General features: G+C 34.8%; 3 protein-coding genes, 1 long non-coding RNA gene and 1 pseudogene across 4 annotated transcripts; 1 reads left to right on the top strand and 4 right to left on the bottom strand.

The window, feature by feature from the left end:
* Nucleotides 1–3,489: 3,489 nt before the first annotated feature.
* On the top strand, nucleotides 3,490–4,609 carry LOC140038912 (uncharacterized). The gene is made up of 2 exons (XM_072084508.1): nucleotides 3,490–4,248; nucleotides 4,342–4,609. Exons 1-2 carry the CDS (start codon nucleotides 3,504–3,506, stop codon nucleotides 4,467–4,469), a joined length of 873 nt encoding a protein of 290 aa, XP_071940609.1. The 5' UTR covers nucleotides 3,490–3,503; the 3' UTR covers nucleotides 4,470–4,609.
* Nucleotides 4,610–11,613: 7,004 nt separating this feature from the next.
* LOC113734273 (uncharacterized) lies at nucleotides 11,614–13,971 on the bottom strand. Its single transcript, XM_027260705.2, has one exon. It carries the CDS (start codon nucleotides 13,800–13,802, stop codon nucleotides 11,799–11,801), a length of 2,004 nt encoding a protein of 667 aa, XP_027116506.2. The 5' UTR covers nucleotides 13,803–13,971; the 3' UTR covers nucleotides 11,614–11,798.
* Nucleotides 13,972–25,876: 11,905 nt separating this feature from the next.
* LOC140038608 (uncharacterized) lies at nucleotides 25,877–27,159 on the bottom strand. The gene is made up of 2 exons (XR_011842186.1): nucleotides 26,527–27,159; nucleotides 25,877–26,343 (listed from the first exon to the last, which is right to left on the bottom strand). It is a non-coding gene; the product is annotated as an uncharacterized lncRNA (long non-coding RNA).
* A 5,753-nt stretch (nucleotides 27,160–32,912) lies between these two features.
* On the bottom strand, nucleotides 32,913–34,012 carry LOC140038911 (ethylene-response factor C3-like; annotated as a pseudogene).
* A 13,754-nt stretch (nucleotides 34,013–47,766) lies between these two features.
* On the bottom strand, nucleotides 47,767–48,399 carry LOC140038775 (U-box domain-containing protein 40-like). The gene has a single exon (XM_072084046.1). It carries the CDS (start codon nucleotides 48,397–48,399, stop codon nucleotides 47,767–47,769), a length of 633 nt encoding a protein of 210 aa, XP_071940147.1.
* Nucleotides 48,400–55,887: the final 7,488 nt, after the last annotated feature.

Raw genomic sequence — 55,887 nt, 5'->3', positions numbered from 1 at the left:
TTAATCAGGCAATAAATGTTAACAATTTTTTTTTTCCATTTTTGAGAAGACTTCTTCTCCTTTTTTTTTTTTTAATATTAATTCGTACAGTATCTTGTCAAGCAAAAATTGGGCTGGTCATCAAGAGACGGGCCAGTGGTATTGGGTTATCCTCTTGTCAGGCCAACACCTAGGAATGGGCTATCTAAATTGGCTGAGCTATTGACAGTGAAATATCTTCCTGAGAAACCAACACCACCAAGTGAGGGCCATCAAAGCGGGATCCAAGAAAATCCCAGGCTACAGCAATTGGCTACTTACAGGCCAGCTTCACTTTATAATGAACCCCAATGCAGCCAATTTGAGTTGAGTCAACTTGCTCTATGAGCCCAGTTAGCAGTTCCTTTTTTTTTTTTTTGGATAAGCGAAAAGTTTTGAGTTTAGAATATTGTACTTATAATTTCTTCCATCCCACTGCTCAACCCAACTCTCTTCCAATAGATTTGATTAGTTACTTTCTTCTATCAAGCATATGTCTGTATGATTTGCTTTATCGGATTTATTAGTCAAAAAGTTTCTAATGGGAATGATTGCCATTATGAGATTAATCAGTACCCAATTACTTGAGGTTTTAGTGGAGCATATCGTTGCAATTTACAGAATTCCATGATCACCTAGCTTTGGAATATCGTTGACAATGGTGTTAGATGAATTTGGAAGTGACGACAGACCAGGTTCCAGGAGAAGGGGCGCTAGAAAAGTGCTTTGTTTGTTAGTCTTCGACAAATGATGATTAGCATGGAAGTCGAAAATGATAATTAAATGAACTATAGATCTCTGATTGCATTCTCTTTCTATGAATCTATAGATTTTACTTTCCTAGACAATGTATATAACTAGCATGTTTAAATACATGTCACAGTAACGTAACACTTTGAATTAAAAACAAATAAGTTAGTATAGACACTGATAATGTAAAGGGTTAATTTCACATGCCTCCCGTGAGGTTTTTGACAATTGTAGAAAGCTTCGTTCAAGTTCTAAAAATTACACATATCTCTCCTATTCTCACTTAAGTAACATTCTAGGATCAAAAGGCTATCCTTTTTCTCAAAATTCCTATAATGCCCTTGAGTTATAATTCACAACAAAAATATAAAGGAAAAAAATGGTTCACAGTTTCTATTTTATTTATCTTTACTTGCTATCACTATTACCTACACATCAATATCCTAATCACCATTAAATAAATACTTATTTTTGTTTTAATATTTTTCTTTTACCTAAAAATTTCTAATGCAGATCATTGTATCAACTATAAACGCTACATCAGATATCCAAAAACTTACCTACAATCTCATAACAATATTAGATTTTACTTAATACATTCATCAATATCCCTAAATTTCAATTCCACGGCTGCAATATTTTTAATACAAAATAATCTAAATCATCACTACTAATATCAATATCCAATATACTCCATCGGCGGAGAGTTCAAAATCAATCAAATTCGCTCTATAGGAATAATATTAATAATTGTAAATCAAAAATATAAACACAATGCAACTATAAATATATACTAAGAACACTTTTTTTCATGGCAATCATAACATTATAACCTATATTTAGTTCCTATTCCATTTTCTATCCTTAATTTTTATTTTTGATCACTGTCACTATCTTCATTCCATCTAGTTTGATAATGAAATTAGCACTCAATTTGTCATTTGATAATTTCAATTTGCTAATGCCTATCAAAATTGAGAAACAAAAATGGGCGCAAGAAAACTATTTAATAATAATGAAAAATCGTGAAATGGGAATAGATACCAAGATATATAAGTATTGGTGGTTTGGTGTGTATGGTAATTTTATTAGTGGCCACAGTACACATTTGGTTGATAATAATAAATAAATAAGTTTGAAAGGAAAATAAATATAGGAGGAAGAAGTTAGATAGTTAGATGGGAAAGACTGTAGTTTGAATTATTGATTAATAATAGATAAAAGAGATTTAATATTTGATAGAGTTTTTCAATGAGTTGACAATTAATGAAGGGTATTGTTGTCTTTTTATCACACCAAAGGAGGTATCTGTAATTATGTAAATCTCAAGGGAGCAGAGTGAAATTATCGAAAACCTCAGGGGAGGTTTCTAAAATTATCCCTAATGTAAATGCTCATGTAAGAAAGACTAATCTTAAATTTATACCAGGGGGAGGGATGTGTTGAGTGGTACGGAAGGGGTAGTGTAAGTGAGAGGTCCTGGGTTTGAGACCTCCTACTTACACTAAAAAAAAAAAAATTTAAAAAAATCTTAAATTTATATCGCATTCCAAAAAATCGCATAATTTGTGAGCCATTACTTTGGGTAGAAGTAAGAATCAATCAGTTAATTAGTCAATCAAGTTTAAGCATAAGAATAAATAATACATGTGATTTAAAAGAAATTAAATTTGGTTAATTGGTTAAATATTGCTCACCCAATATTTTGGGGTGTGATGTGTTTATGAACACATAAATAAGGAACCAAAATAATTGAAGCATTCCTTTCTCAAAGTAAAATATACACAAACTAGCTCATCAAGTTTACACTTTGTTCAAGATAAAAGATATGCGCCTTGTAGACTGCTGTTCAATTAACATTAAGGTGTTCTATCTTTTCCCCCCTTTTTGGGCCAGCCAAGGGCAAAATCTCACATCATCAATCAACCCTTCTTCTTGATTGATGAGGGATATTATAATCATTTTAATTCGAAATTGATATGACAATAAAGTCAAATATGTGGCAATATCATCAGCCTTTTTTTTTTTTAATCTTATCCATACTCTTATTTTATTTTATTTTGCAAGACTCAATAATTCAAGCTTAAAAGACTCTGTTTTAGCAAGGTTATAATAACAGCTATCCCTATCTCACCGGTGGCTAAATTATGCTGGTTAGAGCAGGAATTAATGTGCCGGATCTGTATATCAAGGTGCAAGGCATGTAACTCAAACAAAATCATATGAAAGACCCCATCTGTTGTGACAGTGACTACAACACAGAGGAAAAGAACAAATTAGCACTGTCTCTGATTTGAGGGCAAGCTTTGTCGGTTTATTTGGACTGTCTTAGCCGAATTCAACACGTCTGTTTGACAATTTATAATTTACAAATGTCGGCTGAAAACGTGTTTTTTTTTTTACCATGCAAAATGAATCCGGACGTTCTTCAAAAGTTAAAGTGCTGATATAATGTAGATTTCCCCCGATATAATGTAGCTTTCCCCTAAAGTTACTCAGCCAAATTCCTGCATCAAAACTTCCACGTCAATAATAGAGTGTGTCTATCATTTCTTTAGTTTCATCCATGCAGACCTATTTTTGCCTCAATGTCAAGCTTTTCCCACCAAAAGGGCCCCAAGTTAATGAAGTCCATCAAACATGAGACGGATCTTCAGCTAACGCATTCCATCACATTTAATTTAAATGTTGATATGGCCATATGAATAGTAGCCCAAAATCCAGTATAAAATGCCATGCAAATCCCATCACAAATTGCATCAAGTATTGCAAACTCGATCATGTCATCTCTTGCATACTTCTGGGCATTCTTGATTGGGGTGGTGCTTCTCACCACTCCCTCTTTGGCTGATTACTCCGGAGCACCCTCATATGAGCATCACCATCCTCCACCGTTCAAGAAGCCTCCAGAGCCAATCCACTGTCCACCTCCAGTCGTGAAGCCTCCGGTCGAGCCCAAGCCACCAATTCACCACAAACCACCACCGTATGGCCACTACCCACCTCACGAGCCGCCACCTTATGTTCCCCAGCCACCAAAGTTGCCACCAAAGTTGCCACCAACTCCGCCACCAATTCACAAGGAGCCACCACCTTACGGTCACTACCCACCTCACAAGCCACCACCTTATGGTCACTACCCACCAATTCACAAGAAGCCACCAATTCACAAGAAGCCACCACCTTATGGTCACAACCCACCTCACGAGCCGCCACATTATGTTCCCCAGCCACCAAAGCTGCCACCAATACACAAGAAGCCACCACCTTATGGTCACTACCCACCTCACGAGCCGCCACATTATGTTCCCCAGCCACCAAAGTTGCCACCAACTCCGCCACCGATTCACAAGGAGCCACCACCTTACGGTCACTACCCACCTCACAAGCCGCCACACTATGTTCCCCATCCACCAAAGCTGCCACCAATTCACAAGAAGCCACCACCTTATGGTCACTACCCACCTCACAAGCCGCCACCTTATGTTCCCCAGCCACCAAAGCTGCCTCCCATTATCATCAGGCCACCAATTAAGCCACCAACTCTGCCACCAATCCACAAGAAGCCACCACCTTATGGTCACTACCCGCCACCACCTTATGGTCACTACCCACCACCTTATGTTCCCCAGCCACCAAAGTTGCCACCAATTCACAAGAAGCCACCACCTTATGGTCACTACCCGCCACCACCTTACTGAGTTGCCTTTGCAGCTTCATCAACATGTGTAATAAGATTAGTTACTAGAATAAGAGCTGATGTTGGCAATATGCGTTTCATGAGATGTATTTACTTTCCACTTGATCCACCGTTATAATACTAATACATATGTCTATGGCATTACTGAGTTGTTTCTCATTCTATCTATTACTGAAGCTGCCTACGAACAATTTCACATCGAGCATTGATGAGAAATTAATATTGAGTTTATGACGAATTTTGGTGTCACTAATAGTTGAGGGCTTACGGTCTACTGTGAGATGGTCCATGCAGCACGGGTTCATAGAAGAACCTTCAACAATTTTACAGCTGTGATTTTTTGGTTTTCGTGCAAATAGCTATATTATTGGTTCATTCATTATTGTGTAAGTGGGGATAAAGATGGTTTTCAATCTACCATGCATGTGACAAATGCAGGGTCTTGGCTGGCCAAAAAGCGGGTAGGTTTATGCTAGGAAGTTTTTTTCAATTGATAATCCTCGTTAAGATGGTGCCACATGCACCAAATATTGAAGGACATGGATTCCAGCCTGAATACAAATAGCTTTGCGAAAAGGCCCACAATATTATCTATACCAAGGGATATAATTAATCAGACACTCAACATGATGGCCAACAAAAGGCTGCTTGCAGGTTTAAGTTTGGAAACCTTTAGCCCTTCTACAAGAAGCAATTGTAGTTTTTACTGTTTTTGTGTGTCATTTTCGACCCCTTTGTTGCATTTTACTTATGCTTCTTCTACTTATGTCAATGTCATAAGTTGTACAAAATACCATACAACCTCAAGTTTCCCTTGGACGCCTGTCGCGAGATTTGCATGGACTTATTTTCTTGTCGATCTGATCAGCTTCAAACTCTCCAAATTGTCAACTGATATAAAACTAACAAGCTTGTTTGTACTTTCACCTATGCGCATAACAAACGGAAATCATCAACTTTTTCAACTCATGGGACCAATCAATTCTACCTAAAACTCTTGCTACTCGTCACCTGGGGCAGGGTGGCACCTATCAATTACAAACATTTATAACTAGAATATATGATTGTTTTCTTTCCCGTGTAGTCATGTTACAGTAGTGTCTTGAACGATTAATTGTATCACTTGCTCTATGAACTATGTCGCTAAATTAGATGACCCCCAGCAATGATATTCCCATGCATGACAATTTTACCAAATCAAACATCCAGTTAATGTGTATTATGATTTAGAAGGTATGAATGCCTTCTTTTTGAGCAATCGGTAGTGAAGGCATGCTTAACTTGGAATATTCATTGTAGAAAATGTAGAGTCACAAGTTTGAAGGTTTTTTTTTTTTTCTTTTTTTACTCAGTTGATAGTCAGAGGCTATTGTTAGAACTAACTATATATACCAAAGTAATGGACGTACCTAGGAAGTAAATTATATATTCTTTCTAGTAAAATTAAACCAAAATTATTATTGTAACAGACTTGTGAATCATATTACGTTTTTAGAGTACAACTTTTGTGAATAAATAAAGGGTGATAGAACTTAGAGGTGAGGTAGTTTATTTTCGATATCAGTAAAGCAGAATGTTTTTAAGACGATGATTTAAAATGAAGAAACTTAGATATATATTGGATTTTGTTAGCAGAAGTGGGATTAATGACATATTTACAAGTACACAATCTAGTGAGTCTTGACTGGTTGGTTTTTACTAGAATGGTTGCCTGGTGGGAAATCATGTATCTGCCTCGAATGATTATAATCGTCCATCAGAGAGTACGATGATATTTAACTACTTGGAAAGTTTGTGGCATACTTTCTTGTCCCCTTTTCGCCCGACTTTTTCTCCAAAAATAGCATAGTTCTTTCTACCCTTTGAATTTATCTTAATTTGATTTTTAGCGTCATCAGTGTTATCAATTTGTCGATAAAAAATTAATTTCATGCTTTAACCATATGTAACAATATTGTAACATAAATGTATCTTTTTCATACCCATATGAAGTAATATGCCATAGGTGTAATTTTTGTTTCCCTTGCTGCCTAGATAAAATAATCTATTTCATTCAATGAGTTTATATATTTGCAACCATAATTTGAAGTAATAAAATATAAATTCTTACTTCTTAATTAAAGTACAAAGAAAGAACTATAAATTTTATATTGTAGAATATGAATCTTTTATCCCCAAAATTGTCCCCTCACCCTCCCCCCTCTCCCCAAAAAAATACTTGTAACAATCTTCAGAAAAAAAAAAAGTGATGCAAACGAGGAAGTTTTGTTTCGATTCAAGGAATTGGACGGAATTGTTTTTCAAAAACTAGTTTTTCAAATATAATAAAAATTTGTAAAAAGTACTCTAAAAGATAATCTAAAAATTAGTTTAAATCTTTTTAAAATTTTAAAAAATATCTCAAAATATATTCTAAAAACTATTCTACTCTTAAATATTCTAAAATATTTTTTGAAAATATTCTAAAATATAAATTAAAAACTCTGTTAGAGCAAAATTTTTTAAAAACACCCCTTAAAATAGCTAATTCAAACGGAGCAAACTTGGATATCTACCGGATTTTGTTAGCAGAATAGAGACTGACATATTTACTAGTAGACATTGACACAAAATCTAATACAAAATCTAGTGGAGTCTTGACTAGTTGGTATTTACTGGACTGGTCCCCTGGTGGGAAATCATATAAAGTAGATAGGGACGTATCCTGCAGCAAATGATAACCGTGGCATAATTTTCCATGACAGATGATGATGATATTTACCCACTTTGAAAGTTTGTGGAAAAAGCCAAAAAGGTTGGGAAAAAAGTGATTTGATTTTGCATGGAATCTGGTTTAAACATTCAACACGTATTTTGCCTTTTCACTAAGAGCTGTGTACAAGGGAGGTTTGTTTTGGACTAAAAAGTTAATCTTAGATATTAAAAAAAAATAATCAATAGTGTTCTAAGCAGTTTGGTCACCATCATAAAAATTTCTAAAGCACAACATATAGGAAAGCCCCAACCAATATTAAAAAAAAAAAAAGAAGAAGCTTAAATGTTCTTCCTTTGATTTTACTGTATTCACTGCAAGGTATGTTGTAAATATCATCTAGCAGAATTGCGGCTAATTCCTTAGATGATCGATGAAAAAGGAAAAAAATTCAATCAATTATTGATCTGACAAGAGGATTTTGTAAAACTATGCCAGAGTCAGTACGACAGGGAGAAGTGTGTGTATATATATATTCGTAAAAGATGCTCCAAAAACAAGGCCTGACAACGTTTCTTTTCAAAAAACAAATCTTGTCCCCTGCCGGTGTGATCCAGCGCAGCAGGGGTGATTCTTTTGGAAAAAAAAAAAAACCTGAAGCATTTTTTTTTTAAAAAAATTTTCAGAATGCTGCCTCCTGCCGGGCTAAGGTGATTCTTTTAGGGAAAAAAAAGAAAAGAAAAGTGCACCTGAACCAGGGATCGGCTAATCAAAGCCGAAATAAGGACCAGTAGTTTCACATGCATATGTTCATTGCTCAAAATGTTGTGTTCATTGCTCAAAATGGTTGTGTTCAAAATCACTGCTCAAAAAGTTTCTCTAAAATCACTTGTAATTGGATTCTCTTATTCATCTTACTATAGGAGTATGGGATTGTTGATATTCTTCAAGTTTGATGGAGTTTTAAGCATCTTTTGCCTAAACCAAGGACTTATACAATTGTGCTTCTTTTTTTTTTTTGGTCAAAGCTTAAAGATGCTTAAAGTTCCATCAAGCTAAAAGATGCACAAGTCTTTCGTTCAGGCGCACCATTTAAAAAAAAAAAATCATCCCTAGCAGGCTGGCTCAGCCCGACAGGAGACAACTTTATAAAATATTTTAAAAAAAGCTTCAGGTTACTTATTAAAAAAAAAACCTAGAGACAGAGAGAATCACCGAGCCCGACAGGGGATGAGATTTGTATCCAAAAAAAAAATGCTGTCATGGCTATTTTTTTTTTTCAGAATCTAACATTACCAAAAAAAAAAATTATACTTCTCCCTGTCGTACTGAGTCAGCAAGGCAGGCATAGTTTTGTAAAACCCCTTATCAGACCAATAATTGATCAATTTTTTTTTTCATTGATAATCTAAGGAATTAGCCCATAATTGCTAGTATTTTCCCTAACCAAACATCTAAAATCAATCTAAGGAATTAGCCCAGAATTGCTAGTATTTTCCCTAACCAAAAGGGGAAAAAGAGGATAGTAAAACCAGAATGTGGTCCATCATCTGCAGTTAATACCTACGACTAAAACCCATAAAGGTTAAAGCCCTAAAGATGACCAGAGTATAGCAGCCGGAAAAGATATCTCATTCTCACTCTTTCGCACTTAGGGGTCAAAGTTTATGCTCTTACGTAATGTAAAACATATTGGTTAAGAGTCTGTTTGATAACATAAAAAAGTGTTGAAATTGAACATTTTCAGACATTCAGATGTTTTGAGTATTTGATAAACGAAAATCCATCTACTGAATTTGTTAAGCAGTGTTGAATTTGTGTGTATTTTTTTCAGTACAAAATCCTAATTGAATGCTTAATTCTGATAAGAATCAATAGAAATACTTCAAGTATCTTATCTTATTTACTAAATCTACCCTTGTTTGTTAATTATATTCAAAATTCTTATCTAATTAAACAATCTGATATTCTCTATCTAACGATTTTCTGTTTCTCTTTTCTTCCTTTTTAATAACTTTCACAGCTTTTCCATACTCCTCATAAAATATATTTCATCTTTTATATTAATTTGATTTAAAAATAAATATTGTTATTTTCATACCACAATTTTAAGCTAATTAAATCATAGGTTCTATTTCTCTTTTGAATGAAAAGATATAAGAGCAAAATTGTTAAATTAAACTTATTAAGCATTTAGTTATAAATATCTATCAAACAATATAAATAGGTTTAGTATTAAAATTCAGACATTCATATATTTAAATTCAGACATTCATATATTTCTTTTCAGTGCTTAAAATTCAGCAAAGTAATTGTTTCAGTATTCAGATTTCAGAATTCAGATTCAGTTTTATCAAACGGGACCTAAGTCTTTATTCCTATTTGATAATTCAACTTAATGTTGAAAATTAATTCATTTAAAAATTTTTGAATACAGTATGTTTGATAACTGAAATGTCTAACTACTTTATATATTAAGTACTGCTTATTTGGTATACAAAATTTTAAGTGAAATTTTTTTACAAAATCTTTTGAATAAATCATATATATTACAGCTCTTACACATATAACACTCTCATACACAGTCTCGCATAAATTATACAATTGCTCTCGCTATACTCAACACACACATATATACATGCAGAGATACATACAAATACACACACTTAAGTACTATCTCTTAGTTATTTAACTATTTTCTCTCACACAAAACATTCTTTTTTCTCCAAATATGCAAAAAAGGCAATTTTTTAAAATGGTGTAAGTATAATATTTGTCCGATATTTCAATTTAGTGCTATAATTCAGTTAGTTATCAAGAAGATGTAACTTTATCAATTCAGCAATTTAATACATTCAACACTTAATTTTCAGATTTCAGAATTTAAATTTCAAACTTCAATTTTATCAAATGGGGCCTCAGTCAAATTTAATATTTTCGATCATACAATTATAAGAAAATTGTTAACAGGACCTTTTAAAGGGAGATTCTATATATTTTTTTTTGAATATCAAACTTTTAAGTTAAATTCACCGTTGAATGATAAAATAAGTATTTTTGACCCTTTACATTGTAACAATTTCAATCATTTAAATTATAAAATAATATGATCATCGGAAATGCAGATTGAGGGAATATTTACTGAGCCCATAAAACTTTAAGTAAATCTTATATACACTGATAGTGCATACACTATCACCGTTGGATCCATGACATATGTGCAAAAATTAAATTTCAAATTTAAATTTTACATAATTGTCATTTATCTAATGCTGATAGTGTATACACTGTCAGCGTAGCAAAGATTAATCCTAAAACTTTTCCCATTTTAAGCATAAACAATGTGATTATGTAAGTTAAACTTTTATACGGTTATGTTTGAAGCTTTGTTTTAGACAACTTATCTTTATCTGTAATTGCCAATCATTTGTTCACTTTGTTGTTCGTTACCAAACTCACACGAAAATGTTTAGACCCATAAGTTCGTGAGACATATATCTGAGTGAAGGCAGTGAGGAAATATATGTGAAGATGAAAGTATTAATGATACTATCCCAAAACAAGATACAACTTTTATATGTAGAATTTGGCAATCCATTGTTCCATTTCTTTCAATTTTTCTACCATGATTGTCAAACTTCAATTCAATTATAACATTTAAATCTTTTGAGATTAAGCACAACTGTATAAATTCTATAACAAATTTAAAAGTAAAAACACAGTACTAACTCTTGGAAAATCCAATCCAGATTTCAAAATATAAAATATTCCATTGAAGAAAATTCAGAAACATCTCATGGATCTTAGATGAAGATGGGTCTCAGTCCAGGTAGAGTCGCAGGCTGGAAGTCAGGCTTTTGTACAACACATTTTGTTGAGCATTTTACAAGCCCAATGCGATTTTGCTGCTGATGAGGTGAACTGATGTCCACCTCCAAATTTTGGGCCCAAACGGAAGTCTCGCCACCAATGCAATGGAAAGTCTGCTATTTCCTTTTGGAGGATTGGGCTACACCAAAATCTGTTAAAAGTACTCCTCAACTTTCGACTATTTGCCAGCTGATTCAGCCATGCATACCAGAAACTTACAAATGCATACCATATTCAAGTGCTTACCTCTTCTTTGCTAGGGAATCAACAGTATATTCTTATTAATGTTATGTATCTTTTGAACTAGGGAGGCCAGGAGGGGGGGAAGGGAGAATTGAGCCCAGTATTTTCTTGAGCTTAGAAAAGCTTTTCTGCCATTATTTGATTTCAGAAAAGGACTTCCACCATTCTTCAGCTTCCAGGAATAAGTGTTCATTTATGGCGATAAAGACATTCAATTGCTTCATTTTATCATCTACCGTAAAATCATTAACAAAGACCAGCATTTCAAGCAAACAGTCACATACTAGTTAACATGATACTGTAAATAGATGAACTTAACAAGAAACAGAAACCAAAGTAGTACAATGGAAAACCATATAAATTTGCATTTTCATTGAGAAGTTGAGAACAGCTCCAAAGATAAGTTGATAACCAAAGCCTCCCGTAAGTTGTTAACAATTATCTAAGTACCAACCACAAGACAAGGCCATCAGGCAGCTACAACAAAGGCAAAATCAAACTAATTTATAAGTTAAATTCAACATGTCAATCAAAAACAGCTAGTTTCTTGTATTCTTCACCAGCAATAGCCAGCTCCATGACCTCTTCAGGGTTCACCACTCCACCGCCCTCCAGAAACATAGTCAACAGATTCTTGGAAAAGCCACTCACTAGCGCCACACCACTCTGATTGGCCAAAACTGGGGTGGACCTTGAATCTCTAAGGTTCCAAAACACAACCTCTGGCACATTCTGGTAGCCATTTTCCCTGAATTTCCTCTGTATGGCTTGATAATCCGTCTCCCAAGGATTCATTGATGCTTCATTAAACTCCATATCACTAAATACAAACACTCTCTTAATCAACTGTTCCTGACTCAGTTTTCCCTCAACTGCAACCTCCAAAATCCTATCAAATACTCCCTGAAAATTTGTGCTCCCACCCCAGTCCATCTCTCTCACAAACTTAGTCTTCTCTAGAAGGGTCTCTCCCTCCACCTTCTGAAGTTGAGGATCGTCACTGAATGTGATCAATTTACCTTTCCATGGTTCTTCACTCAATTCTGATACTAATACTCCTAAGGCCACAGACACCTCCATTGGTATCCCATACATGCTACCAGAAACATCACAAACAGCTATACAATTACTCAATTTCCCCTTCTTAACCATATCATCAACCAATCTTTTCCACTGAAGCTCCGCGACTTCCCCACCAACCCCATCTTCCAAAGCCCCAATAATCTCATGGGGAAGCAATGCACCAGCGGCGATTTTCGCCTTTCCACTCTTCACATCCTCAAGATATCCCTTAAACCTTTCCTCATCATGCTTAAAAAACACCTTCGTGTAGTTCTTCATCGCCACGGAGGCAACCCTTTTGTATGGAAGCGAATTCCATTGGTTTGCGCTCATATACACCTCAGGCAATTCCAATGCCTTATGCAGTGGTACAAGCACTTCTTTCCTCAACCTATCCCTCACCCTATAAGCATAGTGACTCTCCTCAATTCCTTCATACTCCGGAAACTTTTCCTTGGGATACATTCTTCTAGCAATACTTTCACACGTCAGAGTGGCCTTATCATAAGAAGAATCAACAGTCGGACACCATTTAGCAGCCAAGCTAATGTTACCAAGTTTCCCTGCATTCAAATTCTCAAAATCGGCCCTCAAAAGCTCAGCAAAGAAATCAGAGATTGTATCATGCAAGAGCCTATATTTTTCATCAGCATTATACTTCTCCAAACCCTTTTTCGCTTTGATAAACTCCTTTTCCCTCCTCAAAACCCTTGCATTTTCTTGCTCCTCTTTAATCTCCTCCTGAGTCTTACCTTTTTTCTCCTTTTTCTCCTCCTTTTCTTTCTGAGTCCTATTTCGATTACCCCTCCTGAATCTTCCCCCTCTTCTCCCACAATACATCCCCATACTTTCCACATCATTTTCCCTTCTTTTCACCATCATCCTCTCATGTTTCTCAATCTTTCTAATCAAAGGTCCTTCTAGAATCCTATAAAGAATTTCAAAGAAATCCTTAAAGTAACCAAACTCAGCAATGGCCCTCAGATTACAAGCCAAAGTTTTAGGATGAAAGCAATGGAGCCAGTAAGTTGCCATGTAAAATCCTTCCTTATCAGATTTCCCAGTTCCCCTAACACCCCTGAGATTACAAATCAATTTCAAGGTGGTCAACGGGTTATGTGCCCAGGCCAATTGAAGCCGTCCGATCAGATCTTCCGGCTTGGTGTCGGGGACCACATGGAAAAAGAAATCCAAACATGGGTTTCCAGAAGAGAGAAAGGTTGGGGACATATTCTCAGTAAAACCCATAAATGGATGACGATCAATATTTAGGTCTTTGTACTGGGTGTTGATCATGTCGATTAGACCCTGTGGGGTTGGATTCTGGTTTTCAGTAGGGAATTTAAAAGGGTTTTCTGGAGACATAACACTGGCTGAGTTGGCGGTTTCGACGCCGTCCGAGGAGGAGACCGACGATTGTGCATGGCGGAGCTCCGGTGGACCAAGGAGGCGCAAGGCGGCAGGCATGGTTGATTGGGGGCTTTGTTGGATGCGCGATGGGGAGATGAGGAGAATGACCGTTAGCGTAGAGATTTAATATACTAATCGCGAAAGAGTAGCGAGCAAGGAAAATCGGAGAGGTTTTCAATACTCTACACCTAGTGTACAAGAACCGACCATGCCACGTTTCGGATACAATCTTGGAGAATAACTGTAATTGGTTCTTTTTCTAGACCTCGTGTGCGCGGATCTATTCTGCAAAAGCTTCAAACCGACTTAAAGCCTCAGCAATTGACACGTGGTGGCTGACTCGGAAGAGTTTTATCCAGGTGCCTGACAAAACCAAGAAAAGGACAAAATGTAAAAACACTTCATCAACGACTTTTTTTTTTTTTTTTTTTTTTTGCATTTTTACTTAACTTTCAAATTTTCATTTTATATTGTATTTTTGGCAAATAAAATTAGTGGCCAATAACCAAAATAGCTTCACGAGAAAACAAGGTTGCGTTGCATCTCATACTTTTTACTACATCATATACACATAACATGTTTGATCTTTTTTCTAATTAGACAATCCATGTTTGGAGGAGGTTGGTGTAGCCTTGAATTAACTGAGTATACAATCAAGCCATATGCACATTAGCATTGATGGTTCGTACAAGGCATGTGCAGTAACATGGACTGGTGGTATTTGGATTGAACATGGTTAATTTGGATTGAAGTACCAAGCAATATGGGTAACAGATGCTTTTTGTTTTACATCTTTGTAGCATTGGATTGATAAAGCACTTGGATTAGCACCAACGAACTTAGCAGGATGGTGAGAAGTAATGAATCATATATACTACAAAGTTGCAACAAAAATTCAAAACCAAAGCTGAAATGAATTGTTCCTATTGATTCCCAGCAAAAAACTTGATCATCTTTCAGCAAACAAAGTATAATTTCTATTTCTCAGTCATAGATAACAAGTTTCTGGTACTCTCCGCCTGAGATAGCATGTAGCATCACAGCTTCCGGGTTTAAAATCCCACCTTCCTCCAGAAACAGGGTTACGAGATTCTTGGAGAATCCGCTGACAAGAGCCACACCTTCTTGGTCACTAGGCACAGGAGTTGCAACCGAATTCCTAAGGTTCCAGAAAACAATTTCAGGAACTTTTGGATAACCATTTTGCCTAAACTTCCTCTGTATCACTTGGTGGTCAGTTTCCCAAGGATGTGCTGATGCTTGATCAAACTCCATATCACTGAACACAAATAGGCTCTTTATCATCTGGTCCTCCCTCAGTTTCCCTCTTACAGCAACTTCCAAGATTTTGTCAAACACCTTTTGAAAATCAGTGTTACATCCCTAGTCCATTGTTTGTATAAACCCGGTCTTTTGTTGAAGGCTTTCCCCTTGAATCGTCTGGAGTTGAGGTTGTTGACTGAATGTTATCAACTTTCCCTTCCATGGCTCGTCACTTAGTTCAGAAATTAGTAGCCCAAGAGCCACAGAAACATACATCGGGATCCCTCTCATACTCCCTGATACATCACAAATAGCCATACAATTGGTTAATTTCCCTTTCTGGGCTAGATCATCCACTATCCTTTTCCATTGAAGCTCTGCTACTTCTGGCCCTGTTGCATCATCCAACGATTTGATAATCTCGTGAGGAAGCAATGCTCCTGCAGCAATAGTCATTTTCCCACTCTTTACATCTACAAGATACCCTTCAAATCGTTCTCTGTCATGCTTGTAGAATAAATCCTTGTAAAGATTCAGCGCAACTGATGCCACCCTCTTATATGGAAGGGTTTTCCATTTATTTGCGCAAATATAAACCTCCGGCAACTCCAGAGCCTTGTGGAGTGGAACAAGAACTTCCCTTCTTAGCCTATCTCGAACCCTGAAGGCATAATGAGCATCCTTCATGTCTTGGTATTCAACATAATCTTCAACAGGGAAAAGCTTCCGTGCAATACTTTCACATATAAGTGTTGCTCTATCGTACGACGAATCAAGAGAAGGACACAATTTTGATGCAAGGCTGATCTTGTGCAGGTTTTCCTCATGATAAAATCCCAAATCTGCTCTCAACAGCTCCGCAAAAAAATCAGAGATTTTGTCATACAAGAATTGGTAATCAGAATCGTGGTTATACTTGTCCAAGGCTTTTCTTGATGCAGAGGTTAATGGAGGCCTGCTTATCTAAGGTCTGGAAGCTACAAAAGATAGCGGAGAAGTAACTTCGAAGAACCAAAGATGAAAAGGATTTGTTATTTCTTAGTAACCGAGAGATTACAGGGAAAGAAGGAATGAAAGCTATGAAAAGACAAGTGAAAGGCTATGACAAGGCTATTACCAGATATCCCATTGCCTGGCTCTAACTTTTCTATTTATAACATTCTATGTCAGTCAGCTAAGTGCGGCTATCAACTGCTACTGACCTCGGCTGACGTCAAAAGATTCCTTACTAACAAACTTATTAACAAACTACAACTGCATGGAAAAAAATAGCGTCTGCATGGCCGTAACTAATGTCTCTGCATGGCCATAACCAACTCCAGCTAGCTGTATTTCCACTGCATTTTCGTTGCTGCATTCGGCACCATGTGGGCTAACCAAGTGCGTATATCAATACCCTCCCTGTACAAGGTCCTTGTCCTCACGAATTGAAATTGGGAAATTGCAATTGAAGATCTTGTAAATATTCCCACGTTGCATTCTCTGGAAAACTGTTGCTCCATTGGACCAATACTTGCGTAGCCGCGGCCCTTCCTCGTTTGACCAAGCGCCTGTCCAATATTGCTATAGGCTCTAATAGAAGTTGACCCTGCTGTGAAACCCCAACTGGAATGCGAGCCTGAACGTTCCCTGAACCCACCTTCCTTTTAAGCACAGAAACATGAAAGGTATTGTGAATACGAACGTGTGCGGGCAGTGCCAACCTGTAGGCTACTGTGCCAACTCTTGCTATCACCTGAAATGGACCAAAGTAGCGTGGAGATAGTTTCTGGCAGTGATGACTCCTCAATGAGTGTTGTCTATAAGGTTGAAGCTTGACATAAACCCAATCACCAACGCTGAATTCCCTTTCTGTTCTATGTTGATCAGCCAATTGTTTCATTCTGTGTTGTGCCTTAGTCAGGTTGTGTCGTAGAGAATGAATGACCCTCTCCCTAGCATGCAAACTTCTGTCAATCGATTCCACTGATGTAACTTCAGGCAAATAAGGGACATGAAGAGATGGAGGTTGGCCATAGATTATCTCATAAGGAGTGAACTTAGCAGATGAGTGATAGTTGGTGTTGTACCAGTATTCTGCTAGTGGTAGCCATAAGCTCCACTCCTTACGATGATCACTAGCCATACATCTCAGATAATTTTCCAAGTATCTGTTAACCACTTCCGTCTGACCATCATTCTGAGAATAGTAAGCAGTAGACATGTTCAACTTGACATGTTGTAACCTGAAAAGCTCTTGCCAGAAGGAGCTCAAAAAAGTGGGGTCCCTATCACTTACAATTGTCTGACGTAAACCATGCAACCTGTAAACCGTATTCATGAATAGCTGAGCAATTGAAATGGCTGTGTAAGGATGGACCACTGCCATAAAGTGCGCATATTTGCTGAGCCTATCAACCACCACCAGAATCACCTTCTTGCCATGTGAGGGGGCAATCCTTCAACAAAATCCATAGAGATGTCTATCCAGATCCTATGAGGTATAGGCAACGGTTGCAGCAATGCCAGATAAGCTGCATTATCTGATTTATGCCTCTGACATACATCACAAGAGGCTACATGCTGAGTCACATCCTTAAACATATGTTGCCAATATAAGACCTGTTTAAGTCTCCTGTAGGTCTCCTCTACTCCAGAATGCCCTCCCTGTGAACTGGAATGCCACAAGGAAATCAGTTTGTTCCTCAACGCCTGATCGTTGCCTACCACTAGTCTGCCTTTCCTTTTTAGTAACCCTTGCTGCCAGGAGTAACTACCAGGGAGGTGCTCATTGTGAGCTACCTTTTGAATCAGCTCCTGAATGTGCCTATCTTGCTGCCAACTGTGTTGTATATCTTTGATCAGTGAAGATGTGATAGTGACCAAAGCATACATTGAACCTTCCTCTAGTGGTCTTCTGGAAAGTGCATCTGCAACAATATTGTCGCATCCCTTTTTGTATTGCACCTCATAGTCAAACCCCATTAGTTTGGCTATCCATTTCTGTTGCAAAAGTGTGTGCACTCGCTGCTCCATTATGTACTTCAGACTCTGATGATCAGTTTTGATAGTAAAGTGCCTTCCCACCAAATAAGCTCTCCACTTCAAGACTGCAGTCACTATTGCCAACATTTCCTTTTCATACACAGATAGAGCCTGATGCTTGGGACCCAATGCCTTGCTTAAGAATGCCAGAGGTTGCCTCCTTTGCATCAGCACTGCTCCAATTCCATTTCCAGAAGCATCAGTCTCCAGTATGAACTGCTGAGTGAAATCTGGTAGAGCTAAGACAGGAGGCTTACCATGGCTTCCTGCAAGTGCTTGAAAGCAAGAGTGCCCCCTCATGCCACTTGAACTGGTTCTTTTTAAGCAAATTTGTTAATGGTTTTGCAATTTTGCCATAGTTCCTTATGAATCTCCGGTAGTATCCAGTGAGCCCCAAAAATCCTCTTAATTCTTTGATTGTTCGAGGTATAGGCCAATTCATGATTGCAGAAATCTTCTGTGAATCGGCCTGAACTCCGTTGGCATCAATAACATGTCCCAAATAGTCAATCTGTTGCTGAGCAAAAGCACACTTGCTTTTCTTTACCTTCAAAGAATGCTGCCTTAACAATCCAAATACGGTGTTAAGGTGTTGTAGATGTTCCTCCCACTCCACACTATATATCAGGATGTCATCAAAAAAGACCTGGATAACTTGTGAAAGGTTTGGATAACCCCTTCCCTTTCTGCTGCACAAGCACCTTAGCTTCTTCAATCTTGGCCAGGGTCCTAGCATGCTGCACGTTTTTAGGCATGAACATCCTTACAGTCAACTGGATTTCTACTTTCAACCCACTCACGAAACAGCTGGTGGCGTAGTCCTCAAGAAGCTCCACCCTGTTGAGCAGCTCCTCAAACAGGTCGTGATACTCCTGTACTGTCCCAGATTGTTTCAAGCTTTTAAGTTCCCCCATTGGATCGTCATACAAGGAATCTCCAAACCTGGAGGACAATTCTCTTATATACTCCTCCCAAGCCGGGATCTCCCGTATAAGACTGGATCGCATGAAAATTTGGTGCCACTGGAGAGCTTTTCCCTCCAGATTCATTGCAGCTATTTTGACCTTCACTAAGCTTGGCGTCTCATCTATTTCAAAAAACTGCTCACACTTGTTCAACCATCTCCTAAAATCCTCCCCATGAAATTTCGGAAAATCAATCTGGGATAAGCGAAAGGGAACATGGTAATTCCCTCGGTTGCTGTTTGAAGAATCCGAATTACAAGGGGAGTCATTTCTTTCTACTGGACCCTTCTGTGCGTGTAATTCAATCACCAAGTTCCTTAGAGCTACCATCTCCCTTTCGAACTGTTCCTGTTGTTCCTTCAGCATGGAGCGAACATGTTCCTCCATCTTTCTGACGTCTTGAGACCTAGTGCCCTCTGCCATTGGTGAACTATGCTGGTTCAACCCAGCTCTGATACCACTGATGCAGAGGTCAGTGAAGGCCTGCTTATCTAAGGTATGGAAGCTACAAAAGATGGCGGAGAAGTAACTTCGAAGAACCAAAGATGAAAAGGATTTGTTATTTCTTAGTAACCGAGAGATTACAGGGAAAGAAGGAATGAAAGCTATGAAAAGACAAGTGAAAGGCTATGACAAGGCTATTATCAGATATCCCATTGCCTGGCTCTAACTTTTCTATTTATAACATTCTATGTCAGTCAGCTAAGTGCGGCTATCAACTGCTACTGATCTCGGCTGACGTCAAAAGATTCCTTACTAACAAACTTATTAACAAACTACAACTGCATGAAAAAAATAACGTCTGCATAGCCGTAACTAACGTCTCTGCATAGCCATAACCAACTCCAGCTAGCTGTATTTCCACTGCATTTCCGTTGCTGCATTCGGCACCATGTGGGCTAACCAAGTGCGTGTATCATTTCTTGCCTTGGCAACGGTTTTCTTCAATCTCTCCATCCGGACTTTTTGCTTATCATCCTTGCCTAGTTTTCCTTTTTTACCATCTGCAGATCCCAACGTTTCATATTTTCTCTCATCCCAATTTTTCCTCTGGAGTTTGCGAACGTCAGGGCCTTCAAGTATCCTATAAAGAATCTCCAGCATGTCTTTAAAGTACCCAAAATCTGCGATGGCCTTAACGTTGCATGCTAGGGTTCTATGATGGTTTTCATGCAACCACAAGGCGGCAGTGTAAAAGCCTTCTTTGTCAGACTTGCCAATGCCTCGAACACCCCTAAGATTGCGTATAAGTTTGAGGGTTGTCAAGGGATTATATCTCCAAGACGATTGGAGACGGTCTATGAGTTGTTCTTTAGGTGTATCCGGTACTACGTGAAAGAAAAAGTCTAGACAAGGGTTTCCAGTAGATAAATATATGGCTGAGTTGTTTTCTGTGAACCCCAGCCAAGGGATTACACGTGGTTTTGGTTCTGGGGTGACCTTGATGGTGGTTGTGGTGGTGGTGGTAGGAGATGAGGAGAGGGTGATGGTGGTGCTGTGAATTTCAGGGGGGCCAAGGAAACCTTGCGAAGCCATTACCGTTGTTTGAGGGAACCGGAGGAATTGGAGAGAATTGAACTAGAGAGAATTGAAGAATCGGGGTTTAAGGTTTATATGCAAGTAGGGTTATCAAACTTATGGTGGTGCAGAGGTGTCTTTACATAGAATTTCATTTTCTTGGAGGTTACACAAGTTATCCAATAAGGAAAATGCTGTAGTGACTATCGTTATGGTAACTAAACAGTTTTTACCTGATATAACAGGTTATTATACTTTTAGTGACCATTTGATTACCTATTGGACTTATCCACCTAAATAGGATAATGCCTAAAAATAAGGAAGTAAGTTTTTCATTTAAAACAGTAAGTTAACCGTAATAATTAGTAACTTTTGTGTCTCAAAAGGTAAATTGGAATAAATATGAAACTTACTTTTTAAAGAGATAAATTACAATTTTATATCGCAAACATACTTTTGAGAGAGTAAGTTTAGTTCAAATAATAATAAGTTTTTATACATAAATAGTAATTCTTACTTATAACATAGTAAATTTGATTAATGACCAAAACTTACTAATTTATGGTACAAATGTACTATTTTGCTTACAAAACTTATACCAAACCAATACTAGGAAGTTTATTTGAAATAACAATAAAATATTTTATTAATGATTAAAACTTAGTACCTTAGTTAGTAAGTACTTGTAATATACTTGTATAAAACATAATTATATGTATAATTTTAAAATTTTTGTATTTATATATTTTAAAATACTATGAAAAATATTTTGACCTTTCACATAACCTTATAAAATAATAAAATTTTGTCGTATTATAATTTGAATAATTTTTGAAAAGTTTAAAAGATTGGATAACAATAACAACACATTTTCCTAGTTATATATGGAATATCACTTATCTATGTAATTCCTATAATTTAAAACCTATTAATATAATAAGATGACAAAGTTTTAATATATTTATTGTCTGAGACACAAGAAATAATTAGAATTAAACTTGTATTAATATAGACCTATCAAAATGAGAGAAATAGTGTAACAATTAATACAATAATAAAAATAATAGAATTAGTATAACAAAATTAGTATAATCTGGAATTTTTTTTTCTCTGGAGATTGTTCACGAATATAAGATCCAACCACTAAACAAAAATCACATGCATATATAATCTATTGTAGAATTTAAATTAAATTTAGTTTATGTACAAAATGATCCTAAAATAATTTGCATACTACAATACCATATTATTTTAACAACAAAATTTTTTTTTGCCAAAAGTCTCCAATATCCATGATATATGTATGAGAGATATCTTACCATATTTTTATCTCTTTTTTGCTAATTTTGTATCTCATGTCTAATCATTGATGTTAATTTGAGGAAGAATATTTTTTATAATAAAATCATTTTGAATTTAATTAACAAGTTGAGATTTTTTTAAAAAAAATAAAAGCGAAATATCTTGGGAACTTATTTTTAATTTTTCCAAAATTAAAAGATTGCTATTTTTGACCAATTTTTGCCATTAACATTTCATTTTCTAGACTAATTTTTATCAATGTAAAATTAGTTTAGTCAACACAATAATTGAAGTTCTGTTGGTCCAAGGATTGGCATGCTATTGTTGTTATTTACATGTAAATATATAACCTAAGTAATAAAATAAATAATAGCTACTTAAAAAAGGAAATAGATGCTCAATTGATTGCATTCAAACTATGAATTCTGTTAGTGCATAATTGCTAAATTATATTTTTATTTATAAGAAATCAATATGCATCATATATTGACCAGGACTAAATTACTGATTACTTAAAAAATCATATCTAAACACATGATGTGATATTTATTGCATTTGGTTACCTTTATACTCATACAATTTTCCTCTCTTTCTATTCATATTTTAAAAGTGCAAAATTCTCTTGATTATATTAGTGAAAATGCATAAAATCTTTGACAAAATTATTTCAATTTATTTACAAAATATTAGTACTTTTAGGAGAAGCAATGCATTGTAGGAATGGTTTACTAATTTTGTAGTAAACATAACTACTACATTAAAAATTTTAAAAAAAAACTTGATTTTATTATGCTTTAATTAGGAGTACTTTTGAAGAAAAGAATTAGGGGATTAATTTCTTTGATTCAATAATTTTTAGAGATTGTAATTATCAAAAGGAAAAAAGAATTTTTAGAGATTGTAACTCTCTTATTATTTGATTTAATAAATTTGATATTTGTGCAAGTTTTCATGTCTTTTATTTTCGGCAACGAAATTTGTGCTTATAGTTAGATACCAATATGGTAAAATATCCCTCATATGTATGTAATGGATATTTGGGTCTTTTAGTAAAAAAAAAATTTGTTGTTAAAATAACATTGTATCATAGTGCGCTTATTATTTTTGGACCGTTTTATACGTGAATTGAATTGAATTTAAATTATACAATAGATTATTTGTGCAAGTGATTTTCATTTAATTGTTGGATCTTATTTTTATGAACAATCTCCCAAGAAAAAAAGTTCAGATGATACTGATTTTCTTATATTAATTGTTATACTAATTTTGTTATTTTTATTGTTATACTATTTCTCATTTTATTTGGGCTTTAACTCTTATTAATTCTTGTGTCCCAGATGTAAATTTATTAAAACTTTATCATCTTATTATATTCATAGGTGTTGAATTATAAAAATTGTGATATATAAACAAGTGATATTCTATATATAACTAGGAAGATTTGTTGTTATTGTTATTCAAACTTTCAAACTTTTCAAAAACTGAAAATAATTAAAAACTTATAATATGACAAAATTTTATTACATATTTTACAAGGTTATCTAAAAAGTGAAACTACTTTTCATAGTATTTTAAAATATATAAATGCAAAAAAATTTTAAATTATACCTGTAATCATGTATTATATAGGTATATTACGAGTACTTACTAACCAATGTACTAAGTTTTAATCATTGATAAAACATCTTATCATTATTTCAAATAAACTTCCTAATACTAGTTTGAGATAATTTTTTAATGTAAAATTGTATATGTATTCCAAAAATAAGTAAGTTTTGATCATTACTCCAAATTACCATGTTATTAGTAAGAATTACTATTTATGTATAAAAACTTATTGTTACTTGAACTAAACTTACTCTCTAAAAAGTAAGTTTGGAATATAAAATAGTAATTTATTTATTTAAAAAGTAAGTTTAATCTTTATTCCAATTGACCTTTTGAGGTATCAAAATTACTAATCTATTAAGGTTAACTTACTATTTTAGATGGGAAATTTACTTCCATATTTTTAGGTGTTATCCTATTTAGGTGAATGGGTCCAACAAATAATCAAATTGTCGCTAAAAGTACAACAACCTGTTATATTAGGTAAAAACTATTTCGTTACCATAACTATCGTTACTAAAGCATTGTCCATCTAATAAAAGCAACGATATAAAATCCCTTAAAAGATGCACCATTCACCGACGTGCTTGGGAGGGAATAAATTCATATCTTTCTATACTAAATTCACACCTTGTACACTTACTAAACACTTATGCCCTTAGATTTTACGTTTATTTGATACTTTTTGTAGTTTCAAGAAACATATATTCATGTAATAAAAAGAGAAAAAACAAATCAAATTACATTACATTTTAAAAGAAAATATTTCCAAACATTTTACAAGAGATTAAGAATAGTTACTAATTTAAAATTTAATTTAGCAATCCAAAATTTTCAAGTATTAATTAGCATGTAAATTGAAATTTTCACATATTTCAAATCCATAAAATTAAAATCGAGCAAGTTCCAAGGTGAAATATGCAATCATATTGACTTCATACTAATATTTACCATTTGGTTACATCTAAATTTTAAACAAAGTTTAATTTAAAAAAAGAGGGAGTAGGTCATAAGGAGAAGAGAAAAAGAATTAAAACAACTTTAGAAAAACATAAATTTTGGAACCAGAGAAACAGGAAAAGAAATGTCTATATGAGACTTAAATAAAAATTTCTGTGTGAAATTTTTTTCTACAAAAAGATTAGGTGGTGGTAAGGCTCCGTTTGGATTAGTTGTTTTTGGAAGTGTTTTGAAATATTTTACTGTAACAATGTATGTGAAAAACTTTTACTGTACATGTTTTTAATTGTATTTTTTAAATTAGATTTCTGATAATTTTAAGATTTAAAATTTTAATGAGATATTTTTAAAATTGCATCAAGAAAGAATCTTTGAAAAAAGACAGGGTATGGTAGACTTCTTCCCCAACTCTCCCTCTTGGGCAAAAAGCTTTCGTTCTCTCCTCTGGCGGTGGTGGAGTTTCTTTCCACTGCCTTTTCTTCTTTGTCAATTCAATCCGGAATCAATCTTCAAATAACAGATGTCCAACTTGACAGTATGCGAACATACGTCGAGCTGGCTGCTATCGCTTCTTCCTACCATAAAAGTATTTGTCTCAAGGAGGAATCCTCTGATTCCGTATGTCTTCTGGGTTTGGAAAAGTGTGGATTTTCAAGAACAAGAATCTTATGATTTCCACCTCCCCTTCCTCCTCGCTCCTCTCTCCTCCTCCCTCTTTCCCTCTCCTATTTTTGGTGGTGTTTTTGAGGTATTTTTGAGGATATTTGGAATGTGACAGGTTGTCAGGCCTGTGCAATAATAAAAACCTGCTCAACTAAAAGTAATTTCTGTAGATAGTGGTAAGTAAGGTCGAATCCACAGGGACTGGGTGTAATTGCTTCTTTTCAAATTTACAATAACCAGGGCGGTATTTTTGTGCAGAAGACGACAAACAAAGAAATTCAAATAAAATCTAAGAAACTACTAAAAATTAAATAACAATTTACGAAAATCAAATGAATGATAACTAATGATCTAGCCAAGGAATAACTTCAACAATGGTTCAACTAATTGATCATCGATGCAAAATCAATTCCAATTATTTACTAATAAATAGGTTATAACTGCCAAACAAGCGATGACAGTCAACCCCTCCTTACTGTGTCGGTGATTAAGGTACGCCCGTTAACCACTGCTCTAATTGAGAAATAATTTTAGGTACGCCCGTAAGATTTAATTTCTTAATTGCCTTACGTATTAGAGGAGCCCTATTCTAACCAAATAACGCACTACCAGAGTTATTTTAGATTAGCTCGCGTATTCTCCTGACACAAATCCAATCATGCCAGTTGTCACTATATCAAGACAATTAAACAATTACGGATTTAATGCTCTAATTGACAATAGATTACCAAATTAACTAATTATCCGAATTCAAGACAATCAATTAATTAAATAACCATAAGTACTGAAATCAAGAATATGCGAATACCAATAAATAAAAGAAAAAGATAAAATCAAATCGATCTCACAATTTTTAGGCGAATCAAAACCTCCGTTGTTCATTGACTAGACAAAGAGATTTAACTCATCCCTTGTCTACTCTTACGAAAAAGAAAAGAAAAGCAACCAAAGATGAAAGGAAAAGTCAAAGGCTCTACCCTTTCTCCTGCCATGCGTAAGAATCAAAAAGCAAAAAGAGATCCCATGAAAAAAGTCAACAAAAGCTAAGCTAAAGAAGAAAAAGAAGTCCCCTGCTCCTAATTCTAATTCCTATCTAATTGCTAACTCTACTGTGCGGCGCCCCTTTTATTGCTATCCTTTGCGGCGGCTCTCCCCTTCCAGGAAGACTTCGGTCAAAATGACTAAAAAGGCCTCGCGTATCTTTTGTTCCAAAAATGTCCTTGAGTGTCTTCTTTTTTAATTCTTTCCCGATGACTGTCAAATTGGCATTGGTTGTGGCATTTTCATTCTACTCCCTGAAATAAATGTAAATTACGAAAATTGAGTAGAATCTAATAATTAATTCACATCAACTCAGGTAATAGGAAAAATTAATAATAAAATAAATAATGAAATTGTAACCGATCAGAATGTATTTTGGGGTATTTTTATAATTTAAAATATGTTTGGATACTTTTTAAAAAATTTACACCACTCACCACTCACCACCAATCTCCACCACGGCCTCCCTCCTTTTCCCTCCTCTCTCTCTCCTCCTTTTTCCCTCTCTTTCTCCTTCATCCCTTTCCCTTTCCATTCTCCCCCTCTTCCTCCCTCTTTTTCTCCTTCTTCCCTACCCCTCCTCCCCTCCTAGACCCACTCGGAGATTACCAACCCAACCTACAATAGCACAGCCTTTCTAGTCACGATCAGATCTAGTTACGACCAGAAGGTCGCGACTAGTGCAATCAAAAGATCGCAGCTGGAGTTGCTGCTGGTTTTTAGGGGAAGAGAGGAGAGGGAGGAAGAAGGAGAAGGAGAAGGAGAAGGAGAGGGGGGAGGAGGGGAGAAAAAGGGAGGGGGAGGAGCAACGGTGGAGGTAATAGTGATGGTGGAGGAGGGAGTGGTAGATGGTTGTGGTGGGTGGTGGTGATTGGAGAAAGAAGAAAAGATGATAGGATTTATTTATATATATATTTTTTGAGTTGTATTTGAAATATAAAGAATGTTATTTGATGATATTTTTGAAATGTATTACTGTAGATTTGTAGATGAAAAACAAGTATTTCAAAACTCTCAAATCAAAACGGATTCTCCCTTCATTCTATAGAAAGATAATTAAATAATATAAAAAGTGCTAATTTAATGTATAAAAGCTAAAGACATGATTGTCTAATAAGTGTATAAGATGTGGATTTAATATATGGGGGTGTGGATTTAGCACCTCCCTATATTCACACACACATATATTTACAGATACACATATATAATACATAATTCCAAATAGACTTATATTATATACACATATATATACACACACACATATATATATATATATATATACATTAAGTTTTTTTTTTCAAATAGACTTGAATTGGTCACTATGTGGAATATCTGTCACTTCTGTTTGGAGCCTAAATACAACCCAATTTTGGTTTCTTCTAAGCCACCTTTTTCTTGGCAAAACATTTATCAAATGCTCCCCTGACGTTAATCTCCGTTATAAAATGTTGCTTGCATCAGTAAAACGTAAATCTGATTGCCCCAAAATACTCTTTTGTAAATTGGGTAGGTTACATTTATTTCTCTTGAGTTTTGTCCAAATTACATTGACTTCCCTAAGGTTTGTCTGAATAACAAAGTGAACCCTATAATTTGTGCAAAACAATCCGAATGTTTTAAATAGTCATATGTTTATTAAATAAGCATTTCCCACCGGTCAATTGCATCAATTAAAGCAAGAATGTTTTAAAAAATTCTGAAAATTCCTATTACTTACTAATCCAATTCTTTGCCCATTCTTTTTATGACAAAATTAACAATGGTGCTTTGTTCACTAGTGTAATTTATTTAGCTGCCTATTGTAATTTGATATTAGGAACCATTTCCATGTTAATGTACGAAAATCAAACTTCATTATCCAAAACATAAAATAAACTATTAATTTTAAATCTATCTCTGCACATTGAATGTTAATTTTTATTGATAGAGATATCCACTAAGAAATTAAAAGTATAAGACAAATAAAGCAACATATTCAGGGGTCAAAAGTATAATACTATATCATGCCTAAAAGAATAAATAGTTCAACTAAATTATTCTCCCATGCCAAATCATACCTTTTATATCTAATAGATTTTTGTTAGATGGAAAAAATTGTATTAGAAAGTGTGGTACCATCTAAAATAAGTTTTAGGCAAAAATAAAAAGGAGAAAGGAAGAGGCTCTCTCTCTCTCTCTCTCTCTTGCTTACCATTTCGTGCTAGTTTGGTGATTGATAGTTTTCTTTCAATTTGCATTTTATTTTTTCTTGCATAGCATTAGGGGATTTCTCATTGATAGAAAGCTATTCAAGCGGTTGAACTGCATTCTGGTCAAATTCTAGGGTCTTTTTGTAATTTGATCAAACTTCAAGGAAGGTAAATATAATTTTTTTTCCAGAGGGCAGCTTTATCATCATTTGTTTGCTTCCGTTAGTTTAATTTGAACACTACCACTCATAAGGGGCTTGTGAGGGGTAAATCTAATTTGGTCAACCCACAGGTTTGGTTTTGTTTTGTAATTTGACCAAACCACATAGGAGGTAGATGTAATTAACACAAGAAATAATGAAGGGATCCTCGGATGATGAATTTTCACTCAGTAATGTCGCTAGTTCTTATCTGATCATCTGAATTCTGAAAAATCCTTCTTCATAAAGTTCCTACACACGAATTTGGCTGAAGAACCCCTTTTTTTTGTCGTGTTTGGATTGTAAATTATTTGAGATAATTTTGTGAAAATGTACTGTAGCACTTTTTTGATATGATGTATGTAAGATAAAAAGGTGATTGAAAAATGTGTTGATGATGCAAGCAAATTAGTGTGTGTAAATAAGGTGTAAATAAAGTGGAATAATTGGTAATCCAAACACAGAATTAAGTCTTGTGTACATATCAATGGGTAGATCCTTACAGCTCTTAGTCTTGTGTACTTAAGTACTCAAACTGATTTGGATACCTTTCTAGACTAAAAGAATTAAACAACCGAAAGAAAAAAGGCAAGAATTTCATTGAAAACAATTAAAAATTGTAAACTGAGCAAGAATATTTCTCCAATCAATATGCACTATGGTGGAGATTGAAGAAACAAAGAACCCGTCTTCAGAGTTCAGTGAATGCTAAGAATGCAACAGTTATCTAAGGGAACTCATCATATTTTTGTTGAAAAAGAAAGAAGGAAGCAAATCAGGTGTGAAGACGTGCTGCTTCTGATTGATCAAGATCAACATTTTCTACTAGATCTCCAAGATAACGTTCTTTTACAAGGTATTTGAGTACCCCAGAAAGCGTAAGAGTGCTGGGGCAGAGTGGAAAACCTGAACCTGGACGTTTGTGGCAGCATCAATTGAAGAATACTTAACCAAATTATCATGATTTTTGTAGACGAATGACCTGGATTATGCATCTAGACGTTTGATAGTGTTCAAGGATTCTGCAAACTGTTCAATTAATCCAGAAACCTTCCTTCTAAGTAGCCAACGTGGAGAACACAGGATTAACAGAAACATCTGTCTCTGATTAATTAGTCCCTCGCATTAATTAAATACCATGATTATGACTTAAATTGATTGAAGCACTATCCCTCCACTAGTCTACTTCCAAAGAAAGTGAAGCATAGCCTCCATTGTTGCCCATTAAGGTACACGGGAAAATCTTACCAACCATAGGGATCTAGGACAAGTGTATTAAATAGCCGAAAGATGCTTTTTTCCACAGCTGATGGGGAATCTCTCTGTTAACTCTTCTGAGACCTCGGACATGTTAAAGAAAATTCACCAATCATGACTTTTGCACAGTGCATTTTTTACATCAGAAGTTAGTTAGCTGTCTCATTTCTCTTTACTAGAGTTTGGCTGTCTCTGTTCTTCTGCATCTCTCTTTAGTTTGTCCCTATGCACGAAGAATTTCTAAGGCCTGGAATCAAATTTAGCTAAACCTATTTCCGACCAAAATCCAGGCATAATAATTTAGTCCATAGTGAATATAGCTAACAAGAAACTAACCGAGCCAGTGATATCAAAACTTTTCTATTGCATTGTCAAATAAGCCGGTGAAGTAGTTAACATAGAGAACCAATTAAATTTGGGCAAATTATATTTTATCCCCCTGTGGTTTAGCCTTTTTACATAACCGCCCTATGGTTTCAAAAGCTATACATAACCCCCTCATGATTTGAATTAAAATGTCAAGGTGATGGAAATAGTCATTCGTAACGGAACTTCTAAAAATATCGAAATTACCCATATGAATACATGACACACTAACCCCCTTATGGTTTAATACTTTACCATATAACCCCCTTATGATTTTCAAAATATACACATAACCCCTCTTGGTTAATAAATAATTTTTAACTTTACATAAGGGTATTTATGACATTTTAGGTGACTCCATTACGAATGATCATTCCCGTCACTTTGACACTTTAATCCAAATCATGAGGGGGTTATATATAGCTTTTGAAACCATAGGGGGGTTATGTAGAAAAATGCTAAACCATATGGGGCTAAAGTGGAATTTGCCCATTAAATTTCTTTGACCATCATTTTGCTGTTCAATGCCCAGAGAGGATCAAATTAGAAAATGTTCAAGAACAGATGTAAACGATATCTTATTGGTTACATGGTCTTAGAGCTAATGAAATTATTCAAGTTCAATGAGACAAAACAATTTGAGAATTGTTACGTCTTAGTCTCAGTGCCAGTTCACTAGCGCATGCTTCCACCGTAGAATTCAAGATCGATTGGTCTATAAGAATGACACTACCTCAGCAGGAAAAGTGGTCTTTGGCCATTACACGACTGGATTCACTTAACCATCCATCAGTAACTAGTGATCACAATTTCATCTTTAGTGGACAAAGCAAGATTATGACAAGGTGCTCTATTCTTTAACTTAAACCAGTGGAAAAAATTTAATGCAAATGCCCTTTTATTAATTAGGATGGTGACTGTTAAGACTTTGAATTTGAATGAACTTTGACCAAGAATATTGAGAATGCAGTAATAAACTTGAACTTTACCATGCAAATAGGAAAATTTTGTGAAACACAAATGAATCACGAGAACTCTCCTTCACCTTGCGTCCTTTTACGTGGTTCCTCTTATGTTCGCCAATAATTCCTTTTCCAATTTCCAATAATAGTCGTTCATAAAAGTCTACATCAGTATATATCCCAAGCCCTACCAACTCATATCTGAAAACTTAACTGGTTTTACGGCGCGTTCGATCAAATTGAAATTTGAAAATTGAAATATAAAATCTGAACTCTGAAGTCTGAAGTCTGAATAAGTAATAAATTTGATTCACTTAGAGTGTATATCACGTTAAGTGATAAATGAATAGTTTATCACTCATTTTTGGAACCAAGTTTTGCCTAATAAATTCAGTGCCACTTAATTAATTCAGGGGTTCCATTTTTGGTTATTAAACGCAATTGAACATATTAAAATCCGAATCCATTAAATTTAAGTACTGAATTGAATTATCAAACAGGGCCTAATCCAAAAAATGTTTCTTGGTTTTGTTAATTTTCTGATTTTCTGATCAATCTGCTTCATCTGACTTCCCCCGTCTGCTTTCCTGATGAATTTACTTAATACAATTTCATCTTTGCGGTACATATCTCTTAAATACATCTTTGCTAATGCATGTACTTTTCTACTAAATTGTACATCTTAGCTACTGCATGTAAAAAAAAAATGATGAATATATCTTTCAACCAGGGTTACCTTTTGCTAGCGAGAGACGGTGAGCTGAAAAGTAAAAAAGCATGTGAGATTATCAGCCTAAGTCATGCATGATTTTCAGTCTGACTCATACATCAAGAAGAAATTGAATAAATACACATTAACATATTGGTTATTCTAATTAATTTGTTTTAATGAAAAGATAAATGCGTGGCACTCTACCTAATACCATGGCCCTACTGCAAAAGCAGATTAATTTATCTAATAAGTAATATGTGTTGCTCTACCTAATGCATATGACCCAATTGCAGGGAGAAGATTCTGAGTCTATTTTTTTTTGGCCCTTTTGACAATAGACCAAAATAGTTTTTCTAATGAATGGATCTGTTTGTACATTCATGACCAAGAAGGAGCACGTACAGCATCATGCATACATCTATGTTTCTGATTTATAAATAATTCTGGCCCACTGGATGACACTCTGCCTCTCCTCTGCAATTTAAGGAAAGATAAGGACAGCATCTTATCAAAATTGCTTATTGAGAAAAGAAATTGTTGATTCTTGCAGAAACAGACCAGGTTAAGTTAATTAAGGCTTTGAATCATCATTTCTTTTGTCATTTGAACCAAATAAAAATTGGGTTAATCCTTTCCTTGCGGTTTCTGGAGAAAGTAAAAGTGCATTGAATCCGGTTTGACCAAGAATATGAGCTAAGCCTCAACAGATTATCATGAATCTGGTATATAAAACAAAAAAAATAGAAAGCTGAGATAAAAGTGTCAATTTTTTTTTTTTTTATTGAACCCACCCGAGAGCCGGAATATGTAAGGTTGAATTCAAACTTCATCTCCTCACCCCTTCAGAAAAGATTGAACGTAAAAGGAAATACTGAAGTATTTACAACAGCCTGACTCTTCCTCCAATTCAGAATAGGACCTCTTTTATTTAGAGCAATAAATCGTGATGTAAGGACCCATGAGAAATTTAATAAGGTTAAAAGCTCGGTTAAGAGGGAGATTGGATAACCCTCTGCGTAAAAAGTGTTATTATATACTATATAAAAAGGTTGGTTTCTAGTCTGCATGTTGCAATATTTAATATTTTGGCCTTCTGGTGTTTAACTTTATTTGGCTGGAAGATAGAAACAAGAGAGATGTTGGTAGCCGCCTTTACTTGAAAGTTTCAAAAGTACGAACAAAATAGCCTTGGGAAAACAATCTAACACAAGTAGAATTAAAGAAACATTTTTACAAAAAATATCACACAGGATATCATCTGCAACCAAATAAACTAACGAAGAAGAGAAGAATCAGAAAGGAGATTAATATGAATAACTAGCTCAGAATCTTTTGATTCTCCATGGACTAGCCTTTAACTTGTACTCAAAAGTTCTTCCAAGTAATCATTGCCCAAGTCCTCGAACACCACTAAATTTTCTCCCTTGACTTCTCTTGCTTTACTTTTTCTGATCACATTTCTTCTCCTCATGGAGTGTTTTCTCTTCAATGCAACGACAGGGGAGCATCCGTCTTCCATAGTTGCCTTCATCTCCATGAGTGATTCGCGAACTCTATCAACTGGAAAATTAAGGATTGCTGCTTGACCTCGCATCGAAAAAGCAGCTTGATCATAAGCTAAAGCTGCGGCTTCTGCACTGTCAAATGTGCCCAGCCAGACTCTTATACCATTCCTAGTTGAATCCCTTATCTCTGCCGCGAATTTGCCCCACGGGCGCCTTCTTACTCCTCTATAAGCTTTCTCCTTCTTGGGTTTTTCTTCGGGCTTCGAACTAACTTCTTCTTCCTTAATTTGATCAGAAGAATTGATTTCGGATGTTTCTTGAACAGCCTGTGCTTGTGCCAGGAGACCATAGAGAAGCATTTCTTCAGAGTCATTTTCATTAAATGGTAACGAATTGTGGAAATTTTGGCTATCCCATGGAAAAGAATCGACTGATCCAAATGATGAATCAGAAGAGAAGTCAGAAATCCTAGAGAAGAAAACTGATGAATCCATTTCGTGTTCCGTGGGAATGAGGATGCTCTGCTTGGAATGTTGTAAAAGTTTGGTGACCTCTATGTGGAGGACTAGTCTCCTATATATACCCCCCGGAGAGGGGCAGTTGGGAACTTGGACTGCCCCGGGGGGGGGGGGGTTGGAGGTGAGAAGGGGGTTGAACATCAGTGAAATTATGAAAGCAACAGTTGAATGCAAAAATTGGACGAAGAATAAGAGGGGCAGAAAAGGGCAAAATGGAAGAGAGTGATGTTGTGGCCTGATTCAGTGTCCAAGGAGGATGTCTTTGGTTTTTGTGAGTAATATTTTATTATCTTGGACCAATTAGAGAATGCTACACGTGGGTCAAATGAATAATTCTAGGCGGCCAGGTCAGACTAACAGTTTATGACATCATCTGATAAGATTTTCTGACCTCAATTTTCCTTGGCTCCTTTAATCTGGATAGAATAGAATGGAACTTCATTATGGCAAATGTCCATGTTGCCATGTCCGAATATAGAGCCCAGGATGTAGGAATGTAAAATTGCCATTCTTGTGACACGATGCTGTCCAGATGTCGATGATACAGGATTGTTTCATGAGAAAGACAATCATATGGAAGAAGGGTGTTCAAGGGATTCTCATGCTGCTTTCTTCTTGTCCTTGAAATACTACTAGAGTTAAACAGCTGTGGCTTTAGCTCCAACGCAAGAAAACCAATCAGTCCTCTGCCCTGGACATCAGTGGACTGCACCAGTAGTAGTTTCTGAGACTTTGACGATGTATACGGCGGACGTTTGAATTGCTATTTTGTGAAGTTTTTTTTTAAAATATATATAATAACGATCTGATATATGTAAAGTAAAGAGTATGATTGAAACATGAGTTTATAGTAAACGAAAAAATTATTTAATTTTCCGAACAACAGTTTTTGAGGATCTTTGAGGTCCTCATCGCTAGATAAATAAAGGTAGGTCCTCGACTGGTTGGAAGAAACCCAGGAGGATTTAGATACATTTTGTCAAATAAATTTTGTTCTTGCTGAAATGATTTGAAAAAAAAAAAAAAAAAGAGTGCACATTGTGACAAATAAATGTCATTTGTAGTAGTGTTAATTAACTAATTAGTATATGATTTGCTCACTTAATTGGAATCACAATCCAACCTGACATCAGGGACATAATAACTATTAGAATCCAAATCTAAATGAAAAATTTGGTCAGCCTTGAGGAGGGCATAAAGCGTTAACACTATAGCCTAGCCTATAAGCTTTCTAGCATCAATGGTGCCAAGCAAATAGCTCTGTCATTGATAGCATAGCATGACACCCACTAGTTGCCTTATCTTTGGCTCTGACTGTGGATATTGCCCTTTCCCACAGCAACTTGTCAATTGTGATGGGGACGTAAGAATCAAAGAACATTCAAACAGTAACCTAAAACTTTTCTAAGTAAAATTAAATATAAATCCTCCTTTTCTATGGGCAATGTATTCTTAAATTCTAAATTCTCCTTGTTATGAAGGCCCTTTTCTCCTCAATCCATTTCCTGGAAGTAGCCTCGTTTTTGTCTTCACTACTAACAAAAATAATATGATCTAATTCCCACCGTTTATGATTGGTTGAAATGCACTTCTTCGGTCAATTAACCATACAGACATCTATTGTCGTAAAATCTTTTGCTTCATATTATACGGTGGTTCAGCTCTCAAGCACATTTATCTATGAGTATTTTGACCAATTTGCATTAAACGCTTGTACTGTTAGGGAAAATGGTTCTAGAATGGTCACAACTCGCAAATCCTATACCAGTAGCATAAGAAATTTCAACATCGATTTCAAGAAATAAAAGTAAACAAGAGGAATTAAATTAATTAAGCTAATGCCACTTGTTAATCTAGAAAAGCCCATGTGCTCCCTCCAAAAAAAAAAGAAAAGAAAACCCTATGTGCCTAGGTAACACAACCCTAGATAAATGAAAAAAAAAAAAAGAAAAAGAAGAGGAGTAGTTTTTCCAGTCTTTTTTTTTTTTCAGTCTTGCTAAGTTCTTTTTGTCATAGTTCCTGTCGTACTTGAAAATCAAATCAGTTTTTACTTTAAAGGAATGACTAAGGTATCATCATCATCTATCCGAATCAGTTGCGTGTTTTATCAGAATTTTCTTTCTGATCCTCAGCTTCTTTCCTTAATTTGCTGTTCTAAACATCGGGATTCATGTGAACTTACACAGAGCCATAATCGCATAATGCTGCCAACTTCCCATACGCAACTCTGCTCGCTGGCAAAGCCAACGCACGCTTTGATAACAACACCTTTTACAAATGATGATTTACAGACATGAGACGCCCCTTCCTTGTTTTCCTCTTCTATCCTTCATTAACATCACCTATTTAGGAAATCTCCTCTGCATTCAATCAACATGGTGATAGAGAGAAAGATGCATTTGTTTTAGATTAATTATTTTGGTTTAAGGGAAATTCTGAACTTTGCAAGAGATAAACGAGAGGGCTTGAGAATTAAATTACGAACTGAGCTTCACTTTACGGTCATTTGACTAATATCTCTGTCAACTGAGTTAGTGCTCGGGAACATTTATATTTGGTTCTAATCAGTTTTGTTAATATGATTAGTAACTAAGAAAGAAGCCACATATTGCATGAGCGACTTCACTAGTCTGCTCTAGATGCATATTGATACCTAACATTCGAGTTGAAAGATGTTGAAACTCAAATTAGGAGCGATTGTAGGCTTGAACCCAGAACTGGGGAATTTTGGGTTCCACCCTATTGGAGAAACACATATATTGGTTTCTTGAGAGCATTAACGGTTGTGATTTTATATTATATCGTTATCCTTGGACCAAAAAAGCCAAGCTATGATGGTCATTGAAACAGACGGATAACTGGCTAGATACAGACCCCTTGGAAGCACCCTCTTGGAGAAAGGTTAATAAAGTCATCAAGACCGTGAGAGAGATAGAGAGAGAGAGACTTGCATTTTGAGAGGTTTGAAAGTCCTCTAACAAGAATGCACACCATAGCTATAGACAGTGACCTCTCGATCGAGCGTGAGACCCCCACCTGGTGGCCATGAAATTCAACACTTTCCACAGAAATTTCTAGGAACCCGGATTTAAGGATTGTTACTTTTCTTGGCGTCTCTTGTAATTTGAATATATATATATATATATATATTTATACTAACGTAATCCAATCATAACCCTTTCAATTGAGACAAAAACCATCACTCATCTCTTGGCCTTTTCTCGCTGCGGAGGAGGGGCTGGAACGTTACCGTTTCGAAAGATTCACGGTCATGATTAGATCAAAAAAATTTGTGCGGTTTAAATCACTTCTTGTAACTTGATTTTCACGCCGTGTGGGATCCATAAAAATGTTGTTCTAGTGTTACTCGTTATTGTTCTATTATTACATTTTGTACAGATGATGCTACACCGTGTGCAAATGATGTTACACCTTTCGGAATGGTTGCTCTGACAACCGTTCCAGCCCCGGATCCTCTCGTTGCTTTGGACCGTTCTGATACGTTAACAATGTACGGAGGAGTTATGTTTAGGCAATTTGCGAAAAAAAATTTGGCTCCTTTAGTTTTTGAGTTAATACACTTTGCATCCTCCAATTATTGCTGTTTTGACACCCTGGCCCTCAACATCTATTTCTAGCATTTTAGAGCAATAAACCTTTTTTATTTTCTTGTCACCTCGACCTAGTTCGTATTTTCAACTCATATCAACGTGGAAAAGACGATGTTCAATTTATTATTATTATTATTATTATTTTACCCATTTTGGTTATTGAATCAGCAAGGAACTGATAATTTGACCAAATTGGCAAGAAGCTTAAGTGCCAATACAAATAGATGGTGGTTTACAAGCTTGATGTTTCTAAATTTCACTAGGACTATTAAGGATTAATCCATGCCCTAAACGTTTATCTTGCTAGCATACTCTACCCTATAACCTACTTTGACTGATAAAGCCAGGTGGAAGTAGGAAAAAGGATTGCATGCAAATTTACCTGAAGTTTCTGTTTTTCTTCCCAATTAAGGACAAAATCATCGGCTATGTGTGTGCATAGAAACGTGTACATGCAAATATTTATTTGTGCACAAACACACACGTAGATCATATATGCATAGTTACAGACACAGGTGTGCGGGTGTTCGCAGGGTATAATAAACTGATGACCTTTTTACAATTATTTTATATTTTGCAATTTTCATTTCTTTTTTTTAAATGATTTTACACATTTTTCCGTTAAAAGTGTTGGAAAAGACAATTTCTATATATCCCTTTATATATAAAGTCTCGGTGTCTTCGTTTACTATTTCAATTTGACCCCTGCATGATACAGTACTATACAATCACATAATCTTTCATACCTCACGTTTGAGCATCGTTAATACATTATTGTCTTTCCCCACTTTTAATGTTTTACAGCTTGAACTAGAATAGAACTTCCAAAAAGTACTAATAAATAGCCTCTTTGTTTTTTCAAAGAATTAAAAAATGCACTCCCATGTATAAGCCTCATAAAAATTTTAAATAATCACCAATAAATTAATGTCTTTTTTAAATTCTTTTTTTTTTTTTTTGCATTAAGCATTTTTGTTTCCCAGTGGTTTCGATCAAGAAGTCATAAATTAAAGAATTTCATGTGTTACTTGTCTCCATATATCAGATTGATTTTTAATCCGAGGCACCCTTAGTGGGTGACACGTTACTTGTCTCCACCATCAGCAATCTCCGATGAAATTACATTTGGCATTCTACATGTCAAAATCCAAATTACAGTAACTCATGGCATGGGTTTTTTTTTTTTTTTTTTTACATCTTTTTTCCTTCAATAGAAAGAAAGCGCACATTTTTTCACTAAGATGAAAAGCATTGAAATGTTTTGATTTGCTTTCCACGTTTGTCTAAGTAAGTGAAAGACAATTATAACACCAATCCTCCTCCGTTGTCTTTGCATGGGCAAATGCCTTATTGGATACTCTTCCCAGATGTTTTCAGCTCTTGAGATATTGTTAACAAAATATCTTCCTTTTCTGACTAGTGTTTTTGGTAACTATTGAGGCTAAACGGTATCAATCATTGAAAACTTTTTTTAATAAAAAAAGATCATTGAATTCAATATTTGTTTAAAGAAAAATAATTTCATTCAATAAATTAGTACTAATGGCAAAAATACATCAAATCAAACATGATATAAATACGTACTGATCTGAAATTAATAGATACAACAGATTTGAAAAATCAATATAAATAAAAAGACAAGTTCCACCATATCTTTCATCCAATGAATCATTGTAGACTCATAGATTTGTGCATATCTTCTAATGGTTAGATTTAATTAAAAGTTGGTTCAAGTCCAAAGAGATGTTTAGACTTGACAATAATAAACGGAGAAATTACACATTTGAGAAACTAGATTTATAAAATCTCAAATTTCACAGAAAAAGATAAAACTGAAACAAAACTCTCACAAGGAAGAACCCTAAGAGAGTATAAAACTTTCATTAGAACGATGTAGGAGAGAATAAATTATCTCTAAAAGATCCCTTATCCTAAAAAATAAGAATCTCTCACTAGAAAATCCTAATGAAAATTAATTAAATTAAAAATATTAGTTAAGTTGTCCCCCAATAAAAGCTTTGTTTGCCGCAGGCAAATCATATCTAGATAGATAGAATATAAATACTCTGTTTAATATTTGATTTACTCTCTCTCTACTCCGTTAGAAGTAAACATGCGATTTAATCTTCTTCGAAAAGTTATTTTCTTTCAAAAATTTTTTATATTTTTCATAAAAGTGATTTTTAATCACCCTTTTATTTTACATTTATCAAATCATTACAATACATTTTTTTAATAAAAACTCGAGAAGGTAGCAATACCACTCTGATTCTTCCTCTCTCTGCTCTGTCGCAAAATTTCCAGTCACGTTCGTCAAGGTGACTAGTCTAATAACTAATCTAATTTGATACAAACGGCCTACAGTTTTGTCCTTATATGACCAAACCTGACGATGGATAGCGGCGCTTCTACCGAAAAAAAAAAAGAAAAAGGAAAAAAATGGATAGCGCCGCATTTTGCTGTCTCTGCCAAACGGGTTCCTTTCCAATCCAGTTTAATATTAGGATTTTTTCAACAAGTGTCCATTGACATTACCCCGTCCTGTTTGGCACTTGAATTTTTTGTCAAATTAATCTGTTACAAATTTTTTAAAAATTTTAACTATAGTAACCTCAAAAGGTTTTTCAAAAATTTTAAACTATACGTTTCAAAATATTCAAAAATTTACACATTTCAAAAATTTTTTAAAGAACTTCTACAGTAAGTTACAGTAAAGTTTTAGACAAACACCCAAAAAATCACTTATCAAACGGGACCATAGATCGTAGTAGTTCACCAATCTAACTAATAACATACGACACAATTTCATTTCATGACACTGCCAAAAAAAGGAGTTTCACTCGATTGGCCTTCCTACGCCGATGAATGCCTACTTTATCTTATTTAAATTATATTTAATTTATCATGCATAAATATATATAATCATAATTATTATAATCCTTGCATTTAAATATTTTTCAAATTAATACTACTGTTTTTCAAATTAATAGTGTAGGAGTAATGTCAAAATTTTTCAGTAGTCAGACTTCCTCCCTATATTTTTTTTAATGCTTATTCGGTGCCCTTAATGCCAAAAAAAAAAATAATCTAATTATGGTTTAATTTAAGAACTGGCGAATGTTAATCCTACAAATTTAATCTTACATACTATGATGAGCTTAAAAATCATTCACCCCGTAAAGTCAAATTGTTTTACCATATACCATTGTCTTGTGTTACGGTTAACGAAGTAGCTCTAATTTATCCACAACACATTTAATTGCAAAACTAACTTATGTGAAGATATTAGGAAAAGAGGGAAAACAAGGTCTCCTGTTAGGAGAGGGATGAATTGAATGATTCAGAAGAAAAAATGTAAGGGAAAGGTTGACATTCGGGTCCTCTTGCATATATTTTACAAAAAAAAGGTCTCCTGTCAATCTAAGGTGTTTCTTTTAAGGGATAATTTCATAAACCTCCCCTGAGGTTTTATGAAATATCACCTAGCTCCCTTGAGGTTTTTAAAATCTCACTTAACACCCCTTGAATTGACATTTTGGTAACATTGGAAGCCTTTCTAACCAAAAGTAATATTAAAAATTTCATGTTTGAGAAGAGAGATTATTTTAGTGCCTTTAATACCCTTAGGCTATAAAAAAATGAACATTTTACAAACCAAGGAAAAAAAGTATTAAATTGGAACCATCTTAAAAGTAAGGAGATGAAAATTGGTAAGATTTTATGTTACAGCCAATAGTCACTTCTACAGTAGGAAGAGATAGTAAAAGCAAATACTATTTTTTGAACCATTTATACAAATAGAACCTTTCATAGCGTTGAAGGTAATTAACATGTAAAATCATACATTTGAGCAAAAAAAATTTAGTAATAGATGAAATTCAACTTTAATATCATACAAAAAATTTACTCAAAATAGACAGACTTTTTTTATGGGTGTGAAATATGAAAATTTTATTATAGAAAAAGTCAGAATTTGAAAAATTATTTGGAGTTTCAATTACTTTATTTCTCTTACGCTCTACATGAATAGGAATAAATAAATAAATAAATAAAGTTGTGAAACACCAAAAAAGGAAAAAAATAAAAAGAACCTGCAGCTATTCTTCTCCAAATGCATTGAATATTTCATTAATTAAATCCTATATTTCATTGACATTTGCAATTCAATTATACATATATATGTATGTATGTATGTATGTATGTATGTATGTATGTTTGTATAGACATTATTAAAGAAAAGTAGGAAATTTAGAGAAAGGAAAACAAGTTCAGAAAATTTAAATATAAGGGTATTATTGACAATTCATCACCTTTGATATTAGTATATGGCCCTACCATCACTTTAAGGGTACTAAGTGAGATTTTAAAAACTTTAGGGAAGCTAGATGATATTTCATGAAACCTCAAGGGAGGTTTCTGAAATTATCCCTTCTTTTAATATTGCAGGTTTAAGCGTGGCCACGCTACCAAAAGCGCACGATGGAAAATCGCACGGTACAAGTCAGAGTCTGGATTTTGTCCTAATGTCTGGCATGATTCTACTTTTGTTACAATAGATAAATCCTTTTCTTTTGAAAGGGATAATTTCATCTTAATATCTACACTAATGGCATCAAATACGCCAATGATCCTGATACAATAGATCAAAGAAATAGTAAACTTGATCATAATATTAAAACTCCAAGAATATCTTCCATTATATAAATATCACCGCAACCTAATAAATCTGTGTATGCCTTTGAATAATAAAAACTACTTCAAATGCAGACCCCAAACCCTAAGACAACTTTATACCTGATTTTCATATTTTGTTTCTGAAATTTATCAAACCCGTAATCTAATTCACTAAAAAAAGACCCAAAAAAAAACTCTCATTAGGATATTCTATGAGAGAATAAAACTCCCATTAAAATAATTTAGGGAAGAAGAATCTCTCATTAGAAACTCTTCTAAGAGAGAATAACTTCTTACTACGGAACCGAATTTATTCAAACAAAGGAAATAAATCTAGGAAAAGGATCCCTACTTATAGAAAAAGATCAGATGTCTCTCTCCCACCAGATTTGGACTCTCTCCCGCTGAGGCAGTGACTGAGGAATTTTAAAGAGAGCGAAAAGAGAATGAGTTCTAGAGAGAGGTGTAAGAGATCGCAAACACAATCTAACAAGGAATAATCCTATTCAATTGAAATATAGTAGTATACCTAGTGGGGCTTTCTTAGGCCTGTTCCGACCCGTTTATCCGACGGGTCTTCTACTCTATGTTCCGGATCTGGATCTGGATCCGGATCCGAGTCGGGCCTACTCGAAAAAATTATCAAAACTTACAATTTTTAATAAAAATGAGAAAAAAAATATATTTGTAAACTAATTTCTAACTAATATAAAAAAAAATCAACTAAGAAAAGAAATCAAATTGACTTTACTCAAATACATTACCCTAATCTAATTATATTGATAAATATATATTTTTTAAATTATTAATCCATTTATATCCGGATCCGGGTCTAATACGGGCCGGAATACTATATTCCGTATCCGACCCATTTTTTGTTTGACAAAACGGATCCGGATCCGGATCAGAATAATGGAATTAAATCCCTATCCGTACTCGCAAAAATTTCACGGATCCGATCCGAATTCGGGTCTAGATTCGGACCGTTGACAGGCCTAGGCTTTCTTGCGTTTAACTTACAAATTCCATTCTAGGAAGGATGTAGGAAGCAGAGGGGGTTGAAGGTTGCCGAAAAGGACTGTTGAATAAACAACTCACGAATTTTATTCATCCACCTATCATTGTCCTTTTAGTTAGACAGAAAGAAAAACGATTGACAAACCAAACATCGTTGCATGCTTGTTTACGTTTTCACGGATTTAGATGAAGTTATTTGTCTAGGACATACTTCCACAAAACTCCAATTGTACATTTTTAAGGGTAAATTACACTTTACCCCCTATGGTATAATTAATTTTTACATAATTTCTTGTAGTTTTAAAAACTATATATAACCCTCTCATAGTTTGGATTAAAGTATCAAAGTGATGGAAATGATCATTTGTAACAGAACCTATAAAAATGTTGAAATTACCTTTATTTAAAAACTAAAATGGTTGAAATGGCCAAAATATATAAATATAATGTGCATGATACTCTAACCCCATATAATTTTATATTTTACTATATAACCCCCTTATTGTTTAGTGTTTTACCATATAACCTTCTTATAATTTTTAAAATATATACATAACCCCCCTGTGATTAATAAATAAATTTCAACTTTACATAGAGGTATTTTTGATATTTTAGTTGACTCTGTTATGGATTACAAATTTCGTCACCTTAACACTTTAATTCACATCATGAGGGAATTATGTATAGTTTTTGAAACCATAGGAGGTTACGTAAAAATACTAAACTATAGGGGGTAAAGTGTAATTTGCCCTTTTTTAATTACTCTTTCGTCACACATAAAACATTTACTCAAAAACACCCCCAAAAATACCGATTCAAAAGAAGGCAACTCAATTTGTTAGTTAATTTTATATTTATTTTAACATGAAACGTGATAATTCTATGTTAGTGGCAGAATTTGTAGCTGTGTTTTACAAGTTAGTGTAGTAGCTAACTTTGAATAAAATTCATTTCTGACACATGTTACTTTAGATGAATAAAAAGCATATATAATTTCACTACATTTCCAACCCTCAAATTCGTTGAACAATAAACAGTGTCCCAAGCCCCTAAACTCATTGAAACCAATTAAATTGAGGTTAGCTGATGTTGCCATAGGTAAATACACTGATTGTTTCTTTCTTACTTCTTGAATCCAAACTCGGAAGGTGCCCAGCAACTTCAATGTGGTTAGCAGATTCGGCTTATCCAAAATCAGCAGTATTCTACTGCAAATCACCACGTTTCAAAAACTTGAGTCCTCAAGCTTTTGTGGATAATGTGAGTTCTTCGTGCCATTGAGTTGGTAGTTGGTACAGACGCAGCCTAACCAAAAAGGAGCTAAAACAAATTGGAATTAAAAAAGAAAATAAAATAAGCTATCAAAGCCAGGGAGAGGGGACCAAACAAGAAAGATGTAGCACAGCCACACAACGACAACTAATTTTGACGAATAACTAAAACATACGTGAACGTTAAGTGCTAAACAACGTCACTTCAACTAGACCAAAAACAAGTTGATTAGTTTTTCATTCCTCAAAATCTTCAAAATTTTCAAATTAAGTCATAAGTTCTAGTCTCACTATATTTCAGTTTTTGCCAACTTATATTGGTAGTCATCTCACCATTTGTTCTTACTTCTTGAATCTAAATTAGGAAGCTGAGTGACCAGCAGCTTCATTTTGCGTATCATCACGAGCTTCAGTTAAAGCTTCAAGCTCAGTAATAATGTAATACCTTTTTAATATGATGTATGTGAGATAAAAAAAAAAGTCAATAAACTGTAGTACCTTGATAATATGATGTGAATGATGTATGTAAGATAAAAAAATATTTGGAAAGTGTTTGTTAGGTAGAAACGTCTCAAGAGAAGCTATCAAACAGTTCAATATATGAGTCAGGAACCCAACTCTGATCAAAAAATTTAAACTGTTAGGTCTCGAACCTTTACTAACATATTAATTGCTCTTTTTCTATCTATCGAATCAATGTGGAATATAATCCTTTACTTATGAATTTAGCAATGTTTATAATGAAAGCATATAAATTTGTGTAAACAATTTGCTATTCGAAAGCACTTATTATTTTATTGCCACGTTTCTTAAGAAATTTCTTCTTGTGGAAATTATGAGTTTCCAGTTTCCACATTCATAATGAATGTAATCTACAAAGCAGTGCCCAAGCTGGATTATGATATATGGAGCAACTTCCCAAATTCTAATTAACAAAGCACCTAAACTTTATTCTTGTGGAAATTATGAGTTTCCACATTCATAGTGCACGTAATCTACAAAACAGTGCCCAAGCTGGATTATGATATATGGAACAACCTCCCAAATTGTAATTAACAAAGCACCTAATCTTTTTGAGAAACACGAGGGCGTGAGGGGACCTCAAAATAAAACATATACCGCAGCCACTTGACGATAACTAAACACAATTAATAATCGCAAGAGGCTAATTACATCCATCAATCTTTAGACAAGAAAGCTAGCTAGTAGTCATTATCATATCTTTAACTGGTTAGGCAGGCTAGGATGCTTACAGATTCAGAGAACATGGTCTGTTTCTTCTCCATTTCACGTGTGTATTGCTACTGTTAAATGGTTCCAATTAAAACATCTTCTTCTCTAATTTATTTTTTGTAGCTTCTTTTTGTTTTTTGGTTTTTTGTTCTGTTCTTTTTGGTCAATCTTTTTCCTTTTTCAGCAGCTTATTTTTAACAGTCAACTTCGTCCCCCCCCCCGGCCCCACAAAAACAACCCACCGATTGCCATCTTGATTTTCTCTGCTGATGCTCCATTTTTACTTTTTTCTGAGAGACTGATGCTACATTTGCAACAACGTATCACTTACTGTTGTCACACTCAAGCATATAATGATCCGGATATTCATTTATCTTATCACAGTGTCCTTTTCAGTTTTCTGGCTGTCCTTTTTGTGCAATTATAAGTAGGGTAAAATCCACTTTTTCTATGATTTCAAAAACTATACATAACTCCTCATAATTTGGAGTAAAGTATCAAACTAACAGAAATAATCCTCTATAACGAAACCCACAGAAATATCGAGATTACCCTTGTTTAAAAACTAAAATGATTGAAATAACTAAAATATATAAACATAATATGCATTATACTTTAACTTCTTGTGAATTGTGTTTTACCGCATAACCTCTTTATAATTTTCGAAATATATACACAACTCTCCTGTTATTAATAAATAATTTTCAACTTTATATAATAATACTTTAGTTGACTCCATTATGGAATGCAAATTCCATCAGTTTGATATTTTAATCTAAATCAAGAGGAGGTTATGTATAATTTTTAAAATTATAGGAACATTATGTAAAAAGCACTAAATCACGGGAATAAAGTATAATTTACCATTAAAAGTATGCATTGATAAGTTTTAACAGTAGAGATAAACTAAATTTCTATAAGCTGGGCTAATTTTGCCATTTACGTGGGTTCTTCAATTCACAAAAGGTCGGTTCGTTGCTTTATTGTCTACCTACTTTAGGGGCGGAATTTGAAAATAATGTCAAAATTTTGTAATAGGCCCGCATTTTGTTTCTATTTTCTGTTTTCTTTTTGTGATTATCATCCGCATTAAGGCGTAGAATTTTTTTTTTTTAAAAAAAGAAACTATCTACACCTTGCAGTTATACTATTAGATAATATTTTTTTTATAAAATATAATATTCATCCCATGGAATCTGCACTAATGGTAAATAATACATTGAACATATCAGCGACACAACTAATTTGATTTTAAATCTGAAAAATCACTAGATTTAAAAGATCTAGAAAATAACAAAATTACACTACAAAACTCCAACAGATTAGACAAATTACGAACAATCCAATGAATATCTTTACATGTCAACACTACCAAATCTCCTAGCCAACTGATTCAATCTCAAAGTCGATCTTGAGATTTGACGAAATAATCCAAGAAACCCGAGATGTGACATACAAATCATACAAATTTGGAACAATTTTTAGATCTAATAAAGAAACAACAAAAAAAAAACTAAACAAAAATGCCACCAAGATACCCTAGGAGAGACTCTCTAAGAAACTCTGGAAGAGAGTAAGACTCATACGAATAAATATTAGGAGAGAAAAAACTCTCATTAGAATACTCTAAAAGAGATTTTATTGAACATAAAATAAAATCGAAAGAGAGAGACCTCGATTTGAGACCAAGACCTCTCTTCATGGACGAAACCTTAACTTGAGACCAAGATCTCTCTTCGTGGAGGAAAAAACTATTGGAAGAACTCTTGCAAAAGAGAAGACAGAGAAACTTTGGTGGAGAGAGAAAGAGGTCAATTGGATAATACTTACTAGATCCAAAGAATAGCAAAATGCGGTAAAAAAAATTTGGGAAATTTGCCAAATTGGTCCCTAATATTTACCAAAAACACTTTTTTAGTCCCTAACATATAAAATCAGCCAAAATTATCCTTCACATTTAAATTGTGATCCAATTTTGTCCTAATGCTCATTTTTGCTCCTTTCTCCGGCTAAAAATAGCACGCCCCTCTCACGTGGTCATATTTTCAAGGGCAAAATTGGAAAACGCAAATCCCAGATCCACTGGGAACGATCCCTGACCTCACTATCTTTATCTTGCTTCGACTCTCTAAGGACAGATTCACCACAACGGATAAGTGAGGTCATGAAGCATATTTGGAGGTGATCAGAGGCCGGAGAGCCGAGAGTAGACACGCAGTGTAGAGATTCACCCGGGATTCCTCCTGGGTCTGGGTTAGTTTCCGAAGGGAAAGCAGAGCCTCCTCTTGCTCGAACACTTGAGAGCTCCGGAGCTTGGTCATGAACTTGTCTTCTTCGAGGGAGCTAGAGTGACACAAGGACTCAATATCTGAGGAGGACAAAGAACAATAGCAACAATAAGGACGGGTGGTTAAAGGTAGAGGAGTGGTGGGCCTGTTGATGACAGTGGCGGCAGTCACAGATTCCTTGGAGCTGGCGGAAACTTGACTAGGCGTCCGAGTCAGCTCGGTTTCTTGGGAAGAGAACTTTGATAATTGATGATTAGGCTTCTGTTGGGAACGGGAAGCGAGCAATAACGTACGAGCAGAAATCGAAGGGTTTGGGAGGAGGGGTAAAGAGAGTAAAATGGCACCAGCTGAGAACAACGGACTTGAGGGCGCGAGGTTAGGGATGAGGGTGGAGAAATCAGGAACAGAGCTATCGAGGAGGGTGGGCCTGAAGTTGAGGGACTTGCAAGCATCGATGCAGTTACGCTCGAAGGAGTGGCCGGAGGAGACAATAATGGGGTCAACCATGAGGGAGCCGGGATGGGGCAAACGAATTCCGGAGGAGGTTGGATTTTTTGCTTTGGGGATTTCTCAAAGTGGATTTTCCACTTGGGTAGCTGCTTCTGCTTGGCGCCACTACCCATCTCCCTTTTCCATTGTTGTTTTGATCTTGAAAATGTTTTCATATGTGAGGGATATTACGGATCGATTGGGAGATTTCAAATCGGGTAGGTATTGCCGATGATGATAATGATGATAGCAGTAATCTTATCAACTTTGAAAGAGGAATTGTATTGCTATTACAATTGGGGACATGATGATGATAAGATTCTACCGCTAGCTGATGAATCTCTCTCTCTCTTTGTCTCTCTCGGTGCACAAATTGCTACACAGTGTAACAGACTAGCCAGTTGAGTAAAGCTTTTGTTTTCCACTTTTGCCCTTGAAAATATGACCACATGAGAGGAGCATGTTATTTTTAGCCGGAGAAAGGAGCAAAAACGAGCATTATGACCAAATTGGATCACAATTTAAATGTGAAGGACAATTTTGGCTGATTTTATATATTAGGGACTAAAAAAGTGTTTTTGATAAATATTAGGGACCAATTTGACAAATTTCCCAAAAAATTTTATCTCCAGCTTTTCAGACTCCAACTAGGCAGTTGAAACTGATTTACTGAGCGAGTTGACCCAATTATTAAGCCCACAGGAAGGACAAGATTGTTCACATTTTGTTGCCAAGTCCACCTACTCACACACACGGGCCAAGCAACAGGTCCAGTATGTTAAATCAAGACAAAATAAACAGAAATAGGACAAGTGGAAGATGGTTTAATCATTATTAAATAGGGTAATTATTAAAAATACTGCACTTTTTGATTCATACACTCCTATTTTCGTTTGTTAGACTAGAAAGCCCTTTTCATTCGAATTCACTATTTTCGTATGAAATCTTGAAGTGTTACAACACATGGGTACATTAGTCTTTTCACCACACAAAAGAAAATGGAAGTGTAAACATAGAACAGTGAAGAATATAAATCATTTCTCGAGTACAGGGAAAAATCCAGGTGTTAACCTGCTTATACCCATTTGTGAGGAAAGGTAAGTAACCACATTTGAGGGTATACCTTGTATCAGCTAGCAAAACATCCTGCATGGGACCTCCAACCATTAGACTTTTGGCTGGCGAATCAAACCCGCCCGGACTAGTAAAAATGAACTGTAATTTTTATTGTCATAATTCGTTTGCATTTTTTATTAAACACGCCCGGGAAAGTAAAAAAAAAAACTATGATATTTGAACTTAGAACTTCTTATTTTTGAAGTCTCAACTTTAGTCATTAGATTAAACTCTTATCGAAAAGTTTATCTATTACTAATTTTTTTTTGATAAAATAGAAGCCAATATTATTAATAAACTAGTTAAAAATCGTCCAATACAATTTGTTTGACAAAAGAAAGCACTGCAGTAATGATAGAAAATACATAAAATAAAATATATCTATCTAACTATAAAAAATAATTAAATTTTGCTACAAAATAAACAAGATTATACTTCTAGATCTAACATATTTATCTATTAAACTAACTTCTTTATTCCCATGTCCCATGGAATTTTTGGACTTGATAGCTTACCAAATTTATTTTTAGGAGCTTTAAAGTTGAGGAGCCTATGGAGGCCTTCTGGCGTTTAACAGTCTATGGCAGGAAGGAGAGCCGGAGAGGGTGGAATATTATTCAGGAATTTTGAACATGGATACACCAAACGTACATTTGCTTGTTTTACTATTTCACGAATTCAGATGAAGGAACATAGGGATGGGATGGACGCTCTAATTTTACTGACCATTCCTAGCCATTAACTTTTTTTGAAGTACTACCTATCGTTATCCTATTTTCTTTATCGCTATATTTTAGGTAATCTCCCCCTAATTATTAAAACTTTCCTAAATGAAAATAACGATTCGAACTGAGGTGACTCATTTGACGTCGTATGTGATTTGACATGCAAAGTGATAATTCCATGGTAGCGGCAGAATTTGTAGGTTGGTTTTACAAGTAACTTTGACAATTTCGACACCTGTTACTTTAGATGAACAGAAAAGACAGATTCAACAGATCTCCATTCCTTAAATTCGTTGAACAATGTCCCTTGATCAAATACACTTGATGTTAACTGATGTTGCAACAGGTGAATAGACTGATAGGTGGTTCTTACTTTATTTTTTTTTTTTTTTGTGCTGACGGAGTGGGTGTCCGGGTCAATCCTTATGGGGCCCGACTAATCCCACTCCGATCCGGGAGGAGAGGCCCCATCCCCCTAAACACGATAACCACGGGACTCGAACCCTTGCGGGCACTGGACACTAACTCCTAAGGAGGCTTGCTGAGACCAACCGAGCTATCCATGAGGGCAGGACTGTCAATGGGGCTGGGCCAACCCAAGCTCGGCTCGCTCGGCCCGACAGAAAGCCCGATGAGCCCAATCATTTAGTGAGCCGGTCTGAGCCTGAGTCTAAAAATTAGGCCCGAATTAAATGTGAGTCGACATTGGGCCTTATTAGGCTCAAACCCGATATAGACCCGGCCCTTTAATTACCTATATATATAATATTTATATTTTGATATTATGTATAATTATATATCCAAATATATTATTACTAAATACTAAATATATACATAAATTACAAAACACAAAAATACATCTAAAAACTCTTTCATGAGCTTTCTTGAGAGTCAATATTGGTAATGCATAACTAAATCTCTAATTTTTCTTATTGGTTGAGTAAATTTTTGTATTGGCATAATATTGGTTAATTTTTTTTTGGTCTACAAATACAAAAATCATCAAGCATATTTGGATTTAAATCACAAGATTATAAAAAAAAGTTTCAACTTTTAAAGATATATTGGCTTATGATCGCATGTTTTATTACTATTTTTCATGCATTTTGAATGGATTAAATATAAATATTATTGAAAAATTTTTGGTTTATATACGTTTTAAGAACTATTATTTGTTCATGTTTAGTTTTAATATTATAGTCTTGTAAATATTAAATTAGTTTTACAACTTAATAGTTATAGTAATTATATTAAGAAAATTAAAGAGTAATAAGTGAGATTGGGTTAAACCCGATTAAGGCTCACAACCCGAATATTATGTGAGTTGAGTATGACCTTCACATTTACGAACCCGAAACTCATAGCCCAAAACCCGAAAATGATTCAAATTAAATAAACTGAATTTGAGCTCATCAAAGCCCGGCTCATTAGGCCCAATTGACAGGCCTAGGGGCAGGCAATTTTGGTGGGAGGCAAGGGTTGAATCCCTAATCTCCCACCCCACTAAGAGAGGTGGTGGCCACTGAGCTAGAGCTCTGTGGTTGATAGGTGGTTCTTACTTACTAGTTACTCTTCTTACTTCTTAAGTCCCAATTCGGAAGGTAACCAGCAATTTCAACTTATCCAAAATCAGCAGAATTCTATTGCAAATCGTCGAGTTTCCAATGTTTACTCCTAAAGATTTGTCAATATTGTCAGTTCTTGCCACTGAGTTGGCACAACCTCAGCCTTAACCAAAAAAGGAGCTGAGTATTCAAATGATGTTGCAGGAGTTACTGCATGAGCACTAAAGATCAAACGTCCTAACTTATTGACCCCAAGTTAAGAAGCTAACCAGCAGCTTCAGTATTGTATCACAGCGGGCTTCAAGTTCAAGGTCAGAAATATTTTGCTACTGCAAATTAGTATCACGTTTTGTAAGAAATTTTTCTCCTTCTAGAAACTGTATGATTTTGCACATCCACATACACGTAACCTACGAAATAAGGCTCAAGCTGGATTATGGTATTGATCTAGATCAACTTCACAAATTAAAATTGACAAAGTCCGTTCCTTCTTTATTTCATGTGGTATTGCTACTGTTAAATTGTTCCAATTAGTTAGTTATTGAGGATACCTTGATTTAGTGGTTAAAATTGAAGATCTATCTCATGAATTAGAGGTCCTTTCCCCCTACCCCTCCTCGCTTCTTCAATCCCTTCTTTGTGGAACATTTATAAAATAAAAAAAAAGGGTTCCAATTAAGGCTTCTTCTTCTCCTTCTCTAATTTGTATTTTGTGGCTTCTTTTTTGTTATTCTCTTTCGGTCAATCTTTCCAGCAGCTTATTTTTAACAGTCAACTTCATCCACAGCCGTTAGCCACCTTGATTTGTCTCTGCTGATACTACATTTGCAACAACATAACACTTGCTGTTGTCACACTCAAGCATATAATTATCCGGATATTCATTTAGCTTCTCACGGTATTGGTTTCAGTTTTCTTGAGTTCTTTTAGTTATGTTCGACTGTAAAATATACCTACTTGCACTTATGAGCCAAGTGGACTCAGTTTTGGTTAAGGAGCAAATCCCTCAAATAGTCGTTCAAATTTTTTTACTAATCCATGTTTGGTCCTCCATCTTAACAATGGGACATAATAGTCCTCGAACAAATATTTTTGGACCAAATTGGTCCATATGTGGCAAAACAATCAAGAAAATTCAAATCTCACTACTCTTTTTGTCAAATTTTTTCTTGACTGCTCTACTATGTAGGGACCAATTTGGCCCACAAAATTTTGTTAAAGGATCATTTTGTCCCTTTTTAAGATAATGGACCAAACGTAGATTAGTAAAAATGTTAAACAACTATTCGAGGAATTTGCTCTTTAGCCTGGCTTAATTGGTTGTAGAAAATTTTTTAGAAAGTTTTAGAAAAATTTGAATTTGAAATTCAAAATTTGCTTACGTATCATCCATCCAATTGTTATAGTATATATACTATAGTATATATAAAATTTGCTCTTAGAAAAACGAAAAAAAAAAATCTCAGCCAGCCTACTGTTTATTAAAAGTATAATCATTATCCGTTGCGTTGTGCTTATCCTGTGTGGTTAAGGCAGGTAATACGAAAAGCTGCGGTAAGAAGTGAGAACGATGACCCAATAAGTAAGCCCACAGGAAGAAACAGACACACAAACTGCCCTGAGAAGACCATTTCCTCAAACAATGGGCCGACCAAAAGGCCCATCTTGAGAATCATGACGGACAAGCTCTATTTGAATCTAGGAAAAGAAAATTGCAAGAAAGAGAGCCCACAGGAAGATGACAATTATTTTTCCACACGCATTTGGATATCAAGAAAAAGAATTGAAAGAAAAGGGGAAGATTATTGGTAGTGCTACAACTCATGGCCACACTAGTCTTTTCACAACACAAAAACAAAAGCAGCGTAATTAGGGATGTCAATGGATATGGTGCCAAGTTCTTACCCACTTAAATAAATTTTCTACCAAATAATGTAAAGAATTTTCTTACCCACTTTAAAATAGTGGAGTTGAGAGAGCTGTTTGATCAATGCAATTTCTCTTTTGTCCATAGATGAGGAAATGGTGTTTGTCATAGGCTAGCTAAATTTGCAAGTAAACTAGTTAATGATGTAAAATGGGACGCTGGCTTTCCAGTGTGGATCAAAAATTTTGCACAAAAAAACTATAGAATAGTTGTTCCTTTTTGTAACTAAAACTTGTATTATCAAGTTTAATGACATAATACAATACCGTTCTGACAAAAAAAAAAAAAAAAAAATTTCTACTAGATCGTATGGGTATAATTCCCATACCAAACCCAGCGCGTTCTCTCAGTCCTTAAACTTAATCAAATTGTTCATGAATCCAAAATACAAGCAAGCATATAGTAATTCACAAATCTAGAAACTAACTTTTATTTGTTAAACATTTTGTTGGAATAAAACACAGGTTAAACCGTTGAAGTCATAGTTAACAATTCTATCATTTGCAATGTTGAAAAAAAAAAATTACTTTGAATCTCATGTCGAAGTGATCAAGATGAAATAAAAAAAAATGATACAAGAATTTCTTAGAAGATGAAATGGCATTTTTTTTTATTAAGTGTGATATTCCGAATCCACAATAATCTCTTTTTCGCCAAATAAAACCAATAGTGTTTCCAGTTTTTACAATGATCATTGCAAACCTCTTTGAGATAAATAGTATCTTCTCCTTGTGAAGTAAGACTCAGCATTCAGTTTGATTTCTAACACATGGGCCATCGGCCCACTCGATATTGACTCAATTTTTTTATAGGATAGTTGCTTAAAAGAAGAAACTTCTAAAACAAAATACTTTTCATTTTTATTATCCCTATTTGAGAGGGAAAGAAAAAAAGAAGTACCACTTTATGTGCCTTAAGCTAATCCGCAATAATAATGTGAGGGGTATTGGATAAAAAGCAAAACAGAGTATGACACTCTTATCGTCACAAAAGGTGTGTGTTCTAATCTTACTGTCAATGTAAAGGCTGAATTGATGGACGACGTATAAGAATTTCTATAATAGACTTATGGTGTCGAAAGCATATTTTGATCCATAGAGGTGATCGAAGTCAAACTCATCAAAACTTTATATTTACTCAAAAACAGGGAAAGAGCGATAACCGATAACATGGGATGCTGAAGCGACGACCAAGCCAAGCCAATTAGATATGTATTAATCTCCAAAATTAAAACGAAAAATCAACGTATGGGAGTTGATGATGGATATTGTGATTTACCATTTAAGTGAGAGACTATATTTATAGTTTCTTTTTGCCTTTACAAAGTGACACTCACTTTAGGGTTTGGAGAACACATTTGCCTTAATAAATACTAAAGAAAATATGAGAATAGAGGCATGGGGACGCATTTGCCTTAGAAAATTATAAAGGAAATATGATTTAAATACATTCGATGAGAACTAGTAGTTTATCAACGGTGGTATGGGGCATTTTGGACAAGTACAAGTGATATTGCATTGCAGTTTAATCAAATGTGACAAAATTTCTATCGCTAATGTAGCCAAATATCCCATAGTACTTGTCAAGTTCAAGAAGAGTATGATACTCGTGGATTAAGACACGAGCAAATGCAACTTTGCATGTTCTTCTTCTTCGAATTGTTTTCGTTATTAATTCATACAAAAAAAGAAATACACACGTACTGTTATGTGTTAGTGCGTGTATTCACATGTGTTTCTGTATGTGGAATTGACGAAGAAAAACGTAAGAAGATACTAGAAACTAGAAAATGGAAAAGACAAAATCGAACTTGGAGATTGAAAATTCAGAGAAAGAAATCAACACTTCATAGGAAAATTCAAACCATAGGTCCACCTCACGTGACCCTATTACTATACCAAATTAAACCTTGTCCGCAAAGAACTTTGACGATGTTGCTCATGTCGTTCTCGGTTCTCCTCCTCCTCCGCCTCCTCCTTCACAAATATCTTGGTCAATCCACAAAACCTCGTCTCTTTCCCCTTCTCTCAAGCCTCCATGTTTGGATTGCTATTTTGTCAAGAAAAATTTTAATATTTTTTATTAATATATTTTTCATTCATTTTTTTATTTTATATATATCAAATCGTAGCAGTAAATTTTTTTATTAAAATTTCAAAAAATAGTAATTCAA

Source organism: Coffea arabica, chromosome 3e (assembly GCF_036785885.1).
Source record: "Coffea arabica cultivar ET-39 chromosome 3e, Coffea Arabica ET-39 HiFi, whole genome shotgun sequence".
Classification (NCBI taxonomy): domain Eukaryota; kingdom Viridiplantae; phylum Streptophyta; class Magnoliopsida; order Gentianales; family Rubiaceae; genus Coffea; species Coffea arabica.
This window is presented reverse-complemented; position numbering and strand designations above follow the sequence as displayed.

Coding starts and splice junctions, on each gene's coding strand:
- LOC140038912 (XM_072084508.1), top strand. CDS start 3,504: ATGCAAATCCCATCACAAATTGCATCAAGTATTGCAAACTCGATCATG. Junction 4,249..4,341: donor CCCACCTCACAAGCCGCCAC/CTTATGTTCCCC, acceptor AGAAGCCACCAC/CTTATGGTCACTACCCGCCA.
- LOC113734273 (XM_027260705.2), bottom strand. CDS start 13,802: ATGCCTGCCGCCTTGCGCCTCCTTGGTCCACCGGAGCTCCGCCATGCA.
- LOC140038775 (XM_072084046.1), bottom strand. CDS start 48,399: ATGGTTGACCCCATTATTGTCTCCTCCGGCCACTCCTTCGAGCGTAAC.